Genomic DNA, 68,407 nt, shown 5'->3' with positions numbered 1-68,407 from the left:
AGAAAAGAAAAATCAAAATAAAAAAGTTTAAGTTTCATGACAAACTCTCGAATTCATTTTATTTAATTTCTAAAAATTAAGTCGTAAAAATTTTGAAAGCCAAAAATGAAGTTTAAAAAAAATTCAAACTATTAGTTTTTTGAATCAATTTTTATTGAAGTAATAAAAAACAAATATATTTTCTAAAACGTTTGTTTAAGCATAATTAATAAACATTGTACTTGATTTTTTTTTTAATTCTGTCGTTAATTTGTTGTGATTCAACTACTTTAGAAAATAAGTATAGTAAAAATTTAAAACACACATTGTTTTAATCGAAAATAAAAAGTTTAAAACATAATATTCAGCTTTCGAGTTATGTTGTCCATTTTTATTTTTTAAAGTTTAGATTTATATAATAGTGATAAATTACATAAACTGTCTTAGTGACTGTATACTATACTACAACTTTTGTTTTTGTATAAGGCACAGTAGTAACTAAATAATTAATTTTACGGTTTTTATTTTCTAAAGAGAGCTAAACAAGTTATTTTGATTATCATAACATTTTTTTTTGATACTTAAATATTGTAAGTTTTCCTCTTAGTATATAAAATTTATCTTATATTTTCTTATCCATAATCTATTAAACGCATCAAGGAACTTGTTTTGCTCAACAAGAATGAAGTAACAATAACTAATTTTGTAAAACCACAACTTTTTATAGCTTTCTTGTAAAAAATCTTAAACATGTTTTGAAATGTGAAAAAAAGTTCACTTTTTTTTTTTAGTAAAATTTTTAGTACTTTTCCACTGCAGTTTTTTATCACAAATTTTTTTTGTTTTTTTCCATTCAGCTTTTTAAATACTTAGTAAAAAATGCTTAATTTTAGTTTTAGTGATAGTTGTAACAAAATCGTAATCAATAAAATTCTTCACTCGTTGTAATAGCTTTTATAATTTTTGTATTTAACAAAATAGTTAAACTTATGTGTTATATTTTGTTGTAAAACTTAAAATTTTTTTAATTTTTTTTTTTTGTCTTTTTTCGTAAATCTTGTAGCTATGGCTTTGATGCAGAAGTCAAGCGTTGGAAGAAAAACAGACAAAAAAAATATGTTGTTTTTACTTTAATGATTTAGAATTATTTTTTACATTTTAAAGTAACACAGCTTTCTAAGGCATTTAAAAAATAAATTAATTAATTGAAGTATTTTTCTTACAAAAAATTGTGAAGTGCTTTGTGCTTTGATTGTACTTTGTAATTTGTAGTTAAAGCTATGGAAAATATATGAAAATATTTTTCATTTCGCTTAGGTTTATAATAAAAAGTTTATTTCGTTTTTTTTAAAAAGTGTGTTTGACTGAATGTAAATTATGTTTAAATTTAAGTCAAATAAAAATAAGCAATACTGGTTTTTAATACCGAAAAAAATTCAAAAAAATGTCATGGAAATTGTCACAATAGTCTTACTTTTATTATTTATATTGGTTTAGTGATTACAAACTGAAAATAAGATACATTTTCGAAGTTTAAAAGTTTACATTATCGTTACTTTACATATTTAAAAGTAAAAAAATAATAATCAAATTACAAATTTTATCAGCTTTATGTTACGTGCCAACGAATTACTTTTATAAGTTTAAAATAAACATTTTAAGCTATTTTTAAGTTAAAGTTAAAAAAAAAAGAAGTTTATAAAGTTGTTGAATTTATTAGCAGGAAGAATACAAATTAAAATCAAATTAAAAATTGTTAATTATCTATTGAGTGAGTCGTCTGAATTTGAAAATAAACTTTTTTTAATAGTTCAACGAAACCACGTGTATATTTAATAAAATTTATTGATTCTTATTAATTTATTAGTTCTTCATACTTTACCGAAAGGTTCTTCGTTCACCAGGTCTTAGGACCAAATAATTTGAGCGTTTGTTTTTTGTTGTTCATTAAAAATGATACTATGCTTTATTTGATATGAAGAAAGCATATTTCTGTCTTTATTTTACTTTAATTAAAGTTTTAGTGATTTTTTAACACTTTTATAGTTTTATAGAAATAACTATAAATAAATATTTTGATACAAAATGCTTATTTATATCGTACAGAATATATTACGTTGTACGTAATTTAAGAGGTATGCCCCCGTATTAATTACGCACATAATCAAGAAAATAAATAAGTTTCAAACCAATTTATTTTTGTTTTTTTGTTGATAAAAAAACTTAAATGAACAAAAAAAATAATTTTAATGTAACTAATGCAAATATATTTCAACTAATCTATGAATAAATTCAGTAACTCTATAACAAATATTATACCTTTAAAAGAAATAGACTTTATCCTTTAATTGATGTATTAAGCTCAAAACTCTTTCAAAACTCTAAGGTGTCATTTCAATTAAGGTTCATTTTTTTTGGGTTCAAGATGCGTAAATTCCGAAAATAAACTAAAGTTACAATTTTAAGTTTATATAAAAAGTAAATAGTTTTTGCATTGACTAAATAACTTTAAGTAGTAAACAAAATGTTTTGCTGTTAGAATATATTGTTCTTTTTTAACATAACCGTAAAAACGTAAATTTTAAGTCTTGCAATATAATTTTTTCTTCTATCATATATTTTGTTATTTGATACGTAGTTTTATATGTAGATTTTTTCGTATCTAAAATTCCAAGAGCTTTTAAAGTTGTTAGTAATACAAACTCGAAATAGCCTTATAAACATATCTATGTTATACTTTTTTATTTTAAATTTCTACATAGTTTTATTGCAACAGTTTTGTTAAATTATTAGTAAAATATAATGTTTTAGAAGCAACTATTTGGTTTTTACAATTTAAACATAATAAAATATTTGTTTTAGTTTTTAAGATTAAGAGTAGTAAGAACAGGAACTTTGGTCTCGACTTTGAAAATCAGATTTTCTTAAAATTTTTAAATTATTTTATATTTTTATATCATTGTTTATTGATCGACAAAAAATTGCTTGAAAACTTTTGGTCTAAGGACCTGGTGTACAAAAAAACTTTTTAGTTATCAACTTGTATACCACTTGGATGCAGTTTAATGTCTTGTCAATTTATAAAAAGTAAATTTTTCAAAGTATAATTTCGCAACAAATATAGTAAAATATTAGTCGTTGTTAAAATGAAAAAAATGCTTTAAAATATAAAATTACTGTGTTGCTTTAAATCTATACAAAATTAAATATAATTATATATTTTTGCTTTAAGCTAAAATTAACCTTTGTATATTGTTTTTTATACAATTTGTTGTATAAGTTTTTAAAAATGTGTATTAAAAGGAAAATAATAGTCTTTATACAAATCAAAAATAGTTACTAAACTAAAATTTGTATACATTTTTACTTGTGTTCCTTGAACATTTAAAACAACAAAATTTATTTTGATAAAGTTGAACTTTATTGATGATTTTAGTTTGTTTAATAATTAAAGTTAGAAAAACTAATAGTCTTCGTTATAATTAGGATTTAAAAATAATTTAATTAACAAAATTTCAGCAACATTTTTGATTGCCTGTTTTTACTCAAAAAAAAGTTATACATGAAGTTTAAAATTTTTTTAAAGGTTTAGCCAAGTGTTAGAATTTTAAAGCAATCTATAGAATTATCATTTTAATAAAGTTATAGAAAAAAATAGTTTTCGTATTAAACTTCAGTAATCAAGTTAGAAAAAAGTAACAAAAGAAATCAGATGTTGTGTATGTTTTACAAACTACAACTTAACATTTATTTGTTTATTTTTCTAAATACAATCATAACTACAAAAGTTGTTTTTACAGCTTTTGATTACATGATCAAGCTAATGGATTCACCTTCTTTTTTACCCTCAAAAAAAGTTATACATTTAAACAGCCATTCGAACCATTTTGAAGCATGAATATTTGTCGTTTTTTTTTTCTACAATACATATTAACCGTAGTTTTTAGGTACTATTAGTTGCTCGGTAAGAAAAAGTTTAAAAGTCTTAATAAACACAAGTGCTTATAGTTTTCTTAAAAAAAATTGCGAAAATTTAAATATTAAAAAAAAACACTCGAATATAAACGATCTGTTTAATTTAGTAAAAGTTTAAGTACTTTTTTCTAAAGTTTTTTATCTGTTTTGTTTTTAAACTCTAAAGCAAAAGACTTCTCTTTTAAACCATCTGTCTTAAACATTTTTTTTCTACAAAATGAACCGTAAATAATGTAACATTTTTTAATTATTTATTTTATTTTAATTTTCTTTTGTAGAAAAACTAAACACTTTAGAGACAAAAGTGGTAGTTTCAAATCATAATTAAATGAATTTTTAGTTATGAACATTAAATACATTGTAATTCATAAGAAAATAATTCAAGCATAAGTTTTTAGATTAATAACATTTATAGCTTCTTGTAAAAATTTTGTTTGTCTACGTCACGACTTAACAAAATAATGTTAAGTTTTGCTTAGTAGCAAGTGTGATTGGAAACTTGTAAAATTTTTATTGAATTTTTACTATCAAATCTATAGTTGTTTTATTTTAATAGTACAAACAAACCATAGCATCTTTTACTATCTATTAATACATAAGTAATAACTAATAAATTGTAAATTAAAACACATTTATTTAAAAAAATTCACAAAATGTCATGTAGTGAACTTAAAAAGTAAATTTGAGTTGCGACAGAAAATATTTACAAATTTTGTCTAAATGTGCAGTGGGTAAGTGAAATTTTTTTTTTCTTTTAATTGTCATCAAAAGTTTTCTGCTGGTAATTTAAAATCAGCATCAAAGTATCAGTTTGTTGATGTTATTTTTGTAAAATTTATTGTATACAGCTATCAATTATTAAATAGTTAATTACTTTAATTTTAGTACGGTTACTTTAAATTCAGTAAAGAACTAAACTAAAATAAACCTAGTGATATGTTCTATTTAATTATTCAATTTTAAAAATTTGTAATTACAAAAAAAAAATTAGCAAGTATTTAGATATTTAATAGAGGTCTAAAATTCATATTTAGCTATTTCTACCTTTTATAGTATTTCATGGGTTTTATATCATAACTTAGTTATTAATATTAATTCTGTTAGATATAACAAAAAGTATTTTTAACTATAGATATCGATATTTTTTTCGTAATTTTTAAAACAAAACAGTAAAAATGTTTTAAAAATACAGTCATCATAAAGACACAGCTTCAAAACTCAGGAAAATGTCAAACAAAATTGATACATAAGATAGATTTAGTCTCTAAGTCAACAGTATTTTATGCTATAGAACGAATAAAAAAAAAAAGAATAAAGTAATTTTTGTTTAATTGTAGAACTACCTTTTACAATTTACAAATTAAATCATTTTTTAATTTTAATCTAAGTCAGTATGCACCGGTATATAGTAAAGTACAGATAGTTTAATAAATAAATTATTATGGAACGAACTTCACGACTCATTATTTTCAGTTGAGTTTTCCGTTATGTTAGCCTGCCTCGACCTAAACAAACAATTTAATACATATTTCATTATATATTTTTTAAAAAAATGTAATAAAGTTATCAAAAAGTGACTATGAACGAATTTTTTTTTCGCAAAGTATGAACTTTGTATTTCATTGTGTAAACTTTTTTTTAAATAAAAGTTATTATATGTCAATCACAATGTGTGGATATGCAAGAAATTAATTTATTTTATTTAAACATCAAAACCACATGACTTTTGGCATGAATTTTAAAAGTATTAGATGTGTTGCATAAAAAGTCACATGACATTAAGAAAAAAAAATTAGTATAGCAATTTAAGTTACATTGTTAAGTTAAAACAAATAAAAATTAAAATTTATTAGTAGTATTTTAAAAGTTTCACATGTTTTTCTGGGAAAGTTTAAAAGTTTTATTTTTATTGCTTTGAAATCATGAGACTCACTAAAACAGCAATTTAAATTGTCATTTGATTTTAAACATAGTTTTTTACTCAGTAGTTTTAAGCAAAAGTTACAATTATGGTTTTTTGTAAGTTTAAACTAACTTAATGGTTTTATTCTGCACTTAGAAGTGAGTCGTTTGCAAATAAAACGTAATAATAAACTAAAAGTTTTAAGTATTTTTTCGTAAGAGCTTATTTTATATTTAGTTTTGTATTAATTAAAAATATTTACTAAAATGTATGAGTATTACTCTTTTTGGCTCGTAACCTTTAAAAAAAAAAGTAAGTAGAAAATTTTACATTAAGTTAGTCACTTTATACAACTGAACAAGTCAACGATTACAACTAACAATGACAAATAAAAACTATTTATAATTTATATAATTTATTACTATTTATATATAAGGATTATGTAAGTTCATAAAGTTATTTGCTAGACGCATAACTGTTTATTTAAAAAATAGTTTATTTTAATTTCAATAACAAACAAACTAACGTCTTGGCAGAGACAAACTCTTGTTATCAAGCAACACAAAACTGTGATTGCGGTCATCAGAATTTCACAAACCAGCCCGCAGAAAAACAAAAACCTGTGTACAGCGGGAAAAATAGGGCCCTGAAAAGTTAAAATTGTCTGAAAAATCTTTACTTGAATATAGTACAAAAAAAAATAAATTTTAACACTGAAAAACTGCTTCGTTACTAAATAAGCGTTAATAAAGGTTTTACTTAAACAAAACCAGTTTACAACCATACGTAAAAAAATCTTTAAAATTAGCTGTCACTTAAATACATGATAAAATCATGTTTTACAAAATTATTATATAATATTCAGACTTCGTAATGCAAAATTATATGTTTTTATTGTATATAAATACAGTCTGTATTATAAAATAAAAGATATAATTCGTTAAAAAGTTGAAATTAAAAAAAAAGTTACATATGCTTTATGCAGCTTTTTGCCACAATCACTATCTATTTTATTTGAGTGTAATACTGGTACTCAAATATACTGTAAAGAAAATAGAAATTAGACAAAAAATAAAAATTTTTTGACGAAATAAAAGCCCTGTTAATCAGGCTAAATGAAAATGTATGTAGTTTTTCAAATATTATTACTTATTATATAAAAAAGCATACTTATGTTAATATTTATTCACTTTTTGTATAGCCTTTAGTAGAGGGATTATTTTTCCATATTTTTTAAAACTAAATAAGTAAATAAGTTTAAAAACTCAAATTGAGCAATATTAAGTTGAAAATTACATCTAGCGGCAACAGTGTTTAGTTTGCTTAAATTTAGGATGTGAAGAACTTGTAGAAAAAGTCAATTATTTTTTTCTTTAATTTGTTTCATATCATGTTAAATAAATGATCTTTCAATATTTCTAGTTACTTTATATTGCAACTTTAATGCTCTATCTATACTGTTCATACTTTTATTATGACCGTTTTTTTGTGATACTAATTCTTAATACCATGTGGAAAATAAATAAAATTTCGTCATCAGTAAGTCATCAGTTGTTTTATTTACTTAATAACTGAATTTTTTAATTATTTTTTGTAATTATTTAATTTAAATAAGAAAACTACGAAAAATCAGGTTAATTAGAGTCATATAAAACAGTATAAATACTTACACCATCAGTTAAAGACATCATTACTAATTTCATATAAAAACCCATCAGAACTGTGCTAAATATACTGATCCAAGCGGTTGCTCTTGCCTGCAAGAAAAAATTAAAATTAAAAAAAATTGCAGAATAATTATAACTGCTTGTAACTAATAAATAGTAGTAAAACAAAGCTATCGCAAAAATATATACTTTTTTTTGGTTAAAATAATTTTATATTAAAACTAATTCTAACTGTAGTTTGAGTTTTATTAATATTTTGTTAACAAAAACTAACCAAAGAACTAGTGCACTTTTCCTTGCCAATGATGTAAGAAAAAAACCCAACTAGAAATGGCTGAAATTGTTTATTATAATAACACTTAAAAATTATCTAATAATACATTATTTTCAAGTAATACTGTGTAGTTAGAATGTATTTACCATTTAATAAACAAAAAAAGCAATTAATGTGTAATTAAGCAACAAAAATTTGAAACAACCAACCAGCAAAAGAAGCCAAAGAGAAAGGTTTTCATCGATGTACGTTGAACTTAGAAGGCTTTTGGCCGACTCCACACCCAGTATAAACACGCAAAACGCCACAAGTACCGTCTGAAAAGTTTAACAAAAGTTACACTGTAATTTACTTCAATTAGCTTTAAGTATCTTGTTTTTATGACTCATTTCTTTAATGAAGAACTTATCGAGTCTTTAGTAGAAATAGTGTTCAACTGTTAACATAAAATAAAATGATAAAAAGCAGAAAATTTTTTAATTTTAAAAGTCACAAATCATGTTAAAAATAAATAAAAAAACTTAAAAAATAAGCTTAAATATTGTTCAATGTAATTTGGTGCAAGTAGTTATGATTTTTTATCTTGTTTTTTATAACTCATTTCTTTAATAAAGAATTTATCGAGTCTTTAGTAGAAATAGTGTTCAACTGTTTACATAAAATAAAAATGATAAATAGCAGAAAATATTTTAACTTTAAAAATCATAAATCATGTTAAAATTTAATAAAAAGACCTAAAAAAAAATATCTTATTTATTGTTCAATTTACTCAAACAGTTAACTGACCCCACAATACTGTATACCAAGTCTTATTCCTTTCTCAGTTTCACTTTCAACTTTAGCCATAATAATATCACTATTTTAAACTATCTTTTATCAATAATTTACACTGTAAAAATGTCTTAACTTTATAAAAAATAACCAAAGTTTGACATAAACACTGAAGAACAGTAATTAATGTCAGCTATATTTTTACAGCCAGTTCTAATTGCATTATAATAAATACATTAAATTTTTTCTATAGTTGACAAAAGTAACTACTACTGTCTTGTAACTAAAATGTTCAAGTGAATAAAAACTGCAGATATATAAGTCTAAAAAAAGTATATATCAAAATAAAAAAAGTTTAAGTCTCATGACGAGCTCTCGAATTGATTTTATTTAATTTATAAAAATTAAGTCGTAAAAATTTAGAAAGCCAAGTGTCTGATTTAAAAAAAACTCAAACTATTAGTTTTTTAAATTAATTTTTATTGAAGTAATAAAAAAACAAATATATTTCATAAAACGTTTGTTTAAGCATAAGTAATAAACATTGTACTTGAAGTTTTTTTTTTAATTTTGGCTTTAATTAAATGTGATTCAACTTCTTTAATAAACTAAAAATAGTAAAAATTTAAAACAAACATTGTTTTAAATGTTAATATAAGTTCACAATAAACTGTTCAAAATAAGAAATTGAAAGTAAAAAGTTAAAAAATAATATTATGCTTCCTTATTGTTCATTCTTATTTTTTAAAAGTTGATGAAAACATAACAAACAATATAACAACGAAAAAATGCATGAACTGTCTTAGTGACTGTTTACTATATTACAACTTTTTTTTTTGTTTAAGGTACTGTAGTCATCAAATAATTTCTTCTTATAGTTTTTGTTTTCTTAAAAAAGTTAAACAAGTTATTTTAATTTTCATACTAATTTATTTTTGGTATCTAATTGTTGTAATCTTTCCTTTTTAAGTATATTTTAAAATTTCTTAATTTTTTTTTTCCATAAGCTTTCAAACATAATTAAGGAATTTAAGTTGTTCAATAAGAATAAAATTACGATAATTGTTTTGTATAACTCCAATTTTTTATGGTTTTTTTTTTTGTAAAAAAATTAGCTTAAACATGTTTTGAAACAAAAATAAAAGTTCAAATATTAAGCATATCATTCTTTAAATAAAAGTTTTAGTAATTTTCCACTGCAGCTTTTTCTCAAAAAACTTTTTGTATTTTTCCATTCAGCTTGTGTAATTTTTAGTAAAAAATAGCTCAACCCTTTTTTTGCTCAAAGTTTTAGTAAAATTGTAATTTAAAAGTTACTTTATATATTGTGTGATGTTTTTATTTTTATTTTCATGTTAAACTATATGCTTAAGCTCATGATTCATACTTCGGATAAAAATGAAATATTTTAAGTTCATATCTATTAATTCTTATTAGCAGTGAAGTTTTATACATTATAAACGGTTTTAGCGATTTATTTATATAATTTTTTAAATTTTGCCTCCTTTCGTATATATTTTATTAAGTTGCTAAGGTCAAGCATTCAAAACAACGTATACTAATTACAAAAGTTAAACATCTTTATTTTATCGATTTATAATTTTGTTCTGTGCTTTTAAAAGAAAACTTCATTTAAGAGATTGAAAAACAATTGCAAATAAGTTTTTTTTTTTTTTGAGAAAATTTTTGAACTGTCGTAATTTTCGATCGCTTTTTAATGCTGATTGATTTTAAAAGTTTAGAAAGGTAAAACAAAATCTTTTTTAGATTTGTTATTAAAGTTATTGAAATGTATAAACATACTTTTTATTTTAAATAGGTTTATACTATAAAAGTTAGTTATTTGACAACGTAAAAAAAAAATTTTTCAGATGTAGTTTTTCAAAAGTTAAGTTTCATAAAAAACTACAATAATGGTTTGTGTTACAAAAAAGATTCAACAACTTTTCATGACAATTGTGCAATAGTATTGGAACTATCGTCTAATCTTTATCATTTTATACATTTAATAAAAAAAACTTAAAATAAAAGTTATTGTATTGCTTTTTATATTACATTAGTTATGGTGTTTTTGAGATGTATGCTACATAGAAAAAAAAATTAACTGATAGATAAAACAGTAAAAACTATTTCAAGTTTGTAGAGTTGTTGTATCTAATAACCTGAAAAGCGCTGTTTAAAATTATACAAAAGTTAATAACTGTTTCTTTAGCTATTAGTCGAATTTAGAATAAACTAAATAAAACTTTAAAAACTGTTAAAAAGATCACGTAAAAACTTTTATTGAGAATATTATTAGTTCTAACTGTATTATTCAAAGTATTTTCGGTAGAATATTAAATAATAAACTATAGATTTACAATAACCATTTAAACATATTTTATTTAACAACTGTCAACTCCGTTTACGCCGTTTCACATAGAAGGTTCTTCAGAGCTTTTTTAAATTGAAAATGAAATTATATGAAGCACACAAATATATATATATAGCGAGATAAGGTAATGAGGAAGTAATTTAATCAATTAGCAATTACGTGTTTGAGCAAATACAAGGTAAGTTAATTAATTGACTGTAAAATAAAACTAAGCAAAAACCCTCTTCAAATAAAATGAAAAAGTAATTATAAACAAATTGATAATAACAAATAAACAAAAAGATAAAGCTTAAGATGGTATAATAAACAGTATTGCGACAATAGATAAAACAAATATCAAATTGAAACTAAAAATAACTAGATCTAAAGTGGGGGCATATCGAAGTCAGTTCTTTTCTTACATTAAGTGCTTTGTATCTGTCCGCTTAAGCAATAACCGTTCACCCTTACTAATAAAATAAAACATTGAATTATTTAACTCTGCATTGTTTGAGTTTACATAAGAAAATTAATTTTTAAATATTAAAAATCTTAATTATTTAAAAGGCACATAAAAGTTCCAACTTTCATTTGAACATTTTATTAATTATATAACCAAACACTTTAAGTTTAGGCTAATTATTTTGTTTATATCGAAGCTAACTGGAAACATTCGTAAATTTCGTTTTTGAAATATCAAACTACAAACTTTTTTGGACTTTAAAACAAGCTAAAAATAACATGTGCGTTAAAAATATTACTTAAAAAACCAATTTAGATGAAATCATTTTGTTAGTACTTCATTATTATTTTTTCAAATATCGTGTAGCTTTTTAACAACAAAATTAAAAAGAAATCGTTTAAGGAAACTTAATTTATAGTAAAAATAAAAATAATGTTGAATATTTATAATATGTAAAACTGTTGATAGATCTTATGCAATCTAAAGTTTAACGAATGTCTTATACTCTGATGTTTTATATTTATGTATAAAAGTGAAAACTTTTTAAGTTGACTAAGTTTGGTCAGTTTTATAAGGAATTAACATGTATGCTATCAAAAATGCTATTTCTTACCGTTTTCTAAAAATTCTAATACATTTGCTTATGTTGAAATAGAAAACTATGTACAAAAATACTTATCAACTATAGTTTCGAGACATCTGTAAAGAAAAAACAAAGTTAATTTTAGATAAATTTTATTTACAAATGCTTTTTTTGTTTTAGCTAGTGTTTGCTTTAAAATTGTTCAGTTTTAATTAATAAAAAACTTGTTTATTTAAAAAAATTGCTTTCAACCTACAAAATAATACACACACTGTATTTTTTTAATTAAATGTTATAATAAAAAAACTATAACATTAAATAAATAAAAACTAAACATAGAATATCTCTAAAATAATATCTTTTAAAACTCCCTTTTTTACGGGAGTAAATACGATTAGTTAATATCCCTCCTAGTTAGAAAACAAACTTTTATTAGCATTACAAACATCTGATGATAAGTTTAATTTCAAAACTTCATTTTGTTTAACTTTAAGAATATTTATGAAATGTTTCTAAACATACTTTTTCTGTAACTCATGTCTAAATTTGACATTTATGTTACTTACAGATGTAAACAATTTTGAAACTATAGACGTCAACTATTTTAAGATAAATATAAAGAGTGTTTATTTTTCGTAAAGTTCCAATAACAGTTTTAAAATTCCCATGAAATTTTTTATAGAGAGTCTATGAAATTTTCAAACTGTACACATGCACTATAACATTTTATCATGTATTTTTAAATAAGCTTTTATACTTCTAATAATTAAGTTCATTTCACGTTAAGCACTATAACTGTTTAGTATAAAATTATGTTGAACAAATACTCTTTAAAACATTCGATTCAAATAGCTTGAGAGAATTAACGTTTTAACTTTAATTTGTAGTAGATTTTTTTAGTTTTTAGATTGTAATTAAAAAATCAAATTAGTTTATAATTACCTAATAAAATATCATAGAGCTGATAAACCAGAATTCAGTTTTCGTAAAATAGTTTTCAGTTAATACAACTTTGTAACACTAAAATTTTGTACGAGACTTCAGCTAACTTTATCATTAATTTATTTTAATAAAAAAAACAACATTTAGAAATTTCATATCGACTTTTTATAATTTTGTAGAAAGTACAAAGTTTGAGATGTTTTTTTTATCATTTTTACTTTAGCAAGACTTAATTAATCAGTTCAAGTTCTGACAAAAGCTAAATAAGATAAAATAGTCAACATTAAAATTGTTTCAAAAGTCAAAATCAATTTTTTCAAAAATGCAGGTGAAAATTGTCTGTGGGTTTCGCAATCACTTGTATTCGTATGAAATTGAGATAAAGAAAAACTTCTATGATTTTTTTTTTATTTTCATTTTAGCAGGCACGTAGTTTGGTTATCGTTTACTTTTGTCATCTTTTATTTCTCAGAAATACAGCTGTCACCTGAAAAGTTAGATGAAAAAGGCTGAAAATGACATTTACCAGACTTTATCAGTGATCATAATGCAAAAACTTTAGTTTTAGTTAGAGTCGATATATATATATATATATATACAACTTTTATACAAGTTAGCAAACTCATTTGTATAAGTTGTTTGAAACAATTTTATATATAATTAGTGTATATTTCGCATCAGTATGTTCTAGTTACTTATTTTAAAAATTTTTATAAAACTGTAGATTTTTATTAAAGAATGTTACCTTATTTTTAGAACCTATTTATAAGTTGTAGTTGATTTTACTATAGTATTCAGCAATAATACAGTAATAAATAACGATAGCGCTTTTATTTTATTTAATTTTTTCAAAATTAAATTAATCTTTTAGATAATAGTTAAAATGTGGAAATTTAAATGTTGAAAAATACAAAAAGTTATATTTTTACATACCATTTTCTATTAGTTATTTCATTAACTCATTAAATTTTACAAATACAAAATTACAAGCTTAAACATTTTTTTTTTGTTTTTAGGAAGCGTAGCTTATTATTTTGAATAATTTTGTTTATATTATAGAATTTTAAATAAAATTTTAGTTACTATTTAATTTGACTAACAATATATTTATGTTATTTATATACGATATATATTTTATATCTATGTAATAATTCAGTTATTTTTTCCATTTATCATATTAAAACTACTAAATACTTTTGTTTGTTGTTGTAAGGAATAAATAATAATTAAAAACATTTTGGAACATCACTACTATCATAAAAAAGGTTGAAAACATAAGATAAATAGGAGTTTATGAATATAGATAAGATACACTTAGCAGTTACTAAGTAATTTTTATTTTAATGCTTCCTAGAACTAACTAGATAAAAAAAAAGTGAGATAAAATAATATGGCCATTGTGGTGGAAACTACACTTATAAAAAAAGAAAAAAGATATGTTTAAAACTAATAAAATCTATTTAAAACTTACTTTTTTTTTATTTTGTCTTTAAATAGAATTTAATAAAAATACTCGATACAGTTATGTAACTATGACAGTTGAAACTAAATTTTAAAGTAAAAGATAAGTAGCAGTTGTTTAAAAACTGATGAGTTATTATAACATAGTATGTATTTTTACATATTGCTGTTATATATATATATATATTGTAGAACTAACAATGTAGTTAAAAATAAAAGTTAAATGCTACTGCTATGACGGTTAAAACTAAGTTGAAAATATAACACAAAAATCAAGATTTTATTAATTGATAGTATTTATTAAAAACTACTAAAATCTTTAACTTACTTTTTTATATAAGAAAAAACTGTTGATAAAAAACGTCTAAAAGAGTAATGTTATGAAAGTTAAAACTACACCTGTAAATGTAAGAAAACTACAAATTGCTCAAAAGTTGACAATAAGTTTGTTTATTGTTTTAAAGAACGTAATACTTAATATTAAAAAAGTTGTAAACCGTAATATCATTATGGTAAAAAAGGAAAGTAAAAGGCAAAGAGGAATAAGAGTTAGTCTACAGTACTGTGGGGTCAGTTAGCTATTTTGATGAAAACTTAGTAAATAAATGATATATGTTTGCTGTTTTTACACCCTTTGTTAAACTGTGATAAAGTTTACAGTTTTGTAGTTAATTTTTTATATAAACATTCTTTTGATATGAAAAAATTTTAGTACTGTTTAGAACCGTTTTATTTATTGAAATGTTAAGTTTTTGTACTATCATACTAGATAAGTTGTTAAAATTCATATAAAACTTAAGGCCAATGTATCTTTCAGTAAAATACAAAAGTTTTAAACCGACAACATCATTTTGAAAAGCGCTCAACTAATTTAAACCAGCTTCGTTTAAAACTTTTACTGTCATGTCCCATAAAACTGTGTAAAAGCAAAAGAATAACAATACTATTTTTCAGCCTGTGCTGCTAAATGTACTCATAAAAGCAGCTAAAATTAACCTGCAATTTTTATTTCAAAAAACACGGTTAAATCAAACAATATTTATTTTCAGACTGCACTGTTGGCAATTTGCGCGTTTTTAATCGGTGTTGAAATTTGGAAATCACTGCAAACGTATCCTGTTCATACATCTTCAACTTCCGGAAGAGTGGTTTCCACAGTTTACTATTTTAGAATTGCAGAATTTTGGTTCCTAGTGATTGTGCGTTGTTTATTGTAAAGTTTTGATCAAAAAAAAAACAGTTTTTATAACTTTATTGTTAATTTCGATAATTTATAGTATTTAGTTTGTATTTCTTAACAGTTTAGTTTTTGCTATTTAGTTAAATATCATATAATAACTTTTTACTACTTTGAGCTAAACTTATTAATATTTATAATACAAGCGTTCTGAAAACGTTAAAAAGTTTCACAACTACTACTAATTAAAAGTTGGCTATTTTATTTAAATAAAATTATAATTTAATTTACTTATCAAGTTTCGAATAATTAAAAGTACAACAAAAATCAAAAAATATATATAAAGTTCAAAAAAATCTTTTATTTATAAAACCAAGTTAGTAAAACAATTAAGTTCACACTTTACTTTAATATGTTATTTTAAAACAAACATTTAATTTTAAATTCAATGGCAAAAAATAATAATTCTGCCTACCATAATAAGCAACGAATGTCTGGTAACGTAGAAAAACCTAAATTAAACAAGATGCTATTAAGACAAGTATAGTAACAATGAAAAATAAATTACAGCCCTTTCTGTCTGGGTGTCTATCTTACATTATTGGAAAAGAAAATTTCATTGGTTCTTTGGTTAGCTATTATTTTATTTTTTCTATAAAATAATAGTTTATTATGTTTACAACTGTTTCTAGAAATAATAATGGCTCGGTTTTCTGTTGAAACTGTTTTAGAATTCAACGAACTGCCGATAACAGTGTATTAAAAGTACAGAATAATAAATCAAAAAGTTTTTTTGAAAGTTTAAAAGAAAATTAAGTTCTTATCATTTTAAGTTTAACGTTTTACAGCTATTCTTTGGATAACCTATGTTTTTAAAGATTTCTTTTAGTTAGTAAATTACTAAATAGTAGAATTCAAAACTCAGATAGCTAAAAATTTTAGCTATCAATAGCATATGGAAATTTGTTCAAAGATAACTAAAACTTTAAAAAATGCTAAATTTTATTATTTGTAGCCCTATCTTAATAATAATCATTTGCTTATACTCGTTATTTGTTGGCTTAAAACATGAATTTAGTTAACACTTTTTTTTCAAACTTTACTTGCTTCAATAGATTATATGTTATCTTTTGTTTTAAAAACATTACTTGCTAAAGTTTATTACATTTTAACTTTATTTAAATTTTGTTTTGTTTCAAAGGCGAGATCTACAGCTTGGATAAGTTTTTTCAGCATGGTTCCAATGGCTATTTTTATGAAATTAGTGCTGGTATCGCTACAACATAAAGTAAGTAATTTGTATGTAGTTTTTATATAATAATTTAATTAAGTTATTTTTCTTGTTTAATGGCTATTTTTATAAAATAAGTGTTAGTGTCGATTAATTTTCAGGTTAATTTAAATGTTTTTATTGATAAAAATATTAAAAAAGTTAACTAATAACTAAATAGATTATTAATTAAATTGTTCCTAACCTAACTTATATGTTTACTACTTGATAGTTATAATAAGTATTATACCAAGAAAAAGTTTTGTGAAGGTTGTAATGATTTTAAAGAACAAAAAAATTAAAAAATACAATATAAAATTACAAAAATAAGCTGTTTTACACAAGCGATGTACACTACATGAAATATCTGAATCAAATATTTAATACTTTTTATTTACACAATGTTAAAAAGATATTAACTTCTGATTACAAGTTATTTACACATCACAATCAAAAAATTAAAATATTAAGAATATTAATAGTGAAAAAGTTAAAGTACAACATAAAATAAACAAAAAAAACTTAACATTTCACAAAATTTTAACAGGAAAATGAGACGTTCTGGCCAATTGACAAGTTTTTGTTTTTTTGCGGCATCGTCAGTGAAGTTCTGATGTTTTCAATCACAATTTTGTGCTGCTTGATCACAAGAGTGTGCCTCTGCCAAGATGTAAGAAGAGTAAGTTTCTGTTCTAATAATGATTTCAAATCTTTGAAATTAATTTTCATACTACGTATTAGGTAGAACAATTAGTTTTTTTGAAGCTTTTTAGCAAAATTAGTGTGCTACAGAACAAATTATAACAAAACTGTTAATTTTTTTACACATAAAATGTTTTAAGTTACACAAGTTTATATTTTATGCTTTCAAGACATTGATAAGTAAACTAAGTTTCGGTTTAAGACCTCAACAGTATTTATATGAAAAATAGAAAGATATAATTGGATAATATCATGGAAAACAGAATTTAAACAAAAAATCTAAATAAATATCTTATTTTTAAACAAAACAAACTACATTTTGATCTTAAGTTTGAATGTATGCTAAAGTTTAAATCATAGTTAAGTTTATGTTAGTAAATAGTAGCTAAATAAAGTCTATAGAATTAATATGTTCATTATATTAGTTTCGTAAAATAATAATATATAATAATAGACAAATTTGTTTAATTTAGTTATTAGTTTTCAAACGTATCCAAAAAATGTGTATGAAGTTTTTACATCGTAACTTTTGGTAAATATATTATATTTTATATACGATGCATATTGTAAGGATACATATAGTAAATTATGTAAACATACTTAGTTTTTAATAAAATTACGCATTTTTAGTTCACACAAAAATATATTTTATATGTGATTATATTTATAAAAATTAAGTCAAAACTTGTTATTTGTTTAGGTTGAAACTAATCAAGCTAGAACTGGAAACAACGTTTATGTTTTGTAAAGTACGTTTCGGAATACTTAACAAATTTTTATTGTGTTATTTTCATTTACATACAACATAATCTAGATTTTCAGTTGCAACAAAAGTTTTTACATGAACTAAAGTTATTAAACTTAATTTTTGAAGTGTTTTATATATATTATTTTTCAGTTGAGATAAAAGTTCTTTGTTTTTACTTTTTCTTTTAAAGTAAATAATCATGTTTAAATGAAAACAATTAAAAATTAACTGAAATGTTTATAAATTTAGCTTTACAGGGTTTTTAACTTTTCAAATATTGTTTTAATTAACATTAAAACAAATAACTTTTTTCAGGTCGAAAGGAACGATTATTAAAAGTGGAATATGTTGATTTTCAACAAAACTTTTGTTATAAAAAAACAAAAAAAAATCACCCCTTTTTGTAAATTCCAGCACGATAAAGCTAATTTTTATTTTGTCTCTTTTAGTTTCATTTAAAAACTATCTTTCAACAATTAGTGTACTGTACTTAGTAAGTCTATAATACTTTTAAACTCTTACCTACTTAAAAGATATTACAATGTTAACTTCTTGTTTTTTAATGTTGCAATAGCATCTTTAAAACAGTTATTAAAATTAATACGGATTTTGTTTATTTTTTGAGTGTATAATTCACTATAAATTTATATATCACTTTATAAAACTTAAATAAAAAGTTATACATTTAAGATAAGCTAATTAAGCATTATCTTGGTTAATTTCAAAATCATTTAAAAATAAAAAGCAAAAAATACGAGCACGATTTTCACGCTTTTAGTTTTGTTACGTCATAATACCGAGTAGTCAAAACTGTGCCAAAAGTCAAAATTACTTGAAATTTAAGTCGTCAACCTGTTTCAACTGATAAAAATAACAAAAGTAACACGGAAAAAGCTATTTCACTCCCATCATCTTTCGCTATCTCCGTAAAAAGGTTACATTATCTCAAAGTTAACCCACAAAAATATTTGTGCAACATCCGTCTTCATGAGAAAATAGAGATAGCGAAAGTTTTTGTACGAAAAACTTCTGTTGAAGACCATGTAAACAATTAAATTAGTTTATTTGTGACCTTGTTTCAAGAAAAATTTTTATTGGAATTTTATTAAAATCTTTATGTGCTAAATACACAAAAAAAAATATTTATTTTAGTGTATTTGTCCAAAAATTGTTATGACTGAGTTTAAAAGGTAACTAATTAACATCAACCTTTATAAGTTGCGTATAACTCACTCTATAATATTTTCCATTTTGAACAAAAAGTTGCCGGTGGTCTGCATTGTTTAGAAAAAAGTCTTCACGGCCCGCTAATTACTTGAAATAAATTTAATAGTAGATATAAAAATGCATTTTTAGTAATAAAAAAAATAAATAACAAGTACTGATAAATATAGAGCCTAGCTGTAATTATTTTCCATAGACACCTAACATATTATTGTACTTAAAATAACCCTAAGTATCTTTCTTTAGGTTCGTTTTTTTTTAAAGTATTATAAATAAAGATTTTAATAAGGGTAAAAAGCGTATTCTAAACAATTTCTGATTAACTAAACTTATTAGAATCTTATATTTTTGTTACCTTAAGCTAGATAGTTCAGGTTAAATGCCTAGATTTAAAAAATTACACTGTTACTATACCGCGATATTATAAATTAAGTTAATTATCAGTTTAAAGAATATGAAAATACTTTATTACATGAATCCATAAACTTCTTCACTCTTAAATTTAAAGTATAAAGTTTATAAATTCACAGAAAAAACTAAATAGTTTAACTTAAAAAGAAGAAAGCTAAAATACATTGAATAATATTGTCAATTATAATTTCGATTATACTGGTTAACATTTCTACTCATTAAAATGCAAAAGCTACAAATAATCCTTGAATGTTTAAATACATGAAACTTGAAAAATATTAAAATGTAAGATTTCAGAATTTAAAATTAACAGCTTGAAATGGTTGTTTTAAAACCTAAAAACTTTATCAGTGAATATACAGTTGATAAATTTAATAAATGACCTTACTTTAACAGAATACATATTGTTTAAAAGTTAGTAAATAACCTTATTTTGACCGTAATTTTTTGTTTATAAATTTATTGTAAATCACAATTTGTCAACTTAGCCATTGAACTGTTTTAAACTTGTATCAACATATTTTATTTTTGTTTTTTTAGTCTAATACTTTTGTCATACAGCTAGTAATTTATGCTAGAATAACAAAATATAACTAAGTGTCTGCATAAAACGACAAAATGTTTCATGCTTTAAATTATCAAAAATATCCCATGTTTAGATTCAAAAAATTATTTTATTAGACTTTAAAAATTGAGATACATTTAGCTTTATTTTATATAAACTAATAGTATAAACGGCTTTGTGAATTATAGAGCATTTATAAAAATCAAATTTTAATCGATGTTTTTTACATTTGAAATTTAAATCAACACAAAATGATTTTTAGTATATTATTTTTTTAAGTTATAAAGTCAGATTTCTAGTTAACTTTAATAAAAAAAAGCTTTCACTATTTACATTACTTATAAAATCTAAAGTTGTATAATAAACGTAAGTTTTATGTAAATTTACATTTTTTAGGCAGTTTAATTTGACTAAGTACGTAATATAACGCAATTATGACTAAAGTTTAAAATTATATTTAGGTTTACTACAATATATTTTTATATTTACAAGATAGAATAACTAAAGTACGTAAAACTATTATAAGTAGTTTTTTTTAAATAGATAATTATTTTAAGAAAAGTTTTACTATAAAACTTTTAGATTTACATAAGTTTTCAAACTAAAAAACTTGGCTTTAAGGTAAGTTTGCTTTTAAAGTTTTGTTTAAACATTATAATTTAACATTATCACAATAAAAAAAAAATAATCGTTATCTTTATTGTATTTAAATTCTAAAACAAAGTTTGTCTAGCTTATTTTTTAGTTTTTTTATCAACTCTTTCAAAAATTTATTAACTTTAAAACTTTGAAATATTTTCATAAACAGAAATATTGCCTAAAGTAAATAAGAAATGGCAAACACAAATGTAAAAAGGAGAAAGAATAAATTGCAAAGACAAAAGTTAAAAAGGCGAAGGAAGGAAAGTTTGAAACAAAAGTGTAATAAAGTAAGTCTGTTTATTATTAATACTTTTGACTACAAATGTTTGTTATTTTTTTTAAACAAATTACACAAAAAAAGTAAAAATACAACACTTAAATTCTATCTTAAAATGAACATCATTTTGGTAAACTTTTACTTTGTAAAAACTTTTGCACTTAATTTTTTGCAAATACCTTTTAGTTAAACCAAAGTGTTTGAAAAACTGTTTTTAAAGTTTTGCCAAATATTTACTTAAAAACAGTTAAAGTTAAGACTAGAACAGTATATACAAAACTTGTAGTGTTTATATTACGTTAAAATTGTCAAGTAAGTATGTAGTAAGTTTTTTAATAAGTTTATTGCGGTTAAAACTTTGTTAAAAAGTATAAATCATAGCTTCTGTTGTTATTTAAGTAAGGCACTTAAGTTTAAACAAACTTGTTCACATACGACAACTAGTAATACTTGATGTAAAATTTATTTAGTAGTGTATATATTTTTAAACATTTCATTGGAAATATTCAGTTAAAACTTTAGAACAATAAGCTTTGAAGTTATTTTATTACAATTTTTATTTATAAACAAACCTATAAGTAATTTTAAAGACTGTTTAAAAAAATTGTTTTAAAAACCTTAGAAAAAAAGTTTTATTAGTTATACTTTCATTGTAAATAAATTAATTTCGAAAATGTAAAATTTAAACAAAGTTGAGCTTATAAAAAAATATGAAAGTTTTTAATCTAAATTATGATAAAAATTTATAGTATGAACTACATTGCTAGTAATTTTCTAAATCAAATTACTTTATTTCAAATAACCAGTTATGAAAATTTTAGAAAACATCTTTTTCTAACAGCTAAAAAAACTTTTGTTTTATTTTTTTTTTAAGTGTAATTCTAAATTCTTTCCAGGTACAAATTAAAGAACATTCAGAAAAAAATGTAAAGACACAAATTCAAAAGCTCAAAAAACAAAATAACAAAAGGTTTCTTCAAAAGTATGAAGAATGGATTGTTAATAAAACTTGGAAAGATTTGATTGAGTTTTTATTTCTTTTGTACCCAGTTGTATTTATTGTTTTCCTTGTTTTTAAAATACTTGAAGATGAAGTTAATGTAAAGTTAGATGATAACGTTTTCTTAACTCTGAATAATTTCAGTTATTAGTATACAAGAATAATTAAATTTTATTAGTTTTTTTTTAAAGATTTAATGTGGTTTTCAATCAATAAGCGATATTAAAAGTCTTAACTTATTAAAATATTGTGAATTATTTCTCAATTGCAATCATGAAATTTTCTTTTTTGGTATTAGATTACTTCATAAAGATTAATTTCATTCATGTCATTTTATTTCAAAATTTCAAATTCATATTGGTATGAGAAATATACTGCTATAAAAGTTATGATAGTTTGTTTATTGCTAAAACTTTGTACTTACTTTTATACTTTCAAAATAAACGCGTGATGACGCTTAAATAAATACGTTTTATTCTAATTAAGACGGTGTCATTAAACAATAAAACGAAGTTTTAATAAACAAATGGTTAATTTTTTAATAGAGAAAAATTCAAGAGTAACATAAGTTTAAAAAGATAAAGTCATTTTAAACTTGCTACATGAAGTTCTTAAAAAAAGGTTGAAATAAACTTAGCGCCGCCTACACTTATAAAATAGTTTTCGTATACAAACGTTTAGGCTCTTTCTTATCATTAATCTATTTAATCGCTTTTTACATAGCTTTAGTCTATACTCGTTAAAATTTCAACCGGTTGTGTCTAATATTGGTTTTCTTAAACTCTTTTTCAAAATCACCAACCCAATAGACCAGTGCTTCTGAAATGGGGTTCCGCGAAGCCTTTCGAAATTTAAAAAAAAAAAAATTAAATAAACATTTTATGTAAAATTAAAATTAGGGGTTCCGCGGAAAAATTGAAAGTTGGAAAAGGGTTCCGCCACTAGAAAAAGGTTTAGAAGCACTGCAATAGACAGTTAGAAAGTAATTTCCTGTTTTTTATAACTCATTTCTTTACTAGCTAATACCCTATTTACTTTTAAAGAGACCCTCAACCGATAACGCAGTTTAGGAAACTCTTAGGTTTAAATCGAACTAACTATGTGTACAAAACTATGTTTAATATTTTTAACGTAAGCTTTAACAGAACCTTAACATATTGGAAAGACTTTTAATTTTTACTGTAATTAAATGAAAATGAAAACACTCTTAGATAAAATTATTATAAGTAAAACTGATGATTCAGTTTAAATTTGATTTTGTTAGGTTATATTGTAATTAGCTAGCTTGTAATTTTATAAAAACTTTTCAATAAACTTTTTAATATTTGTTAGAAACTATAATCAAGAAATTAAGATACATTATCGCTTAATTTTTCTGTCAATTTGTTTTTAAAATGTTTAACTAAAAAAAAATTTTTGATAAAACAAAAAAAAACTGTTTTGTTTCAAGAAGATATAAAAAAAAGAGTAGAATATACGTTTATGAATTTGTTGAACACGATAAAAAAAAATGTTACAAAACTTTGGCCTTTAGTGTACAGAAAACCTTTGGTTATTAAGCTACACACCAACTATTTACTTTATCTACTTTGTGTTATAAATAAAAAAAGAAAACATGTATTTTTTAGCACTAAACTTTGAATTTAACTAAAAAACTTGGGAAAAACTTTTGTTCTTTATGTTAAAACTATCTAAACTTAAAATTGAAAACTTTAATTAGAGTAAGTTACTTAAAATAAGAAAATTTGGATAATTCAATAAAATAGTTTTAGCTTTTTAAAGAAGCTAGTAAGCAAGCTTAATTTGAGTTTTAGGTAAATCAACTAAAAGCTATTTTATTAGCTCAGATATTATTTTGTTGTCGAATAACGAACTTTTAAGTTTAAATATTTGTAACTTACAAGACAAAAAAATTTGTTCATCAAAAAACAAAAATTGTTTTCTTAAAGTAGTTAGTGTATAGAGTTAATTTTACATAAAGTAAGACTGTAAAACTATTTTAAATTTTTTCTAAAAGTTATTGTTGTATCATAAACATAAGCTGGACAAGTTTTACGTTTTAAAATAAAAACTAATTGATAATAAAAATTATTATTTAAAAAATATTTAGAGCTAAAAAAGTTCAGTTTTTAACATGTGAAATACTTTTATTAAAAAAGGATTATTAGTTCATAATATTAATTTGACCTAGAACAAAAAAGAGTTAGTAGTTTTTTTAGTTTAAATTTCACGTATAGTACCTTAAAAATTTTTTGGACCCGATGTTTACATCTTGGTAGTAAGGTATGTAATAAACTTTTTAAGCCAATGTATATTTTTAATATTCTTAAGTTTTATAAATAACTTTTAAGTTTTATAATGTTACATGGTTTATTAATGTCATTTTTATGGTAATAAACTTAAAATAATTGTATGTTTTAAAATAGTTTTGTTTTGCATTTTTAGTTTTTATCCTACACTTAAAAACAAACTTTCAAAATCACTATAACATTACATTCTTTCTTTTAGTTTATTACTTTCTATAAACTTTAGTGGATGGTTTTAAAAGTAATGATAATTTTTTTGAACAAAAAAGAAACGAAAGTTCTCAAAAAATTTTTGGTCTAACGACCTCTAGTTCATCGAGTCATACAACACACTTAATTTAAATTTGAAAAGTCTAAAAAACCTAACACTAGCTATACTTATATTTATTAGTTAAGTAATTTTAAGTCGTTTCCTTGGCTGTTATTAGTTTTTTATAGGTACATCATCTAGTAATTTTTAGTAGCAATTAAAAGTCATTATAATTTAGCTGTCAAAGTATTAAAACAAAAGTACTAAACAAATATATCTTAACTAATATGTAGAAGTTTAACTAAAAGCTTACCTTTGAGTTTGTTGTGTTTAGTGATTTGTCTTTATAAAGTTACTAAATTTATTATTTCATTTATTATAACTTCTTCAAACGTATTTTTCGATTTAATGACAGTTATATGAAACGTTTTTTGAAATTAAAAAAATTTACATATCTAATAATGATACTTTTGGAAGCTCAGCATTTCATCATACCATAGTTCTAATACACAATCTATTTATATAACTATGTACTTGTAATTTTCATTGTACTTGTTTGTTTATAAATTAATAAGTTTGTTCTAATTTTTTTCTATAAACAATAAGTAATAAAATTGTTGAACTTATGATGGGTTTTAAGTAGAGTTTTAACTTTAAATATAGGGAACGAGTTAAAATTGCACGAAGATTAAATTGTACAAGGGCAAACAATTGCACAAAGACAAATTTACACGAGAGGAAAAAAAAGCACAAAAACTATTTTGCACGGAGGGTCGTTTTTGCACTAGAGTAAAGAAAAAAGATGCTGAAAAAACTAAAGGATGAATTAAAAAAAAAAAGAAAAAAAAAAAGTTACTGACCGAGGGTAAGGGTCATGGGTAACACTGATAGTAATAAAAAAGTACAACTAATAAAAAACAAAATAATCAAAACTAAAAAAAAATTAAAAAAAGAATTAATAAGAAACAAAAGTTACCGTCTGAGAGTAAGGGCTAGGGGTAATAGTAATAGTAAGGTAAAAAAAAAATACTAAAAAAATAAATTAAATTGTGCAAAAATGTCTCCGTGCAAAATTGTCTGCCTTTGCAAAAGTGTCTTCGTGCAATCTTATCCCCTCATTCAAGAGTGTCTTCGTGCAAAAGTATCTTCATGCAACTTTATGCACTCGTACATATTTGACAGCTACCCAAAACTATTTGCTTTTTGTTTGTTAAAAACCCTGTGTTCTTTTTCATACATTCGTAGTTTTTAGTACTCATGTTAGAATATCGTTTTTATTGAGGAATATTTTCCAACAAAAATCTATTTAGTTACGTAATAAACTTTCGTTGATAATAGGTGTAATCCAATGACTACAAAAGTTGTTAAAAACTTTCTTCTAAATAAATAAAAAACTATTTTGTTTTCTCGAGATTTAGAAATTTTCAACGAACAATATACTGTTTATAAACGTAAACACTTCTATAAGGTTTGTTACAAATGTACATAAGTTTTTAAAATAAACAATCAAATATTTTTCGTGAGAGATACTTATTACTTATACTTTTTTATTCTTTTTATTTCAATTTTTGCTGAAAGTGTAATTGTACAAATTTTTAATTTAATAAAACGGGAATCAAAAAATGTATAGTTCAAAATTAAAAGGAGAATAAAAACAGAATAAATATAAAAGTTGAATAGTCGACCTTGTATAAACTTCTTCAGATTGTTTTCAGTAGTATACAGAATTAAACTATCGCAAGTTATGAAATGTAGTTTAGTTATGTTGTTATTACTAGGTACTATAACAACATACGTACGGATTCAGCCCAAATAAAAACTGTCTGACTACCGAGATATCTTTTAAATAAAAGAAAGTTTGCAAACAAATAAAATGAGCTCTTTTGAAGATACTGATTTCTAACTTGTTTATAGTTTGATGTTTCATAATTTGATGACCCGGTAATGTTTACTAATTTGTCGTTACATCGCCGATTTGTGGCTAGGAAGTTTATTGACCTCTTTACATTTTTGTTGTTGAGCCATAAAGGATTTTTATTATGTCGAATTTCGAGAAGATCTTTCTTAAAAGTCAGGATCGTTCTTGTACTAAAATAATTAACAGTTCAGGATAAATGTTTTTTTTTCAAAATTCTCAAAGACTTTAATAAATATTTTTTTACTTACTGGTCAAATTAAGAAGAGTGTTAATAAAAACAGTTGCTTCAAGTTTTCTTTTATACTAAACTTTTTTTAAATTATTGCTTTAATTCAGAATTTTCTACGGTCAGGATTTGTAAACGCCCTCCTCCCTCCTTATTAATCTAAAAGCATTTGGTAGTCGAAGGCCAAATTTCAACAAATCAAAATATCTGCTGACCTCAGTTCTAATTAAACTTACAACTTGACCTCATTTTAATCTATTACAAACATAAAAACATCTAGTGTAGTTTAGTTTTATTTAAAGTTCTATAAGTACCCAAAGTTTCAAAATCGCTAATCCCTTTTTTTCCTTACTAATTATTTCCCGACTTACTAAAACTTCTTAATCAAATAACAATATGTTGTTTTTTAGAAACCTTGCTTTAATTGCGTCTTATGTAAAAAAGATATAAAACTTTAAAAAGTAGTTTTTATTTTTTATCGTACTAAATATATACCAGATAAAGTGTAAGTTTATTTTATGTAGTTTTAATTTAATTTCAAAGAGCATGTTACCTAACTTAGTGATTATTGTTTATTACTGTCATAACTATTTACTTTCTAAAAGTATTTCAAAAAAATCTCATAGACTTCTATAGTTTGCACTGTGAAATTTTAGTATTAGACCTAAAAATCAAACAACGTTTTTAGCTATTACATCATTATGAAAAAATACCTATGAACATCTGTTTTAAAACTTTGTAAAACTTATTAAGACGATAAACGTAAAAAGTATATATCATAAGACCTAGCATAGTTTAAGTAACTACTTTATCCATTTTATAGTAGTTATTCGTACATTTTAGTTTTTTCTATGGTATACTTTAAAATAAAAATTGATCTATAAGTATTAAAAATGGTTATTTATATCTCACTGTTTTTCTTCAGAGTATACAGTTTACCAAAAAAAAAAGTTGAAAATAAAATTCTAAAACTTATTTCTTAAAATTTAAATAAAAGTTAATTCATTAACAACAAATAAAAGTATTTTCATCTTTATTTGGTTGTGTTAAGTATTAAGCAACAATTTATCAATAATACAGTTTTATACTTTTTGTAAATCATCTATGCTTGAAACAAAACTATAAAAAATAAAAGTTTATTCAAGTTATAAGTGATTATAGAAATTAAACATTTAAAACAAAAGAAAGATTGTGTTCTTTGACAGCTCAATTTAAAAAATGACGATAGCTAACTAATTATTAAGTTTAAAAAAAAATTATTTAAGACACCCATCATGCAAAATAAAGTAAAAGAGTATTTCTATACATTTCTAAAAACTCTTTAAAGGATTAAATTTTTTAAAAATATTTTATCATAGTTGTTGATGTTTATGTATTTGAATTAATTTTCAACAGCTGTTTTTAAAAAAATACGTGCTTGCAACAATATTAAATGAAACAGACTGACAATATTAAAATTTAATTTGGGTAATAAATGATTAAAGAAAACAAAACAGTGCAAAAATCATGTATCCTTCAAAAGCACTGTTAAAACTAGCAATTTTGAATTAAAACTTTTATAGTTGTACACAACTCAAATTTCAATAGCGAAAATGCTCATCATTAAAAAAAGAGTTATTTTCAAAGAATATTTTGTACCTTCACCAGAAGCCCTCGGATAATAACCTGATCGGTTCCTCGCTTCCGCATCTGACAGGTTCCAGAACTCTGGACCGTCTTCAAACATGACGTAAGTGTCTTCAGTGAAAACAGTTTCTGTGTAATAACCTACTGTTTGGTTTGCTATGACACTGGATTCTGTGCTGTTCACTGAAGTATCATCATACTGTGTTGAATTGCTAGTGTAGTTGTTGTTCAGTTGAATCTCTGTGATGTTTATTGGGTTTACGCAGCACAAGATATTCGGTGGTTCTTCTCTAATGTCTTCGTAATCTGATATAGGGTAGAATGTTGAATTGATTTGGACTTTTTCTTTGAAAACTACTCCGCATTTTCCTGTGAAAATAATAAAAATGAATAATATATAAATATAAATATGACAAAAAATTTTTAATCTATCCTTTAGCAAATACTTTTATTTATTTCGTTATCACTTTAACATTTTCTTTGAGCATGTAAAAGGCACAAAAACCTTTTAATTCAAAGGACTTTAAAGACTGCAGTATAATAATTACTAACTGAGCTTTAAAAGTGTAAAAAATCTAAGCTGTGTCATTTTTTAGTTCAATATGAAACATGTTTTTAAGTTAATGCATTTCAGTACAACTCAGTTGCTCAATTTTTTTTCTTTTAATTTATGTTAATGAAATAATAATACAACAAACGATGATTTAAACTAAATCATCACAATAAAAACTCATGCACCAAAGAAATAAAAACATAAATTATAATCAAAAAAACCAACTGTTTTTACTATCATTCAGATCATACATGGAGTTGAACAAAGTGTGATCGCTTGACACAATGAGGCAATCCAGGTGTATATCGTCATCTAGCGGTAAAATAAACTGAGTGTTGGGTTTGTTACCGTTGACATTAAAAAGTAAACTTGCGGTGCGGGAGTTAATATACCTGAAAATAAAAAATATTTATCATTTGTATACCTGAAAATAAATAATATTTATCATTTGTATACTGAAAATAAATAACATTTATCATTTATATACCTTATAATAAATAACATTTATTATTTATATACCTTATAATAAATAACATTTATTATTTATATACCTGAAAATAAATAATATTCATCATTTATATACCTGAAAATAAATAATATTTATCATTTATATACCTAATAAAAAATAACATTTATCTTTTATATACCTGATAGTAAATAAGATTTATCTTTTATATACCTAATAATTAATAACATTTATTATTTATATACCTGAAAATAAATAATGTTTATCATTTATATACCTGGAAATAAATAACATTTATCATTTATATACCTGAAAATAAATAGCATTTATCATTTGTTTACCTGAAAATAAATAATATTTATCATTTATATACCTTTGGATAAACAATATTCATCATTTATATACCTGAAAATGATTAACATTTATCATTTATATACCTAAAAATAAATAACATTCATCATTTATTTACTTGAAAATAAATAACATTTATCATTTATATACCTAAAAATAAATAACATTTATCATTTATTTACTTGAAAATAAATAACGTTTATCATTTATATACCTGAAAATAGATGACATTTATCATCTATATACCTGAAATTTATCATTTTTATAATTTTGTTTCCTAATACTTACTGTTTTTTATACACTTATTAAATATTAATATTTGTTTTAATATTTGCGCTTTGGTCATTTTTATACTTGAAAATTAATGTTATTTAAACCTGTGAGTACTAAGATTGTTTGTCATTAGTATATTTTAAAATTCTTATTATGTATTTGAATACTTGCACTAGGGTATTTTTATACTTATATTACATATTATTACTTATTGTGTATAAAAATGTCTAAAATTTAATACTGAATAGAAACTTTTAAAGTTTTATCAGTTGTTTAGTTTGATGCTATTTTTTATTTATTATTTATTTGTTTAGACTTTCACTATATGACATTCATGTAGACGTTTAAACTAATATTGCGAGTTAAACAGTTTATTTGAAGTTAATTTGTATGTCTGTGTAAAATATTATATTTTATATAACACTTTTTTTGTACTTATTTAAACTAATATTGCGAGTTGAAAAATTTTTTTGAAGTTAGTTTATATGTCTATGTAAAATATTATTTTTTGTATAAAACTTTTTTTGTATACATTTAAATTAATATTGAGTGTTGAAAAATTAATTTAAAGTTAGTTTATATGTCTGTGTAAAATATCATTATTTGAATTATACTTTCTTATAGATTTGAGATAAATTCTTATTTATGTTGTTTATTAACTTAGTTATTAATTTAGACTTGATCTGTTGGTGTTTATAAATATATGCAAAATAATTTATGTTTGAAGTTTTTTTTTTACTTGAGTTCTAATCTGTTTTGTTTTTTTAGTATTTTAAACTCATCTGTGAAAATTTTTATACCTGTAAATTAATATTGTAAGTTGAATAAGAAATCAAGACGCTTTAAACTTTATATTTTTATGAAATTAACAAATAATTTAACTCATTGTAATGGAAATTATCGAACTTCAGTATTAAATTAAAAATAGATTTAAATTTAAATCGTTTTAAAAAAATATACAACTACTAAAATGGAAATAATAATGATAAACTCAAATGACAGCTAAACGTATAGAAATTTTTTAATAAAACTAACTTTTTTTAAAGTAAAAATAAACAATTAAATTGAAATATAAGCATAATATAAAAAACAAGTAACAACTAATTGAAATAAACAGACTAACAAATAGTTGTCCAAGTTGTCTGGAAAATGTAATATTCTTCTGCTTTTCAAAAGTTTATATGTTGCCGCAGCATTCAAAGCTTTCTTTATTCCTCTGAAAAATATAACGTGTAATATATTTAAAACAAGTTTGCTGAGGTCGGTTGCAGTTCTGGGGTTTGGAAACGTTTTTTGTTATCAATAATAATATGCGAATGAGGTGAAGTAATACTTTTCTAGACTAACAACAACTAAACTCCTACAACTAGTCAAAAGTTTTAAATCTAAGCCTTTACCCTTACAAACTTATAACAAATAAATCGAAAAAAAGTTTTATTAATAAAAAACTTTAAATAAACTAAAGTCAAACTTTTCTCAACCAAAATTGTCAAGGGCTTGCAGCTGAAAGGTATTGCTCAGACAAAAAAAAAGCAATTAATTCGGTTGTGGCTGAATTTTTTTCAACTTTATTATTTGCTTTTTACATTCAAAAAGCTTTAAATGATGGCTAAATCAGATGAAGAAGTATGCGAGTACTTATTATTTCATAACAGTTTTAAAAAATTAGTCAGTCTGTTATAGTATACATGTATACATAAAACAACAACATTTTTAAATTTTTTTTTTCATACTGAACGAAAACTGCTCAAGCATAAAGTTATTTTTGCTCTAGGGTTAATGTTTCATTATGTAAAAGCTTCAATGTTTTTACAATGTATGAAAATTCCATTGTTAAGCAATGTTGATGTTTAACAGAACTTTAGAACTTGAAAACTTATAAGTATTTTGACGTAGTAATAATAAAGGTTTTTGTACAGTAAGTTAAATTAGAAAAAAATCGCTCATCTCGTTTGTTTAAAAGTTCATGCATTTTAAAAGTTTGGAAAGGTTGAATTGAAAAATGTTTCAAACCGAATTAGAAAAATATACTTTAGCTTTACTGATGAGTATATGAGGTAATATATCTCATATAAGAAACGATCGTATAAACCTATTGTTCTTTATATAATAGAATAAACATACAAATTATGTATATTGTAAAAAATCAGCTCACTTTTATTAAACAATAAATGTTAGCATGTTTATTAATCTGATTAATTTTTGTATGAAACAAACATAAGTATCTTTTATTTAATAACTAAACTTTACTTAGAAATAAGAGTAGCAGATTTTTTCCTACTAGTTATTAACACAAATACTCAAACAAATGTATACATATATATAGTTAAGTTTATATATTTGGATTTAATGTTTTGGTGGTCTTCAGTTTTATAATACAATTTTTTTCTAATTTTAAACAGCAAATGATAAATTTCAAGCAATCGCTCTTAAGTTTTAATTTGTTTAAATAAATGAAAATTTATTTAGCTAAGATTCTTTTACAACCATCAGCTGTTTGAAATAGGAATAAAAACTTAAATGTACCAAAAAGTAGTAAAAAAGTTACTCAAAAACAATAAATATTGTAACGTAGTTATGAATTTTCTTCAAAGTGTATACTACAGCAAAATTTCAATTTCATTCAAAACAAAAAACTACAAAAACCTTGAATAAATACGATAAGTCCTAGAAAATCTGATACCTAATAAGCTTTTATGCTAGCGCAAAATAAATAATTAATACCTTAGTTGATCGTCTCCTATGTATTGCATTTTTTTGAGAAACTTTGCGTTTGTTTCTCTAAGTGGTTTATTACTGAAGTATAACAATGTTAATCGATGTTTACTAAACAACTTTATCATTTAAAATTTATCAAAAAGAAACTTAAATTCTTAAAATCATTTCGACACTGTCAGTAACTTAAGCTGTTTAACACCAAAATCAATAAAATAACGTTTGAACTGTCAAGTAGTTTTATATTAAAAAGTTTGTAGAAATAGTATTAGTGTTGTGAAAAGATTTATACATTTAAAAAGTATATAAATGTTAGTTTAAAAACCATGCTCAATAGTTACCTAAAAAAGTTATGTATTAAAACACTTAAAATGTTAAATGTTGCTAGTTACATACATATAAAATGCATCACAAAAAGTAACTTAATTAATCCAACAAAACCAATTTTTGAATAATAAAGTAATTTTAAGTTATAGTTTTATAATCAAAAACTAAATAGACCTATTTTATATCAGTTTGCATTTATTAAACTTTTAACTTACTGTCTGTCCTGTATTAAAACTGAAGCTTTTTCGAAGTTGTTTTTGTATGCTGTGTTGTATTCTGTATAATAAATTTCAATTAATTAACACAAAAAAAAGATTTTAGTTTAATTTCTAAAATTTAAGTTTTAAGTTGTTTGATCTTTTAATGCAATACTTACTAACATTCTTAGTGAAATTAAAGTTTTACACACTATTAAACTATTAAACTATTAAGTATCAAATAAAAGTTTTATTTAAAAGTTGCATGCTAGGTTATTAAACATCAAACATAAACAAAAACTTTTAAACAATTATTTAGTCTTGTGAACTCAAAAACGTGTTCAAACTATCTTAAAATTGCTCAGAAGACTTAAAAACTTTATACAGTTAATATATGTAGTATATCACAAACTTTAGAACTACCTCCTGAAATTCTTCTGTTTAAATAATTTTGTCTCCATGATTCCTCTGCATTCAAATAAACAATTAAAAATTATTAATAGTTAATAATAAATAATCAAAACAGTTAAATTCTTAATAAAAGGTAAATACAGTATAACATTTGTTTCTTGGAAATTTAGGATTTAAAGTAATTTTTCACTCTATCAGAGTTAACTATTTGTTTTCAAGTTCTACTTTAATAACAATTTATACATAATGATATTATCTAAAACAGTATTGATTAATAAAACAACTCTCAAGGATATTTAGTTGCATTTATCTCCTCGAACTGAGGTCGAGAACTTTAATTATTACAATTAAAAACCAAAAAAGTATACTATACTTTATTACAGAAAAAAAATCGAGTTGTATTAACATTGTTATCAAAAATTTTATTTAAAATTTCCAAAATTAAGAAAACTTAATAAACTTGTAAGAATGAATAATATTAAAAATAATCCAAAAAAATCACCTTGCTTTTTCCTCTTATTTTCCTCTTCATACTTCCATGAGTTGTCTGTTTTTGATTAGTTTTGTTCATTTTAATTTCAATAAAAAACATTATTTAAAAAAAAATATAGTTACCATTCTTAGGGTAGTTATTGTTGTTATACCTTGATGATCCTCCTGTTAAAAATCAAAATTTTAATTTGTACAGTTCTAAAAAAATAAAAGATCATTTTGTTAAAAATAAATAAAAGTTTTCAATTTGTCGTTATATTTAAACACGGCTTAAATTGCTAACTGTTTTAAAAACAAATCAGAACAAATATATTTAAAAAAAACAAACAAAAGTTTTACACTTGTATATAAATTGATTTTAAAGCATACCTATCTTATTTCTACATATATATTTCAAAAGTATTTAGCTTTAAACGTATTTGGTAGTAAATAAAATACCTAAATTGCACTTTTATTTTTAAATAAGTTCTTTATATCTTAGTAAATAAAGCAATCCTTTTTAGTTAAGAAAAGTTACTAAGTATACTATAATTGTAACAATATTCATTCTATAAAAAAAAAACATTAGCTAGTATGAACATGTGTATACTTAATTTTTTTCTGCATTCAACATATACTTTATACTTATTACCTCCTCTGTGTCTATGTTTTGGCCATCTGTATCTAGATCCGCTTCTTCTAGCAGTTGATAAAGTGCAAAGACAAATTAGAAATAAAATATATATTTTTTTCATTAGCACAGTTTATCAAATACTTATGTCTGTGCTAAGTCAACTATTTTATTGTTTTATATATTTTTTGAACTTAAAAAGGTTCAAAACCGATTCAGAAATGTTTTATTTATTTTGTTTGTTTGAACATATGATTAAATCTTTATGTCTGATAAAGTCATTCTGCTTTGTACTTTATATAATTTTCTTTGTTCTTTTTTTAAATGTTTTATTTATCGGTTTACCGATTTAATCACTTAAATGTGTTTTTGGTTGTTATCAAAGTAGAAACTCTTAAGTACATTTTGTATGTTTGTTTATAAAATTTTGGTATCAAACTTTTTTGTTTATTACTTGATCATAGGAATTGTACTTTGGTAGTATAAATTTTTAACCCTCTTTTTGCAATAAACTGGTATAATTTGTTCGAAATTGATAATAAAATTATGTCTGTTTATAACTTCTTTTTAATTGGTTTTTAATAAAAATAGGTGTAAAAACTAAAATTTTATTTATAAAAAACTCTAAAACTCTACATTTAAAGGTATTAGTTTTAAAAGAACAACTTTAGATAGTTCCTAGAAACTAATTAAGGTTTTTAAACACAAAGTTTTGTTAATGTTTTATAAATTTTTGATAAATTATAAATTTAAATCTGAAACACATTAACAAAATTTTCTCTTTAGAAATTTTAATAAAAGTATAAATAATTAAATTGATTTAACTATGTTGTATATAAACTGCTCTAGCTCAACAAAATTGAATTTTTTTAACAAATGTAATTTATATCAAAGTAGTTAATATATATAACAATTGTTGTTTGTTCTATAATAAATAAAAAAAAGTTAAAAATTTTAAAGAGTATTGTCAGCCGTTATAGTAAAGATAAAAAAAACTTATAGTAAAACAAAACTTTTAAAAACCATAAGTGAAAAGTATATAAACTATCATCTTACTTAAATTGGTATATTAATCTAATACAGAATTACCTTTTAAACAAACACCCTTTTCAAAACTAAAATTATTTAAACGTTTAAAAAATTAAAACTTAAAAGTTTTAAACCAACTTATAACTAAAAATCAAACTAAATATAATTTTAAACGAAACGCAAGTAAATTATTATTTTTTGAATTGTAATTTTCTTTCTAAATCACAAAACAATAAAAAAAATACGTAAAATGTTTTAAGTTTAAGTATGGAATGCTCACCAAAGGGAAATTTCGGGAAAGAGAAATCAATAATGCATGACGTTCTATCTTTCCACTAAACTTTTTTTTTTTTGTCTCAAAATTTTTTGCAGCATTCATTACATATTTAATAAGGAATGCGAAGGTCGTACAACAAACAAAGCACTAAAATGAACTAATCTTAAATTAAATATCAAACTTTTTTCGAAATATTAACATTTTAGTTTAAATACTAAAAAACATAAAGACTTAACATCATGAAAAATATTTATTAAATCTTCTAAGTTATTTAAATGAATAATAAGCGTTCATGAAAAATAACACAACTTATAGTTAAATTTACGAGCTAAAGTTTTTTTTCAAAAAGACTACTATAAAACTTGAAACAACCTAACAAAACTAACGTTTAGTATTCTTTTATTATTTCATAATTTTTTAAAAGCTTTATGTACTTTTCGAACGATTTAAGCTTCAAAAGCCAAGCTTTCGTTTTGCATACTTATTAAAGTTATGCTTAAAATTGTGCTTACATAAAATTATGCATTTGTTTAAACGGCATATAAATCGTTTTTATGCTTTCAAGATAAAAGAAAAGCTCGTGTATTGTTAGTAGTTTTATCTGCTTAAAGAAAAATGCCTTTGAACTTGTGAAGCCACTTGAACATTTGATGCGTATGACAAAATCTACAAAGGCTCTAAATCTAATAATAACAAATACAATGTGCGTTTTAAATACTTTAAGGTCAATATACAAGCTTCTACGTGACTAGATAATAAAAAAATGTTAAACTTGTAATATTCGGTATATATCACAACTACAAGTAGTCTGGTAAATTACAAGTTATATGTCAAACAAAACAACATGACTTTACATTAAGATCATACAATTTTTATTTCAAAAATACAGAACTAATTATATTTTTAGAGAGCCTTATACATTTAATACATACATTACAGTTAAGTTTAGTTCTTACTGAATATGTATATGACATTATATTCAACATAGTATGCAAGAAAGTGTAATTAAATTGAAAACTAATCTTACACAGTATTTAATTTTGAAGCTTACATTATCAAATTTTTAGATTTTGTTAAATTTTATAGAATAAATAAAGTAAGTTTTCAATTAAAATCACTTTGACAAGCAGAAAATTAACACTCTCTATAGTTGCAAAAACATGTTATGTAGTATTAGTAATTTGGTTTGATTAAATTAATTATTTTTACTGTTAATAATTCAACACCCACTATGTAAATATTTTCGACTGCACTTAATTTGTTTTTATTCAAAAAACGGTAGTAGTTGATTGATTTACTAAACTTCTAATCCACAACAACTTTAGTGCAAAAATAACAAGACTTGGACAGTTTAGACTAAGTTTAAGTAATTTTGGTTTTATGTATTAGTTTATAACTCAATGGTTTAATTTTATGAACATTATGCCTGTTATAGATTTCTTGAAGTGTTAAGTTTATATGACAAATTACAAAAAAAAATCTAGAAACAATAAATAGAGATTAAATGTTTTTTAATTTTCTGTGAATTTTAACTTTAAAACGAAAAAAAAGACGATTTGTTTATTAAAAACAGCACTCTGAAGTAACTTTTACTACTACAAACTGTGCTTAAAAAAAAAAAAAACTTTAAAGCTAAGTAACAAACACCAATAATCTAAATGTTTGAAAGTTTTGTGTTATATGTAATGAATTTGTAAAAAGATCTGTTGACACTTAGATATTTTGTATCCGCTGCAAGCACTATACATAAATAATACTAAGAAGCTTGTAAACAAACTTATTTAAGTATGTGAAATGCAAACTTTATATACAAGTTCTCTATAAACTGTTTTTTGTTTATTATAGTTCGTTATATTGCTTTGTTAACTTTATTGTTAGCAAGAGTAACTGTTCTTTTTTTTATTAAAACCTCTCAAAGTTCAACTTAAAAATTATTAGAAATATATATCTAAAAAAGCTTTACAACCTTCAAAACTTTTTCAGGTTAGAGAACTTAAAATAAAAATAAGTAAAACATCATTTATTCTAAGATTAACTTAAAGTTTACAGTTTAATATTTTTTGACAAATAAAAAAAAGCAAAAATTATCTATAGATTATAAAAACATTCAAGGTTTTTATACACATAACTTTGAATTTAACATACACAATTGTTTTTATCCTTTATCCTTATTATTTTTAAACTCTTCTCTTTATTTTGTTTATTTTGAAAAGAAAACCCAAAGTAGATTTAAGTAAATTAGTCGGTTTTTGTTAGTCAGTTTTTGCCGCAAACTAAAATCAGAAAAGTGTACATTGACTATTTAGTTCAGGTTTAAAAAACAATAAACAGTTTTACAACTAAAGTGTTTAAACAAAATATTTCATGAACAAAACATTACCCACGAATGTATCCTTATACTTTTTAGTTATTTAGTTTTCACCTAACTCTAAAAGATTTCTTTAAAAAAAACTAATTTAATAACTAATAGAAATATCTATAATAATAAAATGATAGTTTTGCAGTTATGAATAAAGTTAATAAGTATATTAGAAACTTTTTAAAACACAAGACAGCAATAGACTATTTGCATATTTCAATTAAACTTACTATTGTAATATATAAACCCATACCAACTGAAACATATAGTTTATAGTTATTCCAATATAACTAAAACTGTATCAATAGATATACAAAACAATTAAGTACCATAAACAGCTAAAATCTAAATAATAAAATATTTTGTTAGTTTTGAACTTATTGTACTCAACGTCGCTAAACTGAAAACTTGAAAATTTAAACAATATATACTATGTAAACAACTTTTTCAAAGTACCAATTATTTTGTACTTTACTTATAAAATAAATACTACTGTTAATATGCAAAATCTCAACAGGAAAAAAAAAAAACAAATTTTATTTAGCTTTAACATTGCTCACTTTTACACAAAACTAAAAAACACAACTTATAAGGACATTTGAAAGACAAAAAACCAACAAAAACAATTTTTTATGAACTATCTGTATATAACAAAGTAAAAAGATATATAGAGTTAAAACTTTTTTTTAGTAGCAAAAAAAATAAATTTATGAACACCATTCTTTATAACTTGTATAAAGTAATAACTTATAAGACTATAAGTTGCTAGAACAATTTAAAAAATAAAGGTTATTAATTAAAGAATTTCAATTGAACTTTGCATTAATTATAAAACTTTCTAAAACTTTAAATCTTAAATCACAGTTTTTTGTTTGTTTATCAGGTATAAATAATTAACTAATTTTGTTTTGTCTGTCTTTATAATGTTTTTTTAATTTGATTGACTTAATGTAATGTTAAAAATTTCAATAAATGCTAGTGGTACGTAATAAATACTTATATAAAAATAAATTTTGTTTTAATATCATTAGCACTTGTATAAACTTTGCATGTTCAAAGTGATAAGTATTTAATAAAGAAACAACAAAATACTCTAGAATTTTTATCTCTTTTAAATAGTTTATATAGATAATTGAAAATAATTAAAACATTGCACAAAATTCTACTTAAAATTTACACTAGAGATTTTAGAGTTTATGATGTTATGATGAGAAATTTCTTGTGGGGAATTAACATGGAAAATGTTCCAGGAAAACTAAAAGTTACCAAATCTATACCAGACTGGATCTGAATTTTAAAACGGTTTGAGATCACGTAATATCCTAATTTTGTGGATATCTGGCTTATATTATTACTTGCACTGCTTTCACTTCAGTTTTTAAAACTAAATTTTCCAAATCTGAGAATTTATTATCACATTCAAACAAGAGTATTTTTATGAACGAAATTGTAAGAGACGTGATTGTTTCTAGCGAATTTTTATGGCTTAAATTAAAAGATACGTTTGTATTTTGAAAGTATTCGGATTTATATTATGCAAGAAGAAAACATTTATGAAATGTTTACAAAAAAATATGCTTTTTTATGAGGTAATTAAAAATCAACTTAGTTTTAGTTTTGAAACGAAAACAAAACTTAGAAATAATAATGTAATTTTCAATATGCATAATAATAATATATTAGCATATATCAGTGTTACAAAACTTAAATTCATAACGAACTTATTATTGATTTATACTAATCTTATACCATTTAAAATTTTTACAGTTTTTACAAGTATTACACAACTAAAATAAAGATTTAAAAATTCAATTAATTGCTTTGTTTTTAATATACTTTTTATTATATTGATAATAAATTATTAAAAAATTTCTTTAACTAAATTTTGTCAAGTAATGTATAATTTTGAACTGTCTTCAAATTATTAGTAAAATCCAAACTTTGAGTTTATAGCTGTTCCAGAGTTATTTAATATTAATTGATATATTCAATATGAATCTAGTTTGACCTAAAAATATTAGATTGATTTTTTTTATATCAAAAAAACAAAACTAAACACCGTAGCATAAACAAAAAAAAAATTAATCAAGTATTGAAGGTTAAAAGGTTTGATAAATTAATACTTTCAAAGTTTAAGTAAACAATTTTGAAACTTTTATATTGATCACCTAAAAGATGCGTAAAATAAAAGATTCTTATTCAGTTACACACGTTGAAATTAAGCAAACTTTTTGTGCTTTTAAAACCAAGTACAATAAACATTAGTAAAAAATTCAAACACACAAAATAAATTGAACAAAATAAAACAATATAAGATAGCACATAAAAAAATTTAACACATTATACTAATGTATAATAGAACTCTTTTTTAGGTTTGTTTGTATATGTTTCACTTGCTTTGAGTATATTAATTCGCTAAAGTTTAATACTTTTTCTAATTCTAAACGAAAAGTTTTGTATAAACTTTAAATCTTGATAAGAATTAACGAAAAATACTGTATTCTTTGAAACATTGAAATAATAATTTACCATTTATAGATTTAGTATATTTAATTGACCAAAACATTAATGACAAAAATAATCTTACCTCAATATTGTATTCTAAAAACATTAAAGAACATTTCTTAAAATGTTTTAAATGTATATTGTTATTTAATTTTATATGAGAAAGTTATTTTAAATTCATTTTTGAGAAAAAGTAACATTTTATTTTAAACGAACTTTAAATGTCTCTTACTATTAAGAAAAACTTTTTTTTAAATTCTTTTTTTTTTTAATTTGATCTTTAAACAATTTGTATATAAACACACATGTTAGTTTAAGAAATATAAATGTTTTTACAAAACTAAAGAGCACAAACAAATAAATAACTTTAATAAAATGCTTAAAAGCTTCGATAAAAGTTTGGTAAGTCTATAAATGCTTGAGTTATAAAACTAGAATCTTTAATAATTCAATTCTTTTTAATACAAAACTTAAGCTTTGATTCAAGTTTGAAGTCGATTTGAACTTAATTTTTTAGTTTACTAATGTTTTTATAATTTTAAAGTATAAGTAAGTATTATTCCAATTCAATTGAATTCAAAAAAAAAGTTTTACTGTTTATAATTTTAATTTAAAGAAAAGTTTAAAAATCTATTTTTACTTAAAGTTTTCTGTAAATTTAATGTAATATTTTTTTTTTATATACTAATAGGAAGGTTTTGTTTTTTAAAAATTTGTATGTTTAAACATAAAAGAAAGATTAATTTATTTGATATTGTTTTTTGTAAGTAATTAAAAAATAAATAACATGCAGAAATTATTCTTGATGTCAATCATGACTATTGCTTCGATTGCATTACCTTTGAACAACAATGAATATGAAAATTTTCAATTTTTCAATACAGAACCTATTGACGAATACAAATCATCTAACAGTTACACCTTTGAAAAAATCGGGTTAGTTGTTTTAAGAAAAATGGAATTAAAAAACATAAATTAAAAAATAATAATTAAGTTTGTGTTTTGTAAACACTTATAAAATGTTCAACATTTCTACTTTTTTTTTTAGATTTCAAAGTTTTGGCGAAGTAGCTGATTGCATGAAAGAATTCAAAACCAGAGGAGTCTTGTTCAGAGATTGTGAGAATGTAATGTACACTGATAACAATTATGAAAGACCATCTTTTTTCGCTTACAAATGCGACCATGAAAACAACGTTACTTACACGACCAAATATTTTGCAAAACCTGAAGATCCTTCTTACATTTATGTGACGTACATACCTGTTGGTTGCTACAACAAACAGTTGAAAGTTCCTAAAGTTTCTTACAACCATGCATATGAGTATTTCAAAAATATTCCAGTGATAACCGAAAATAAAACACTTGACGGAAAGAAAGTTATCAGGTTTTTAAATAAATATTTTATATATTTTCGGATCATTAATACTATTATGGTTTGATATACTTTTAGTATTTTTAAAGCTTTTATTTATGATGAAAAAAAATCATGTTAGTTTATCATAAACATGAATTTCGTTACTATCGAACCAATACAAAAAAATAATTAAAAATTAATAATTTCATTTGAATTTTAAGATTTGCATGATTCAATTTTTTTAGATTTCAAAGTTTTGTCAAATTAGCTGATTGCATGAAAGAATTCAAAACCAGAGGAGTCTTGTTCAGAGATTGTGAGAATGTAATGTACACTGATAACAATTATGAAAGACCATCTTTTTTCGCTTACAAATGCGACCATGAAAACAACGTTACTTACACGACTAAATATTTTGCAAAACCTGAAGATCCTTCTTATATTTATGTGACGTACATACCTGTTGGTTGCTACAACAAACAGTTGAAAGTTCCTAAAGTTTCTTACAACCATGCCTATCAATATTTCAAAAGTATTCCGGTGATAACCGAAAGTAAAACACTTAACGGAAAGAAAGTTATCAGGTTTGTATTATAGGTTATTTACATATTTTTGGATCATAAGTATCATTTTGGTTTGATTTACTTTAGTACTTCTAAAGCTATTACTTATAATAAAAACAAGTTTTAATCTTAGTATATCATAAATATATATTAAACTACTATCGAAAGAACACAAAAAGTTAACCTTTTTTATAAAGTACACTATATTATATAAGCATATAAAATTTAAACAACATTTTATCATTTTAACTAATGTTTAATCTTCAGGTTCACTGACTTTTGGGATAAATTCAACTGCAAAACCTACAACCTCAGCCGTGCTGATTATGACGCAACTAGCATGATTAAAATCAGGTGTCACCCAAATGAAAACATGGGATTCAAGTACCTGCAGGAAATCAAGTTCGTTCCTGATAAGAGTGAACTGGACACCATTCAGTTTTTGGCGCCCATTTGTAAAGAAAATAAAGTTCTGCACACCGAAATTTTTGACTTTAAAATTTATGAAAATAATGAAGAAATAGACTACACAATGAGAATACCAGTCAGCTGCCGATAATACAATTTTGAAACAGTTTTTTTTATATTTCAGCGTTAAATATTTGTATTTATTAAGTTTATTTGTTTTATTATTTTTAATGCATATTGAAGCATTTAGTGTTATTCAGTTGAAACTATTTATATAACATTATTATTTATACATTTACTATTTATATAACTTATTATAGCTAATTTAATGTATTTAAAAGTTTTGTTTATGCGTTTAGTCTCTATTTATTTATATTGTTTAGCTAAAACTTACAAAACAACATAATAAAGTTTAAAATTACAAGTTTTGATTGCAATGTATATATTTGAAATAAAACAACATTTGAAAATATTTAGGCTTTGTTTTACTTTTGATAAACTTATTTATGTTATATTATGCTAAACAAATAAAATCAAAAACCTGGTTTTGTTACAAAACTAAACTACTTGTTTTCAATAAACTTGATAAAATTGGATTTAAAACTATAATATAAGTTTAGTAAACTTATTGAGATTTTATGTATAGATCTAGCTACTCATGTTTTCACAAACTTAAGCATACTTTTAGTTTATAGTGTTTACAGGGAATATTTATGTTTTAATCGAACTATATAAGAGTATATAACAATTAGCATCCAGTGAATTTTAATCCTTTTCTTTGAAGAATAATTTTAAAAAAGACGAATATAAATTAAAAACAATGTTGTGAATTAACAACAACAAACTATGTTTAATAAAAGATAAAAAGTCTTTAAGAAACACTAAAAATCTAAACATTTGAAAGTTTTGTGTTGTATGTTATGAATTTGTAAAAATATCTGTTAACACTTTGATGTTTTGTATCCGCTGCAAGCACTTTACATAAATAATACTTAAAAGTTTGTAAATAAACTTACAAAATTTTGTAAGTAGCTAAATTGATATATAAGTTCTCCATATACTTTTTTTTTTGAGTTTTGTTGTTAGCTAATTTTATTATATTATTACTATTACTGTTACTTCTAACCCTTACCCTTGGTCAGTAAATTTGTTTTAATTTCTTCAATAAAGAATTTTTTGTTTTTTTATAGTTTTGTGACGATCGCTCGGCTCTTCGGTACTTTCCCTAGACGGAGCCGGCGGTCGAGACTTCTCTGTTTCGCTAACAACGGGGTCAGGCGCGTTGGCTGACTCAGAGCGAGTTGTCATTTTGACCAATTTTTTTACAACTTGTTTTGATTTTATGTTGCGCTACTTATCGATTGATATACCGCGAATGAATGGTCAAGTAGTATAAACTAAAACAACAAAAATGTATAAACACAATTATTTATTAAAAGAACTTACAACGTAAAATATAAAACACAATAAATACTTTATAATCGTAAGTAAATGAACACAAGTATAATATAAGACTAAAACTAGCAAAGAGTAAAACACTGACTTTCGTTCTGTATCGTCTATGCGATAAAGAAGCGCACGCGATAAAAGTAACGTAATCGTTCATGCGTAGTATATATAGTGCTTTAACAACCCCTTTTTCCCAATTCTCTTAATTTATAACAGAGCATGTCTGTTAGACTGCTACACTCCGTCTAGCCCGAAGAAGAAATGACTGTGGAGGCTTAGGGATTTCAATAACGCATTTTCCGAGCGCTCCCCTTTCCCCACTCCAGTCATTTTTTTTTGAATTAAATGAGAGTATAGAAAATTTTAAAGATGTTAATATCACTTATACCACGAAATTCGATTACATGCAATACTAAACAAGTTTAATACACAAAGCATAAAGCTTAAAATAACGTTGATGTAGTGTTTACTTGTAATGTAAGCTAAAAAAAAATTGTATGTACAAAAAAAATTTAGCGACATAACATAAAAAGTAAAATACAAGGGAGTCACATTGGCTCAATTTATCCTTCTATTAGGAAAACATACTAACAATAAAAAGTAGATATTGTAACATGCAACGATACTTTTGTTTTTTTTTTTATGTAAAAAGTAACACTTAACACTAATATCAAAACAACACATACAAAACACTTTTTTTATAGTTTTTTTTTTTGAGTAAAAATTTTTTTTTTATGTTTTTATAGTTATTTTTATTAATTTTTTATTTTATTTTTCTATTTTTAAACTTTTTTTTTTTTTTTTTTTACAAATACAATAATTTCAAAAAAACACGAGTTAAAAAATAAAATTTAGTAACATGCAAGTTTTGTAAAAAACTTAGTTAAAAATTTAAAAGTATACAACCCTAGTATTGTTACAAACCTATAAAGTTCAAATTATTCGTTCCAAACAGTCAATATGGTTTACGCAGCATCCTTCTCAGTACTCCGGATTGTTCTGATATATTGTTTAATGACTTGTACGATGAAAACAATCAACAATACTGATCCGATGATCGTATAAATTCTGGATAGCGTATCAAGTGCATCTTCCGTTTTACTCCATATGGTGCTTTTGAAAGCGTCATTGATATCTGCAAAAACGCTTGACTTTGTATCATCTGTGTTTGACAGGAAACCGGTTATGTCAAGTCCCTCTGCAGCATATCTTCGTTTTTCAAGATAGATTAGATTTCTAATCTGTTGTTTGGTGTCCTCTTCCTGAGAAGATGACAATTGTTGGAAATCCCTCAGTAACTCTTGATCATCTATTGTAAAAAGTTGTTCCTTAATTTTTAAGCTTTTCAACGATAGCTTTTTTACTGATGGTTTGGTTTCAGTCAACACAGAATTATTAAACAGCAAAATTTTGTCCTTGAACTCAAACATTCTACTATTTGATCTAGAGGCGCTAAATGTTATTTTCGTTGACAGATACCTGTTTTGACGTAAAGATGACAGTGTCGTACCAAGCCCAGTATAAGTCCTGAACAACGGGCGATCAGACTCTCTGCCGTTAACCATCAAAGTTGGTTGGAGATATGCTTCAACCATGGAGCATTTAAGTTGGCACATACTCCCAGCAGAGTACACTGCTTGCACCTCCCGCTCCAAAAACAGGGAAAGGACCTCTGAAGGATTTATCCTTTCAGATCCTCTCAGCGAAATCAGGATAGATCGAGCGTTTTCACATAAAGTCATCTAGAAAAAATTCTTCAGTAAGTTGATGTTTAACAGGCTACCATGGGCAACTCCTGAGACTGCCGCACCCAGTTGTTTTGCTGTCGCTGTTGTTTCATTTTCTCCAAGTTTGCTAGAAGAAATGTTAGTGTTTTTCTGGACAATAAAAACATGTCCAGAAAAAGTGCAGAATGACCTTTCATTCTGCTCAAGCTTAATACATTGAGTAGCTTTCTTGTCACAGCTAATCAATTTATTTGCGATGATATTCGACCCTTCAATTTCAAAGAGATGGCCGTTAGAAACGGAATGAATTATCAGGGTTTTGTTTCTCAAACTTGTTTTTGTTTCACACGACAGCGTTTTGTTTGAAAGCAAGACAATTCTCCACGATTCTGCTGTACATGATGTTCCTACACAACTTAATTCACCCATGGTAAGGTGCGAAATTTTCTCAGTTACAATGTTTTTTGTTACCGACAATGAAGCCAGTCGAAAATTGATTGTAGCGATTGTAAGCGTAGTAAGATATTGATACCTTGGTTTCAATTGATTATTGGTGACAAGTGTCTTATCATTGGAAGGAACATGGCTTCCTTCCGTAGTATATCTGGTCTTTGCTGCCAGCTTACATGATTCTGTATCCACAACGGAAAATATCCGTTTTGTTTCAACGCAAACTTGTGATCCAAAAAAATAATAAGTACACTCGTTTATAATGGTTTCTTTCCTACATGCAAAGGCTGGAATTTCAACCGTGACTTTATGTGGTTTGTAGATTGTGATACCATCAATTCTCGTAACATTTTTTTTTTGGATTACATCTTCCTGGCATATCCAACTTGTAATTACGAACAATCTCGGTTGTGCACATTGGAAGTATGTGTCGTCGTGAAGACGTTTCAGCTTTCACTGACATCGTTAACATGAACAACGATAGTGCTACTCTTATCATGATATCGATGAACAAAAAAATGAAAATTCGACGTTATATGTGAATCGGTGAGAAGAAGAAATATTTCCATGTTGAGAGAACATGGGAGTGTAGATATGACGTAATAATCCATGTTGTATGTTTGTTTAGTCATATGCAAACAAAAAGCGTTAAATATAGCATAAGTATTAAAATAGTTTAATAAAATCGTCTAGTTTATTAACTAAACATAGTATTTATAATGACAATTACTATTTTTATCGTTTAACGTAAAAAATAAAGTAAGCTTTGATATCAAACAATAACTGAAAGAATGCTTCAACCGGCCGATATAATTTTTGTTTTAGAAATTAAATTGCAGTCTTATTGTATTTTGAAATAACTTCAGTTTTACCTTTTTAAAATAGTTCTCTAAATATCACAACTATAATAAGCTTTCAATTTGCTTAACGAGGTATAATATTTTATTAAACAATAGCTATAATCATTGCAACACGTCGTAAAAAACCATTCCGCTGAAGCCTTCTCGCATTGTTACAATTATACAAGACAAGATGATATTTACAGACAAAAAAGGTTAACGATTTACAACTCATTTCCCTTACTTTGAACTGAAACAGAAAACAACTCTGACTGATTGTCTAATAAGCTTAACAATTAAGAAAGTAATTTGTTACTCAAGAGAATAAAAAGTTCAGTCATTGTGTTTTGCTAGAAACACTACTCTTAATTAATTTAATCAGAATTCTCATCGATCGCAGTTCAGAATTATTGTTGCATAAAGTTCACAACAACAATGTAAGATAAATTAACTTTTAGACTGAACTTATTAAGTTTCAAATAGATTTTTATTACTTATTTCATAGTGCGTTTACATTTTAATATGTTTTCTTTAATAAGAAATAAAACAACAACTAAGAAATAAATTGTCAAAAAAAACATATTAGTATATATAAAATGTGGGAGTAAAAATCAAAGCAATCGTTTTGCATTAATTTTAAAACAAGTACAGGAAATAAGTTGTTTTGAAACTATAAATTAAGAACAACTCCTATTTATTTAAAAATATATCAAAAGTAGATATTTGATATTTAAACAAAAATATTAACATATACTTGTTTACTTACGTAAAAGACTTGTCATATAATCCTTAAACATGACTTGTTTAACAATTTTTATTCTATGTTATTAGTATGAATTTCAAATAATAACAAAATTTGCTAATTCAAGGTAAAGAAGAATTCTTAGTTACTACGCTTGAAAATTGTAACAATTTCAAACCTATTTAAGGCTTAATTCTATGTCAAAAAGTGTATAACAAATAAAAAATAACTTTTTACGTTTAAACGAAAAGAAGAATATAAAATATTAATGTTTGAGAAAATAGAAAAAAATTAACACAAACAATAAACAACACTGAAATTAATTGAAATTAACTTCTAGAAAACTAAAACTTTACAAGTATTTTTAACAAAAAATGCACTAACTTTTTAAAGGTTGTAGATTGAAAAGCAAACAAGGAAAATAACAACATGTATTCAACATTTTCTTAAAACTTGACCCTTCGTTCAAGAAAAAAATGCGTTAATTTGCTAAAAAATTAAACTTGTTAGTAACGCTTCTTTTATTAAGAAAAACATCAACGCGTGTTTGATAAATCGCAAGTTTAAAATACACGACCTTCTAACGTGCTTTTGTTGTCGCATGTTTGAGAAACAACTTGCGAGTGTTGAGGGTGATTTATATCTTCGCACGTGCTTATTCGATCTATGTTTATTTTACCTAAAACTCGTTTTCGCTCGATTCGTCAGCGTAATTTATATCAATTTTTCGCTCTCGTAAATTATAATCATGCTGTAAATTCGTCGAAGAATCAATTGTTGTTTTATTATAAATTTCTTCCCGCTTAACAAATGTTTTTATATTCCTTATATTCTCTTTTACTAACCTTGAATTTTTACAAATTATTAAACTCTGATTATGTCTCGCATGAACTTTATAAGGCTCGTGGTAAAGAGGCTCTAACTTAGTCCTATTATGCTGCTTGACCCAAACATACTGACAATTAAAAATATTTGGTTCATAGTATACGTTTTCACTACTACGTCGCTGAAAATTTCTAGAAATTTTAGACATGTTATATAGAAAGATTCTTGTGTCGCTATCGTCTGTAATTGGATTTAGGTCGTCTTCGTTGTATATGCGATTAAATAATACTCGACCCGACAAGTTCGTACCTGTACCATAGGTATACTGCGATGGTGTAAATGGAGAACCTTCAATGAGTGTATTATTTATGTTAGCTGTCAACAATGGCAAGTGCAACGCCCACTCTTTTTTATTTCGCAAAGATCGCAAATAGACATTTATTACGGCATGTTGCCGCTCGATAAAACCGTTACACTGCGGAGTATACGGCGGTACAAGTCTATGATCAATTCCGAGCATATCAAAAGTTTCTGGTAGAATAGTGTTTATGAATTCCCTACCGTTATCGGAAACCACAATCTGTGGAATTCCTAAATTACCTACCCAATTTTGTAAAAACGCGTCTTTTACTGTACTAGCTTTTTTATTCGCGATGGGCACGGTTACAAGAAACCCTGAAGCCCTATCTTTAGCTGTTAGTATATATTGAAACCTACTGGATTCGATATTTAACGGGCCCATGAGGTAAATATGAACGTATTGGAATCGCTGCGTCTTTCGCGGGTAAAAGCCATGCTTGGCTTATTATGTCGCTTTACTTTCGATGCCTGACAAATAACGCAACTACGAACCCAGTGACTCACATCTTTAATTAACTCAGGCCACCAATAATTTTGCGCGATTTTCTCAATTGTTTTATCAATACCTAAATGGAAACGGTTATGAATGCTATCGAAAACGCTAAATCGTAATGATTTTGGGACAATCACTCGCCGATTATTATCATCGTTGATGACAGCCATTTTTTCTGGACCGACATATTCGATTACTTTATCTTGCATTTTGGCCGAGTTAATAGCTTCCGGATCTTCGGTTTGTAATTCTGTTATTGCGGCGACGTCACAAGTTAAAAATCGATTATCAGTCGCCACTGCGTCATCATCTGAGTTTATTATTATATTTTCTTCTGTCTCTCCTATGGAATCGTTTGCCGAACTATCTGAATCGTTGTCACTTTCAGAAGTATACGCGTAATCACTATCGTAACTGGCATTGCCGAACATTATCTATACTTGTGGTGGTCTGCTTAAACAATCAGCAACTACGTTCATTGAGCCGCTAACATGTTCTGCGTGCGGACTATATTCTCTTATTACGCACAACCAACGTTGTTCACTCGGGGGTTGCGTAGTTGGGCCTTTTTGAATTGCGTTTACTACCGATAAACTGTCTGAAAAAATTGTTAATTCTCGTCATATTATTCTGTGATGGAAGTGTTTTAACGCGAGGTGAATGGCACGCAATTCTTTATAAAAAACACTACGACTTCTTTGCAGCATATTTAAACTCTTACTGTAAAACGCTAATGGACGCATTACGCCTTCTTCACTCTCTTGTTGTAGGACAGCCCCAACATGAGTATCTGAGGCGTCCGTATACAAGCAGAGAGGCTTTGCGTGGTTTTCGGAAGCTAGCGTGGTTGCATTTGCTAATTCTGAAATAGTTTCGTCGTACGCTTTCATTTCTAATGCGCCCATAACAATCGGTGTTCTATTTGTAGACTTCGGTCCACCTGTCAGCGCGTTTAGAGGTGCCATTATACGAGCTATATTAGGCAACCATCGATTATAATGATTTACCATCCCAACGAAACGCTTTAATTCTTTGCGTGTCGTTGGGTATGGCAATTGCTTAATCGCTTTAACTTTTTCATCTACTACATTTATACCTTTAACTCCTACAGTATTACCTAAAAACAAAAGTTTATATTTCGCGAACTTAGACTTTTCTAAATTTAAATAAAGTCCATTGTTAGATAATATAACTAAAACTTAAGACAAATGAGCAAGATGCTCATCTTTGGTTTTGCTAAATATCAATATGTCATCGATATACACCATTACAAAATGTCGGCACGGAAGGAGGATGTCCTCCATAAACCTTTGGAACCCTGCGGGTGCATTTCGCAGTCCAAAAGGTGTCCGCAAAGGTACGAAGACGCCTGACAATGTAATAATCGCTGCATGACGTTGCGAATTTGGGTACAGCGGTAAACTCCTAAACGCTTCTTTTAAATCTAAATTTGAAAAAAAACGTGTGCCCCCCGGAATTCTTTCCGGAATTGAGTCGATGCGCGGCAAAGGATAAGATAAAGATTGCGTGAACGAATTTATGTAGGTGTAGTCTACACAAATTCGTAACGTGTCATCTTTTTTCTTTACGCAAGTAATAGATGATACGCTCATACCGGAATTGAGATTAGTTCTCACTAAGGCGCCTCTTCTTACTTGTTCAGCATACTGTTTGTCTACTTCTAATTGACGTATTCTATTTAGCTTACTTGCTTTTATTACTCTAGGTTTGTAATCATTTAACACAATTTCGAGCCTGTGATTATGCTTCGGCGGTGTGTTATAATCTGGCGTTTGGATTAACTCTGGGAACTGATTAACCAACTGTTGGCATCTAGTTTCTAACTCGCGGTAATTGTCATTCGACAATTTTGCGGCGAAGTTCACTGTTCTAACAATCGAAACTGGTAAATCATTTGGATAAAAAAGCTTTGCTGTCTTAAGCGAAATATTATTTGTTAGCTTTAAGTTAGCGAGATCTATTACTAATTTATTACTTTTAAGGACGTCCATTCCGATTATCCCAAAAGGTGTTTGCCCTTTTACGACCCAAAACTCATGATTTATTAATGGTAAATCGCCTAATTGAAGTTTAAGAGTTGTACTTCCTATAGCGTACATTTTGCCGTTTCCTATACCCTTGATCGACCGACTATAAGGAGGAAAAGTTTTTTCTACTTTACTAACGAACGACTTGGGTATAATGCTAACTTCGCAACCGGTATCTACCATAAACAGAAAGTTAGACCCTCTATTCACAACGAACGTTAAGTGTTGTGGTAGGTCTTTTGGATTATCGACGAAACATTGATCTAATTGGAATCCCCATTTTTGTACTTTTGTGGCGTCACTATACGCGTTCACGCTGTCGTTATGACTATCGGTAACCAGCGCGAAAGAAGTCGACTGTTGTTCGACATCAACCTGAACATCATCTGTTTTGCTAAAATTTTCTGCTTCTGTTGACTCGTTTCCCGATTTTAAAGAAGTCTTAAGGTTACTAATATCGCCGCTAAGGTGCGTTAATGCGGTTGATTCTGAGTCGAAATCAGTTTGCTCGGATGTTTTAAACACACAGCCGACTGCCTTAACAAGAGGTGGCTCTCCCCTCTCCTCCCTACCTCTTACTGTCGGGAGGAGGGGTGCCCGTTTTTTTTGATTAAAGGGGCCCTGCCGATTATGAAAATTTTGGTTGTTTGGGGGATGCCCTTGACTATGAAAACTTTGATTAAATGGAGGCCCTTGACTTTGGAAGTTACTTGGACCATGGGTATACCCTGAATTATTATATCTATTGTTAACCTGAACGGGGTTCTGGTTAAAAACTTGGCCGTTTGGTGGCATTACATTCTGATACTGCATGTGGTTCGGCTGAACGTTGCCCAACCCCATGTTATTGTTCGCTACGTTCTGATAGTTTATATTACTGTCGTAACGCGCGTTTTGATTATTATAATCGTTTTGTTGATCGTATTCAACTTGATTACTTTGAATATGTCTATAAGGGCGACGCGAAGATTGCTGTACATGCGAATTTTTATCATTATTTTGTTTCTTTTTATGAAAATTCTGCGATCTTTGCTCATAACGAAATTCTTGAGCTTTTTCTAGAATCTCCGAGTGAGATCCACAGTAAATATGTTCAATTTTTACTAAAAAATCTTCTAGTTTAAGCGTAAAAGCTTCTTCGACTTTCTTTTTTAGTTCGATTGGACATATAGCTGACATAAAATACTTTATCATACTTTTCTATCAGCTTTAGACAACTTTTCAGCTAGGCATTTATCTGACTGGAAAGACGCCTGCCCTAAGGTACTCTGTTTAAATCGAAGTATGTGTGGCAAACTAGATTTTTTGCCAATAAGATAAGTTTTTAAATTAGGATAATTAAAATGACACTCGCTATTAGTTTCGCGAATATCTATTATGTCATCTCGAGGCCAAATGTGAATTAATAACTCTAGTTTCTCACGATCGCTATCGATATGAAACGACTTACAGCGCGACTCGAATAATTCGAGTTCCGCGCGAGGTTCCGAAATATTTCAAAGTTGTCGGAATAACTTAGTATTTTCAACTATCTTACGGCGCAATCGATCTTGTTCAGTTTCAACACATCGAGCGCCATTTTCTAAATTATAAACATTGCTATTATCTGACAAGGATTCTGTCATTAGTGCACGTAACTCATTACGTAAAGCGTTCGTGCGACGATTTTGTTTTATCGATGCTATTCTTAGCTCTAAATCTGTTCGGCTAAGGTTTTCTATATCGTCCTGCCTAAAACTAAGGTGCGGACTAGCTTGTACACTTTCAGCTGCATTTCTTAGATAAAGCGAAGAGTGCGAATTTTCTACGCTCGCTGTATATAAACCGTGCGTATTTTGAGGACGCAAAGAGGCGTTATAGTCCTCCTTTGCTCCTGGTACGCTATTAATATTTTGTTGGTATGCAGAGGCATCCGTGCTCTGCATACCCGCTTCGCAATTCTGTCTGCTCGCTAAGGTTTTTTGTTTGGTTATAAAAATGGGTTCGGACCCGAGGAGGACGCCACTGTGACGATCGCTCGGCTCTTCGGTACTTTTCCTAGACGGAGCCGGCGGTCGAGACTTCTCTGTTTCGCTAACAACGGGGTCAGGCAGGTTGGCTGACTCAGAGCGAGTTGTCATTTTGACCAATTTTTTTACAACTTGTTTTGAATTCATGTCGCGCTACTTATCGATTGATATACCGCGAATGAATGGTCAAGTAGTATAAACTAAAACAACAAAAATGTATAAACACAATTATTTATTAAAAGAACTCACAACGTAAAATATAAAACACAATAAATACTTTATAATCGTAAGTAAATGAACACAAGTATAATATAAGACTAAAACTAGCAAAAAGTAAAACACTGACTTTTGTTCTGTATCGTCTATGCGATGAAGAAGCGCACGCGATAAAAGTAACGTAATCGTTCATGCGTAGTATATATAGTGACCCCTTTTTCTCAATTCTCTTAATTTATAACAGAGCATGTCTGTTAGACTGCTACAGTTTTAACTTTTTATCGTTTTTTTTTTATTTTTTACATATGTGCAAAAATGTAAATCGTGCAAAAATGACCCTTGGTGCAAAATCGTCTTCGTGCAATTTAGACCTGTTCCCAGAATGAATATATATATATTACGAGCTTAATGCTCGCTTCAAAATTACTACCTGTTCATGGCAGAAACAGTTTTCCTCCTTGTTTAAAGTTATTTCTCTGCAATTTATGTACTTTAGATGGTAAGCTTTAGTTGCTGATCAAACTTAATGACGTCACTAAGTGAGAGTTCAACACAACTGTTGAGTATTTATTTTGTTAAAGTTTTGCTGTTGTTAGAATGAAACAAGGTTTCTTAAAAAAACAACTACAGTTAAAAGGTAAAGTTTTATGTTTACATTAAATAAATATTATAAATTTTTAACAATAATAATAAATGAAGAATCGTAGCATATTAGTAGAATAAATTTTAGACTATGCTTTATCTGATATAAAGTAATAAGGTTTTAAATTCTAGAGATCTCAAAAGGCAAATACTGCGAATTTTAACCCTTTTTTTTTTGAGTTTTAATTCAAAAATAGACGAATTTAAATTAAAAACAATGTTGTGAATTAACAACAACAAACTATGTTTAATAAAAGATAAAAAGTCTTTAAAAAACACCAACAAGCTAAATGTTTGAAAGTTATGTCTTATTTGTTATGAATTTGTAAAAAGATCTTTTAACACTTTGATGTTTTGCATCCGCTGCAAGCACTATAAATAAATAATACTAAGAAGCTTGTAAGCAAACTTATTTAAGTATGTGAGATGCTAACTTTATATACAAGTTCTCCATATACTTTTTTTTTGAGGTTTGTTGTTAATTTTTTTTTATTATTACTATTACTGTTATTCCTAACCCTTACCCTTGGTCAGTAATTTTGTTTTTATTTTTTTATTAAACAACTTTTTGTTTTTTTATCGTTTGAAATTTTTCTTTATTTTCTACACACATGCAAAAATGTAATTCGTGCAAAAATGACCCTTGGTGCAAAATCCTGTTCGTGCAATTTAGACCTGTTCCCAGAACAAATATATATATTACGAGCCTAATGCTCGTTTCAAAATTACTACCTGTTTATGGCAGAAACAGTTTTACTCCTTGTTTAAAGTTATTTCTCTGCAATTTATGTACTTTAGATAGTAAGCTTTAGTTGCTGGTTAAACTTGATGACGTCACTAAGTGAGAGTTCAACACAACTAATGAGTATTTATCATTTAAAAGTCGTGCTGTTGTCAGAATGAATCCAGGTTTCTTGTAAAAACAACTATTATTAAAAGTTAAAACATTTTACGTATTCATAGCAACTTTAAAACATGTTTAAAGATTTGTATTTAGAACGAATGTAAGTTACGAGCTTTATGCTCGCTTCAAAATTACCACCTTTTAGTGGCAGGTAAAATTTTCCAACCTTATTCAAAGCAACTTTTCTGCTACTTATATACTTTAGATGGTAAGCTTTAGTTGCTGGTTAAACTTGATCACGTCACTAAGTGAGAGTTCAACACAATTATTGAGTATTTATTATTTAAAAGTTGTGCTGTTATTAGAATGAAACAACGTTTCTTAAAAAGACAACTACAATCGAAAGGTAAAACACTTTATGTATACAATTATATATATACTATTAATAATTTACGATAATAATTAAACAAAGAATTATAGCATATAAGTAGAATAACTTTTAGACTATGTTTTAACTGATATAAAATAATACGGTTTTGAATTCTAGAGATCTCAAAAGGCAAATACTGTGAATTTTAACCCTTTTCTTTGAACTTTAATTTTAAAAAGATGTATTTAAATTAAAAAAAATATTGTGAATTAACGTTCACTGTGAGCTGCTGTATCTGCCCTGGTATCCATTTTCTTCTTATTCGAGCGAGTCGTGATTTGTTGTAAAGACAACGGTTTATATTTATCCTTATTCTTATTATAATGTTTAGACATATATGATTTTAATAAAGTAGGTTTAAGCTAAAATATATTTCTTTTTTAGTTGTGAAATTTATTTACAAAATTATAAGAGAAATAAGTGCATGCAAAAACTACAAAACGTGATTTAAAAATAATACAATAGTCAATAGACTAACAGTTTCCTCGAATTTATACTAACTATCGCCCAACAATCGTAGTGAATTTCCGAACTCTTAGTCCTTTATGCGTCGATAGCAACTATTGATTTAATATCTTGAGTGATAGATTCTCCACGACGTTACTTCCCACAGTTTAACAATGTTTAGTGACGGATGGTTTTTAGAACTGCCTTTTTTAAGAAAACGCGCTGATTTTATACTAATTCAAACGAAGTTTACTCCTTATATAAAAATATGCTTGTTTTTTTATAAAAATGTGTTTTTTTTTTAATGCTAGAAGCACGTCACAAATATCTGCGCAAAACACTCCACAACATTCGCTTTTTAAATAAATTTATCGAGTGTTCACCACGACATCACAACCACAAACTATGTTTAATAAAAGGTAAAAAATCTTTAAAAAACAACAACAAGCTAAGTGTTTGAAAGTTATGTGTTGTTTGATATGAATTTGTAAAATTATCTGTTAACACTTTGATGTTTTGTATCCGCTGCAAGCACTACACATAAATAATACTAAGAAGCTTGTAAATAGACTTACTAAAAATATGTAAGTACCTTACTTTATATATAGGTTCTATATAGTGATGAACCGGACTCACTATCCGTGTCCTGGTCCGGCCGGATATAGCCATTTTTGTCTGATATCCGGATCCGGACGGATTCTAATTTAAAAAAAAGTCCGTATCCGGTTCCGGCTGGATTCTAATTTAAAAAAAAAGTCCGGATCCGGTTCCGGCCGGATTCTAATTTGAAAAAAAGTCCGGATCCGGATCCGGCCGGATCCTAACAGAGATCCGGCAGGACCCGGATCTAGTTATTAAAAAAGAGCATACTGAAAAGTATTTTTTCAAAATTAAACCCTGTGTAACTTAATAAGAGTCATTTTCTTCAGTTAAAACTAAACACCTACCGTGATTGGCTCATTTTGTACACGTGACTAACTTACATTTGTATACATTTAAACTATGAAATAAACATTTCAGAAATGCAACTTTTTACATATGTTGTAAAATTGAAAACTTTGGAATGAATACTTGCATTATTTATTGATTAAAGTTGAGCTCAGAGAATATTTAGAGTTAATACGGTTGAATGTACGAGCCAATGAGAATCATATGACGAAATGTTTCAAACTAAATACTGATGCAACAAAACATCAGAACATGACAGGCAGTTTATATGTAAGCAGTTAGTTAGTTTAGTGTGCATTATGATGCAACAAAATATCTTGAACTTTTTTGTGAATGGTTATTGTAAGTAGTGTTTTGTTTTGAAAGTGAATATTTCAACTGGTGTTTAATTTTTTAAATATTTTAGCCAGGTTTATAGTTTAACAGTTTTTTTTTAATTTTACAGTTTCCTGTTTACTAAAAGTTTTATTTAATTTTTAGTTTATTGTTTTAAGTCTTTTGATATAGATTTAAAGAGCTACCAGTTTTTAAAGTGTTACCAAAGTAATTAACAATTTTGTATATGCTAGTATTTCTTGTTGTGTTTTATATAAAAGATTCATCACTCAAAACTGTTCTTTCTGATTAAAGAAAGTAGTCTCAGTTAGAATTTAGTATTTGTTAGATATTAATTGAATAAGGTAGGATTTAAATATGATGGGTAGTACTAGTAAGTTAAGTGTACCACAATCAGTCCACAACTTTACTACCAAATTGTCAACCTTTGCTAGCTGTTCTACTGATTATTAGATTAAAGTAATTTTTTCAGTTTTTAAAAACCTCATTCTGACTCAGGCTTGTTTATACTCACTCTAGATAGTTTTAATGACGTAAACAGTGGTAACCCTGCTAGTTTGAAAATTTTTTGGAATTTTAGAAAATCTTAGACTGCCTCAGGCTAGTTTAGTTTTTTATAAAAACTCAGGCTAGTTTTATTTTAGGTTTTTAATGAGTTTGAGCTGATCCAGTTTTAAATATTTTGTAATTTTCTAGTGTATTTTGTTTAAGAACTTGATTTTAGATTGATTTTTAATAGTAAATAACACCTAAATTTGTAAACCTTGTGGCTAGCTGTTCTACTTATTATTAGATTAAAGTTCTTTTTTTCAGTTTTTAAAAACCTCAATCTGACTCAGGTTAGTTTATACTAGTGATGTACCGGACTCAATATCCGGGTCCGGGGCCGGCCGGATATTGCCATTTTTGTCTAATATCCGGATCCGGCCGGATTCTAACTTAAAAAATAAATTCCGAATTCAGTTCCGGCCGGATTCTAATTTGAAAAAAAAGTCCGGATTCGGTTCCGGCCGGATTCTAATTTGAAAAAAAAAAGTCCGGATCCGGGTCCGGTACATCACTAGTTCTATATAAACTTATTAAGTTTTTATTATAGCTTGTTGTCCAGCTTTTTTAACTATATTGTTAACATAAGTAACTGTTATTTTTTTACTGAAACCTCTAAAAGTTTGAGTTCGTAAGTATTATAAACACATATCTAAAAAATCTTCACAACCTCCTAAACTTTTTGAATTTCGAGAAATTTAATTTATAATAAGTAAAACATCATTAATTGTAAGATTAACTTAAGGTTTTTTGTTAAATTATTTTTAAACTTAAAATAAATCAAGAAAAAACCATAACTAATAGGTATATTCAAGGGTTTATACATTTAACTTTTAGTTTAACATATAAAATTGTTTTTATACTTTCAACTGCTTTCAAAAATTTTTTATTTATTTTACGTTTTTTGAAAAGAAAACCCGAAATAGATTGAAGTAAATTAGTCAGTTTTTGTAGCTTTCGCCAAAAAGTAAAATCAGAAAAGTGTAAGTTGGTCGTTCAGATCAGGTTTAAAAAACAATAAACAGTTTTACAACTTTAGTATTTTAACAAAGTATTTCCAAAATAAATCACCGTCCAAGAATGTATCCATTTATCATTTAGTAATTTAGTTTACTCCCAACTCTAAGAAATTTCTTTGTAGAAATAACTAAATTAATAATTACTTTTTTAGTTATTGATTAAGTTAGTAAAATATTAGAAACTTTTTAAAACAAGTGACAGCATTAAATTATTTTTATATTTTACTTAAAAGTACTATTATAATACATAAACCACAACCGCATACCAACTTGAACAAATAGTTTATAAATATTCCAGTTTACATATTACGGTAAAAGTAGATATATAAAACAAATTAGTATCATAAACAGAATTTAAACAATATACTGTATAAACCGTTTTTCTTAAAGATTGTAGTTTCTTTATAAAATAATTACTATTATTAACATGCAGAAGTTCGATAAATTTGAAAAAGTAAATAAAACCAAGTTTTTTTTGGCTCTTACATTGCTTATTTTTAAACAAAAATAAAAAAAATCACAACTTATAAGGACATTTGATAGATAAGAAACAAACAAAAATACTTTTGTGAACTATCGATATATAATAAGATAAAAAGATCTATAGAGTTAAATTGTATTTCTTTTTTAAAGTTGACTACTTTAGATTTTCTTTTAGATTTTTCTTAAAATAGTACTTTTTTCTACAAAATTAGTATTTATGAATGTTAAGAATTTTTTCTACAAATACAAAGTTTTAATTCTTTTACTCTCAATTTTTATTTTAATCGAGTATATAATGGTACAAATTTGAATTTTCAAACTCCAAAAATTTCGTAATACTCAATTTAGTCTGCAAGACGTATGTTGCTTGTTTCTAAGGGGTCCGATTGCAATGTAACGGTTATTCTCCTAATATTCGCCAAGTCAGCAAAATAAAAAAGATTTTTTTTTAATTAATTTTCTAATTTTTTCAATTTATACCCTTGTACCAAACCCAACATACCCAAATATATTAAAAATTTATCAAAAATTCATAACTAAAAAAAATAAAAAAAGTGAAGAAAACTTTTTTATTTTACTGAATCAGCAAATATTAGGGGAAACACTGTTACATTACAACAAGGCTCGTTTTTAAGCTATAACAAATTAGATTAAAATTAAAATAAAATACTACAAGTCCTTTATCAAACTTTTAACAATTTTTATCTGTTGGTTAAACATTATTTGTTCAAATTTATCTTTTTAATTTGTTTTCTTTCCGAGCCATAGACCAGCGATAGGTGAACGTCCTCTGACGTGCAGCAGTTTTTAAAGTCAAAGAAAACTTAAAAAAAACAGCTAAGATTGACTTTTTTTAATAATAAGTGTTCTTTTCAAATGAGCTAATATTTTAATTTACTGTACCTGTAGTACTTGTTAAACGATTTTGAAGTACTACTTTGATATAGTATAATAAACAATTGTTAAACAACATTCAGGTTTTAACGATAGAATGAAACAAAAAAACAAAAATTTTGCAGCATTCTGAGGTGTATTATACTGCTAAGTAAAAAGTTTTGTTTATTCTATGCACTGATTTTACAACAGTGTCAAAAAAAATTGTTTTAAAATTGTTCTGAGTATCTAATTGTTGAGATTTTGATAAATTATTTATTTATATACGAAATTGTAAGAAAAGTAATTTTTAAGCGATTCGTTATGTCTAAAAACAAGATAGTCGTTAACATTGTAAGAGAACTTAGATTTAAATTATGCAAAGTGAATGCTGAATGCAATGAGCTTTAAGACTACAAAGATTTCTTTTCGAAAACAGTGTATCCTCGCTAACCCGGTCATGAAACTCTATCTTTTTTCAGTTATGGCCGGATTACCCTTCGGCTGAATAAAAACCTAAGGTAGGTTTTATTTTAACAATTTACTTCTTATATATTTTGCGGGACATATAGTTTAATAACATATAGTAAAACAAACAGCAAATTTTCCGATAACTCTACTTATTTAGTAATTTTTAATAATTAAAACAAAAAGAGAAGAAATAAACAAAATTTTGAAATAGTTTAAATTCTAGCTGATGACAATAAATCACACCGCAAACTATTTGATTTTAAAATCATAAAATGTAAAAAAAAACTTAAGAAGCCACGAAGGCAATTATAAAAAATTTCTAGGTACTGAGTTGAACTGTGTATCCAACTTTGCATTTTAAAATGAATAATAACTGAATTTCAGAGCTAAGTCTAAAAAGATAACAAAAAATTTTAAAAAGTCTATATAAGAAAAATTAAATATAGTTTTGTATATTAGTTAAAATAAAAACTATCAAAAGAAAAAAAAAACTAGAGACGAGTTAGTCAACAGAATTACAAAGAAAGATCAAACACTTTATAAATTAGTAATAAATAAAGTTTTTATTAAATGATTAAAGGTTATTATTTTTTGCCTTTAAATTTTTTAAATAGCAGAACTAATTGTTATTTGAAGGACAAAAAATGCGCTAAAAATTTATTAAAACCTTTCAATTTTCAATTTATACACTAGGTGTTAACTGGAAAAGATATTTCTAAAATTTCCATTTGAATATTTGTGGATAGAAGTAAAATCTAGTTCTTTGGTTTAGTTCTGAATCTGTAATATCTAGTAATATGATGCAAGCGTGAGTCATGAGGCTTCAATCCTTTTAATTTTCTTTTATTATCAATACTCCTCAATCCTTGCATTCTTATTTCTATTTTATTCTCTGAACACATGGAGTTATTCAAACTTTCCCTTAAAACTAAACGGAAGTCAAAATGTAATTTGATATCACTTACACCCATTCGAAAAAGAAACAATCCATCATTGTGGTAAAAGTTTACTTATCCATAAAAATTACTTCTTATTTTAATATAACGCAAAAGAAGATATACTTGATGTAAAACCTAATCAAAATAGGGAGTTATTATGACACTGAAATCTATGACTTGGTACTAATTTTTTACTAAGCAATTTATTTAGCGAAATTTTGTGAGAACTTCTGCTAAATTAAAACGTCTACCTATACTTGGAGTTGGAAAAATGTGACCAATGAAGAGTATAAGTGCGACCGGCAAGCATATACATATTTGAAACTTACTTCAAATATTACAGAATCTGAAACTAGTATTAAGAAAGGGTCTCAGGTACGGGTGCATGACTATTCAAGTTCAGACAATTCAAATTCCGACAATTCAAATTCCGATAATTCAAATTCTTAATAAAAAATTTAAACGGCTAGAAATAAAAAAATAATGTATTTTGTCTAAAAAAAAGTGTATACGTAAATCATATTGATATCTAAAGGCAATTTTTTTATTTTTGCAAAGAATTAAGTATTTTTTCTAGATATGGCCTTATTAAAGTTAAAAATGTTGTATTTTTAGAAATAAAAAAAATATTTTGAAAAAATTTTAGATTTGACAAAAAAATTAAAGTCGCTTTAGATATTAATAAGATCTACATACTCTCTTTTTATTTTTCTAAAATTTAAATTACTTTTTGAGATATAGTCTTTAATTATGTTTTTGAGAAATTGAGTTGTCATGTAACCCTCAGGTACAAATTAAAGAAAGTCTGAAGTTTACACTGGGTATTTTGTCGGTTAGTTTTTGTTTACTTTTATTCCAACATTTTAAAAATAAATTTTTAAAGTGTAATTTGTTTTTATCAAATGAACTTTATAAAAAAAAAATGTTTTAGTAATTTTTCTTTTTTCAAGTTGATAAAATACATAACAAAAAGTTTTGTTAGTATTTTATTAACTGCATTACATAACATAATAAAAAGTAGACTAATTAAGTAAAAAAAAATTAACTGGCTACAATAACTAAAACAAGCTTGACCAACAAGATTGTTTTAAGCTCATTACAAATATTTTCCCTTTACATTGTTTATAGCAAATTCTCTCATATTTTAAATGTCTCTCTCGTTCAATGACGTAACGAGTTTTTAAAAACAGTAATGTTTCCCAATATCTCGTTTTTAAAAAACTAGTGTTTGATTACTATTAATTTTTTTAAAAGTTGACATAGATAAACCGATTTTTTTCAAACTGTTGTAACAGCAGTACAAAAAACAAATCAAGCTGTGACAGGATCCTAACCATAATGAGATTAAAACTTCAGAAAGGCAAAGAATATTTATTTTTTTTAATGCTGAATCATGTTTAACTTTTGCTTGTTATTGTTTAGATACTAACATGTTTACCGCCTTTTGTTGTGAACCTTTAAATTTGAGAATCTTTCATTTGAAGAGCATATTTCTTATATAAAGTCTCAATTTTTGTTGTATTGCTAAAAATTTTCTGAAAGTTGAAATAATTTTCATACACTAAAGTTTCATTTTCATACTAGTTAACGTTGAGTTAATTAACTTACGTCTTCTATTTAATAATAATTTTAAACAAAACGTAATAACGATATTAAATGCTTGTTTTCTTATATTTTAATCACATATACAAAAGTACTTGAAAATGTTTTTATTTTAAATAACATTATAAATGTCTTAAAACAAACGTTAAGTCAATTTTTGTTAAAAAGCTGTTCATGAATTATTTAATTTTTACAATACTGTTGAATTTTAAACTTACGTATTTAATTTAGAATAAATCCTATTGTCCTGGACAATGACGTTAAACTGTATTCTCGTATACTACTCGACAGCCGAAAGGTTTTCAGGTCTTAGGACTAAATATTTTAAGCGCCTTTTATGTCATTTAATAAGCAATATATATAAACTTATGCATCACAAAACATAATTTTTATTGTTATTTTGTATTACAACGAATAAAACAAAATTACGACTTTTATCAGTTTTTTTGACAAGTATCAAAGCTCTAACATACATGTCTTCTGTAAAAAGTATTATTTTTTATTTAATTTATATCTTTTTATTATACAAATCTGTAATAAACGATATTTAATAACAACAGCACAAAACGTAACTTTTCCATATTATATTTAAAACCAGCCTTTTTGTTTATAATAACTTAGTTTAATGTTCTAAAAAAATAACCGATAACCGTTTAAAACTTATAAAAAACCTTAACTAGTTTAGAAATTTTTAAAAGTTTAAAGTATAAAAGTTTTATCGCGAACATTTTAAATAAATTTAAAATGTTTTTAAGAGCACATAAAAATTAAAACCCATTGCCAAAATTGATTTTTTTAACTTCTTAAAAAAGTTTCAGTTGAAATTCTTAAATAAAATAAAAATAACACTTTTAGCACAAAATACTGAAACTAAACGTAAAAATATTTCAGCGTATTACAGTTTTTCTTTCTTTAAAGGTTGTAAGCTATCATTCAAGTATTCAAATATTTGCCATAAGTATTGTTTATCTCCTTTTATAAGTTGATTTAAAATGATATCTACTTTTAGTTCTTTTGTTACTAAACAAGTTTTTAAGTATATTTTTATAAACAATATTCAGTTAATTTTCATTTCGTTTAACTGATTGTTTTATTAATAAGATTTAAATATTTAAATGTAGAAAAATTAAATCTAATAGCTCGTAAAAATTTTTATAAGTAAGTGATGTACGACTCAATAACCGAAATGTTCCTTTGTACACCAGGTCCTTAGACGAAATTCTTAGGCGCTTTTTCATCGTTCAATTAACAGTATTATTCATAAAATAATAACTAAGCTTTGGTTTTGAAACGAAAACAAAACTTAAATTCAATAAAATAAAACTTAATGGACAAAATAAAAGGATATTAGCATATTTTAGTAACACAAAACTTAAATTCGAACAAATTCATTATTGTTTACAAACTAGTTTTGTACCGTTTACAACTTTTACATCATTTACAAATATTTAAAAAAAACTAAATAAAGATTTAGAAATTCATAATCATGCTTTCTTTTGAATTTATTTTTGGTCTAAGTCATGATAACAATTTAATAACCATATCTTTAAAATAAAAATAAAGTAATATAATATATATTTTTGAAATTTTTTCAAGTTATAATAAATATAAAACTAAGAGTTTGTAGATATTCTAAAATATTAAACTTTAACAACTATATTCATTCTGAGTCTAATTATCTGACTTAACAGTATTAGATTAAATGTTTATTCGTTATATAAAAGAAACAAAACTAAACACCGTGGCATAAACACTAGATGTTAGTTCTTTTAAGTAATTAAGGTTTAATGGTCTGCTTTTTTAGTATTTTGAAAGTTTGAGCAAACAATTCAAAAACTTTCATTTTCATCAGCTAAAAGTTGAAACACCGCAGAAAATAAAAGATTATTATTCTACAAAACCCATGTAAATTAGCAGAACTTTTGTACCATAAAATCTATGTATCATAAAAATTAATAACAAGTTAAAACATTTAAAGTAGATTGATAAAAAAAACAGTCAGAACTTATAACACATCATGCAAATTTATAATAAATCTCTTTTTTAGATTTTTTGTAAAAGTTTAATTGCTTTTGGAATATTGAAACATTAATTTTGAACTTGTTTTTTTAAATCTTAAAATAAAAAATTTTAAATTAATCTTTTTAACAATTTTCAAAAAAAAAATTTACTATTTGGAATATTGAAGTGTTAATTAAGTATATATAATTTTAGTATTATAATAATTCTAAAAAAACTAAAGAAAAAAAAAACTGTTAATTGAATGTTATATTCTAAAACATAAAAAAAAATTCTTAAAACGTTTTAAATAGACTGTTATTTATTTTTCTATGAGAAAGTTATCTTCATTCTTTTTTGAGAAAAAGTAACATTTTATTTTAAACAAACTTTAAATGTCTCTTATTAATAAGAAACTCTTTTAATCCCCTTTTTTTTAGTTTGATCTTTAAAAATTTTGTATAAAAACACGCGAGTTAGTTTGAAAAATATAAATATTTATAAAAACTACAAAGCACAAGCTGATCAATAACTTTGTAAAAATAAATTAAATTTCTGATATGAGTTTGGTAAGTTTTAAAAAACTAAACTTATATAACTAAACTTTGTATTTAAACTTGTATAAAATGAGTTTGGTAAGTTATCTTAACTTAACTTATACAATTAAAACCTTGAGTAAAACGAATTACTAAAAACTTAATTCTTTAAAATTAAGTTTTTTTCATTTTAAAGCATTTGTAAAGTTTTGCAGCATAAAAAATAATAATTTCTTCCAATAAAAAAAAGTTTTTTTGTTTAAAATAATAATTAGCAATAAATATTTTAAAATTTAAAGCTTTCTGTAGTTTTTTTAATATTCTTTTTGTTTTTATTTTCTTTAGATAATAGTAAAAGAATGGTTTTGTATTTAAATGTTTGCTTAGTATAAAAAAAGACAATATTTAAATGTGATTAAATTGACTTTTTGTTTTGTCGGTAATTAGAAATATATATAACATGCAGAAATTGTTCTTGGTGTCAATTATGACGATTGCTTCGATTGCTTTCCCTTTGAACAACAATACTTATGAAAACTTCAAATTCTTTAATACAGAACCTATTGACGAGTACATATCAACAAACGAATACACCTTTGAAAAAATCGGGTAAGCTATTTAAAAAATATTTTATTAACAAAAAACATGAATTAAAAAGTATTAACTTAGTTCGAGTGTTAAAAATACTCGTCAAATTTTTATTGTTTGTACTTTTTTTAGATTTCAAAGTTTTGTCGAAGTAGCTGATTGCATGAAAGAATTTAAAACCAGAGGAGTCTTGTTCAGAGATTGTGAGAATGTAATGTACACTGATAAAAGTTATGAAAAACCGTCTTTTTTCGCTTACAAGTGCGACCACGAAAACAACGTTACCTACACGACCAAATATTTTGCAAAATCTGAAGATCCTACTTACATTTATGTTACTTACATACCTATTGGTTGTTACAACAAAGAGTTGAAAGTTCCTAAAGTTTCTTACAATCATGCATATGAATATTTCAAAAATATTCCAGTGATAACCGAAAATAAAACATTTGACGGAAAGAAAGTTATCAGGTTTGTAAATAAGTAATTTATATATTTTCGATCATAAATAATATTTTAATTTGATTTACTTTTAGTATTTCTTAAGCTATTATTTTTGATGAAAAAAGTTTTCATGTTAGTTGATCATAAATACGAATTAAAACACTTAATAACTGTTAGTTTATTTTGTAAAGTACAACTTATTATCTAAGCCAGGGGTCGGCAAACTGCGGCCCGCGGGCCAATTGCGGCCCGCAAAGGGTAAATCTGCGGCCCGCGAGCACGTTATTTTTTTGAATGGAATGCGGCCCGCGAAAGGAAATTTTGTGGCCCGCGAGCATGAAAATGTGGCCCGCGGAGCAAAAATATATTTCAATTTAAATTTTTTTCGATAGTTCGATTTAACTTGATTATTTTGGTTTTAAGTCTCTGTATAACATTTTAAAATAATTAGAAGAAATCATTGTTTTAATTTAAAAATGTGAAAAAGACAGATTAGCA

The 68,407-nt window shown here is 25.2% G+C and overlaps 1 protein-coding gene across 1 annotated transcript; it reads right to left on the bottom strand.

The window, feature by feature from the left end:
• Positions 1–28,180: 28,180 nt before the first annotated feature.
• On the bottom strand, positions 28,181–35,267 carry LOC145834511 (uncharacterized). The gene is made up of 8 exons (XM_082941957.1): positions 35,130–35,267; positions 34,622–34,663; positions 34,509–34,553; positions 34,019–34,063; positions 33,614–33,674; positions 31,480–31,572; positions 29,492–29,658; positions 28,181–29,082 (listed from the first exon to the last, which is right to left on the bottom strand). Exons 1-8 carry the CDS (start codon positions 35,230–35,232, stop codon positions 28,661–28,663), a joined length of 978 nt encoding a protein of 325 aa, XP_082798083.1. The 5' UTR covers positions 35,233–35,267; the 3' UTR covers positions 28,181–28,660.
• Between the last annotated feature and the right edge of the window lie 33,140 nt (positions 35,268–68,407).

This window comes from Thalia democratica, chromosome 4 (assembly GCF_965202585.1).
Source record: "Thalia democratica chromosome 4, ktThaDemo2.hap1.1, whole genome shotgun sequence".
Classification (NCBI taxonomy): domain Eukaryota; kingdom Metazoa; phylum Chordata; class Thaliacea; order Salpida; family Salpidae; genus Thalia; species Thalia democratica.
Note: the sequence above shows the minus strand (reverse complement) of the source record. Positions and strands in the feature narration are given on the sequence as shown.

Excerpts from the sequence above, each read along its gene's own strand:
- LOC145834511 (XM_082941957.1), bottom strand. The coding sequence starts at position 35,232 with ATGAAAAAAATATATATTTTATTTCTAATTTGTCTTTGCACTTTATCA. Across the intron at positions 34,554-34,621 it reads CAATAACTACCCTAAGAATG|ACAACTCATGGAAGTATGAA; the intron begins GTAACTATATTT and ends AATCAAAAACAG. Across the intron at positions 29,083-29,491 it reads TCTGAATGATAGTAAAAACA|GAAAATGCGGAGTAGTTTTC; the intron begins GTTGGTTTTTTT and ends TTATTTTCACAG.